At 46.6% G+C, this 71730-nt stretch overlaps 4 protein-coding genes across 4 annotated transcripts; 2 read left to right on the plus strand and 2 right to left on the minus strand.

The window, feature by feature from the left end:
* Positions 1–13513: 13513 nt before the first annotated feature.
* On the minus strand, positions 13514–17256 carry LOC136504131 (receptor protein-tyrosine kinase CEPR1-like). The gene is made up of 2 exons (XM_066498997.1): positions 14445–17256; positions 13514–14344 (listed from the first exon to the last, which is right to left on the minus strand). Exons 1-2 carry the CDS (start codon positions 17065–17067, stop codon positions 13968–13970), a joined length of 3000 nt encoding a protein of 999 aa, XP_066355094.1. The 5' UTR covers positions 17068–17256; the 3' UTR covers positions 13514–13967.
* A 5274-nt stretch (positions 17257–22530) lies between these two features.
* LOC136504836 (receptor-like protein kinase 7) lies at positions 22531–27113 on the minus strand. Its single transcript, XM_066499865.1, has one exon. The coding sequence runs from the start codon at positions 26602–26604 to the stop codon at positions 23575–23577; it is 3030 nt and encodes a 1009-aa protein (XP_066355962.1). The 5' UTR covers positions 26605–27113; the 3' UTR covers positions 22531–23574.
* A 40001-nt stretch (positions 27114–67114) lies between these two features.
* On the plus strand, positions 67115–69253 carry LOC136503954 (vegetative cell wall protein gp1-like). Its single transcript, XM_066498866.1, has 2 exons — positions 67115–67170; positions 68707–69253. The coding sequence occupies exons 1-2, from the start codon at positions 67115–67117 to the stop codon at positions 69251–69253; spliced, it is 603 nt and encodes a 200-aa protein (XP_066354963.1).
* Positions 69254–70609: 1356 nt separating this feature from the next.
* On the plus strand, positions 70610–71327 carry LOC136502784 (extensin-like). The gene is made up of 2 exons (XM_066498027.1): positions 70610–70841; positions 70923–71327. The coding sequence occupies exons 1-2, from the start codon at positions 70611–70613 to the stop codon at positions 71172–71174; spliced, it is 483 nt and encodes a 160-aa protein (XP_066354124.1). The 5' UTR covers position 70610; the 3' UTR covers positions 71175–71327.
* The last annotated feature ends 403 nt before the right edge of the window (positions 71328–71730 follow it).

The following is a 71730-nucleotide window of genomic DNA, read 5'->3' on the forward strand; positions in this document are numbered from 1 at the left end:
GCAACAAATCTTTATTCGCCCTGCAACTAATACACCTTATACTCATCAAACACCACAGCAGCAGAATAATGCCAATGCAAACCGCAATGCTACTCCTCAGAATCACAATTTCCCATGCTATAATTGTGGTAAGCCCGGGCATTTTTCCCGAGAATGTCCGTATCCTAGGAAGAACAATCCTGATGCAACCAAAGCCCCTGTTAATCAAACTCAAAATCAGTACAAGGGCAATGTTCAGAACCATCAAAAGGGTCCGGCTGAGAAGAAAACTGGAAGGGTATTCTATACGCAAGTGGAATCTATTCCAGAAGGAGAACCAGTTATGATGGGTATGTTTCCCATTGCTAAGCATCCTGCAATTACCTTATTTGATTCTGGTGCATCCCATACATTCATCAATCGTACATTTGTTGTGAAGCATGGGATAGCTATTGGGGAAACAAAAGAACCCTATCATATACAGTCGCCTGGGGGACGAATCTGTACAAGGGAGGTAGTTCAGCATGTACCAATTGATTTGGAAGGTTATGAGTTCCCTACCAATATGCTGATATTAAAGGATCAAGATATAGATGTGATCCTTGGTATGAACTGGTTAAATCAACACGGGGCTATCATAGATGTCCTGCGTAGAACAATTAGGGTAAATGCACCTGACAGCAAAACCCAACTTCTTATCCAACTTCCTTTTCCTAAGAGTACAGTGGAGACAGTTTGTGCAACTATTGTTGAAGGAGCCGAGGAAATTTCAGTGGTATATGAGTTTACGGATGTCTTTCCCGATGACCTACCTGGTTTGCCACCAGACCGAGACGTGGAGTTCAGAATTGATCTGAAACCAGGGACAGCACCAGTGTCCAGAAGAGCATATAGGATGCCACCGAAAGAATTAGCAGAATTAAAAATGCAACTACAAGAGTTGTTAGATAAGGGTTTCATTCAACCCAGTTCATCACCTTGGGGATGTCCTGCTATTTTCGTGAAGAAGAAGGACCAAACCTTAAGGTTATGTGTTGACTATAGGCCACTAAATGAAGTCACCATCAAGAACAAATACCCCTTACCCCGAATTAATTTACTTTTTGATCAACTTGCGGGAGCTAAGGTATTCTCAAAGATAGACTTAAGATCAGGCTACCACCAGATTAAGATCAGACATGAAGATGTGCCAAAGACAGCGTTTACTACCCGATATGGACTATATGAGTATTTAGTCATGTCTTTTGGGCTGACCAATGCCCCGGCTCATTTCATGTACCTGATGAACTCAGTTTTTATGCCTGAGTTGGATAAGTTTGTCGTGGTGTTTATTGATGACATTCTTATCTACTCTAAGAGCAAAGAGGAACATGCGGAACATCTCCGTATTGTTCTACAAAGATTAAGAGATCACCAACTATATGCCAAATTCAGCAAATGTGCATTTTGGTTGGAGGAAGTACAATTTCTGGGTCATGTGCTATCTGCTGAAGGTATAGCTGTTGATCCGAGCAAAGTAGAAGAAGTCCTTAATTGGAAAGCACCTACAACTGTTCATCAAGTTCGTAGCTTCCTGGGGTTGGCAGGGTATTACCGTCGGTTTATCCCTGACTTCTCCAGAATTGCGAAGCCAATTACTGGACTGTTGAAAAATCAAACAAAGTTTGTATGGTCAACCGAATGTGAAGAGGCCTTTCAGACATTGAAGAAGTTGTTGACAACTGCACCAGTATTAGCACAACCTGATATCGAGAGGCCATTTGATATCTATTGTGATGCATCTGGAATTGGTATTGGCTGTGTTCTTATGCAAGAAGGCAGAGTCATAGCATATGCTTCCAGACAACTCAAGAAGCACGAAGAACATTATCCCACCCATGATCTTGAATTAGCTGCTGTTGTCCATTCACTCAAGATTTGGCGACATTATTTATTGGGCAATATATGTCATATCTATACGGATCACAAAAGTTTGAAATACATCTTCACCCAGTCAGAGCTGAATATGAGGCAAAGAAGATGGTTGGAACTTATTAAAGATTATGATTTAGAAGTGCACTATCATCCGGGCAAGGCTAATGTGGTGGCCGATGCCCTGAGTCGCAAGAGTCATTGTCATTGCCTAATTGCAGAACTTATGCAGCGAACATTATGTCAAGAGATGGAGCATCTGAATTTACAAATCATAGAACAAGGTTCCCTGTCCAATATTGTAGTTGAGTCCACTATCAAAGATCAGATCATTGCTGCTCAACAGAAAAGTAAGGGCATAGCCCATATTAAAGATGAAGTCAGATCTGGAAAACCAACATGTTTCAAGATTGATGAATCGGATGTTGTATGGTTCAAGGATAGGTTGGTAGTACCCAAAAATCCGGAGCTGCGAAAGCAGATTCTTGATGAAGCTCATTCTACAAGGTACTCCATTCATCCGGGTAGCAACAAAATGTATCATGATCTGAGAAAGAGATATTGGTGGACCAAAATGAAAATAGAAATAGCTCAATATGTAGCCAAGTGCGATATTTGTCAGAGAGTCAAGGCGGTTCATATGAAGACTGCAGGTCCATTACATTCCTTGCCAGTCCCATCTTGGAAGTGGGAAGATATCTGTATGGACTTCATAGTAGGTTTGCCTAGGACATCTGTAGGATACAATTCAATATGGGTTATTGTTGATCGACTAACCAAAATAGCTCATTTCATACCAGTCAGAGATAAATATCGAGCGGAGCAGTATGCAAAGCTTTACCTTGATAGAATTTTCAGTCTGCATGGGGCACCCAAGACCATTGTCTCTGATAGAGGATCATTGTTCATATCCAAGTTTTGGAAAAGTTTACATGAGTCTTTAGGAACTAAACTTATCCGTAGTTCTGCTTATCATCCGCAAACAGACGGACAGACTGAAAGAGTAAATCAAATTCTTGAAGATATGTTAAGAGCATGTGTTCTTTCCTTTGGTGCTAAATGGGATGAATGCCTTCCCTTAGCTGAATTCTCATATAACAACAGCCATCAAGAGAGCATTAAAATGGCACCGTTCGAAGCACTGTATGGCCGTAGGTGCCAAACACCTTTAAATTGGTCAGAAGCTGGAGAACGTTGGTTCTTTGGACCGGATGTGGTCAAGGAAGCTGAAGAGAAAGTTAAACTCATACAAGCCAATATGAAGGTAGCTCAATCCAGACAGAAAAGCTATGCTGATAAGAGGAGACGACCGCTAGAATTCAAAGTGGGAGATTATGTCTACCTCAAGGTATCACCGATGAAAGGAGTTCATCGTTTTGGGATTCGGGGAAAGTTGGCGCCCCGTTATGTAGGTCCTTTTCAGATCCAACAACGATGTGGACCAGTCGCCTATCGCGTCAAGCTACCAGATCACATGTCAGCGGTGCATGATATCTTTCATGTATCTTAGTTAAAGAAGTGTCTTCAAGTACCTGACCAGGAGATTGACTTTGGTGATGTAGAACTAAAACCTGATTTGACTTATGCCGAGTACCCCATTAGAGTCTTAGATCAGAAAGATCGAGTCACTCATAGACGTACAATCAAGTTCTACAAAGTACAATGGAATCAACACACGGAAGATGAAGCTACTTGGGAGTCCGAGGATTACTTAGAAGAGAACTTTCCTGACTTCTTCGCTTCTATCTAGTTGCAATACCTTGTCTATATTGTAACTTGTCTTGTTATTAACAGAATGGAAAACCCCCTCGCTAGCCTTTTGAATAAAGTTGTAATGTGTTAGCTTGACACATTTCCTTTTCCATTACTTAGCCTTAAGTTTTAAATCTCGGGACGAGATTTCTTTAAGGGGGAAGGGTTGTAACACCTCTAGTGTTTGACCTAATACTAAAATTTGACATGTCATCATGTGCATTGCAAAGCATTCATATGGTATAAAGTTTTGAATGCATTCACTAAATAAGGTTTATTTCATAATGTTGTTATTTCATGTGATGTGTTTCAAAAACCCTAAATATAGATCATGACCATAGGGGTTAAATTTCATGTGATCATGTGAGGTCATATGTCCTTTGACTCAAATAACCCTAATGGGCCATGTTACTGGTCAAAAATCAAAATCTAAGTAAAAGGAAGACAAATCAAATTTGAATTCACATTCAAATTATAAAAGTCCTTTTTGCCCCTTTTAACTAATTCAAAATCCATGAGGAATTTGGGGCTGAGGTAAAAAGCAAAGTTGGAGATTATTTTATAAGGATCAACTTTGGTATTCAAAGTTTTTCAAGTTTACATACAAAATTTGGAGTAATTTTGGAATGATTCAAATCTTTAAATGTACCCCAAATATGAAATTCAAAATGGAGGCAGAATTTGAAAATGTTTCTTAAACCAAAGTTGTAGTACTTGAAAAGTTGAGCAACTTTCATTTTTGGAGATTTTCAACTTCTTTAGAAAATTTCTGAGTAATTTGAGATATGAATGCAGTGGCAGTTCTGTAATTATTTCAAAATTTCATCTCCACCTCACTGCTTGCCGCCGGCGCCACGCGGAGTTCACCGCCGATCGGTTTTCACCGCTTTCACGCGCTGTGACACGCCCAAACCTCCGTGGCAAGTTCGCCCGTGTGTTGTCAACACCGCAAGCCCTCCTTCTTGCTATAAATAGGAGCACGCCGTCGTCAATTCGGAGTTTCCCGTCGACTGCTCGCCGCCGGTGTTCTGCCCGCACTCGCGTAATTCGTCGCCGTCGTAGCGTCCTGAGTCAGTAGCGTCCGCCAGTAGCTCCGCCTCGTCTTCCTGCTCATCCCAAGCCTGATCGTGTCGCTCCTGGAAGTCCAGTGCCGTCGCACGACGTCGTCTTCCCCGAGTCCGGCCGGAGCTTCGCCATCGTCGGTCTCACGTGGTCCCGACGATTCGGTGCATCTCCGCCTTCAACAAGCCCACAGACGTGATCGTGGTGAGACACTGAACGCGATGCTTGCTCTTATTTAGACTCTACTGCACCATAGCTATAGCTACGTCGATCGCCGTCGTGTCCAAGCCGCCATGGCCGACGTGGATCTCCCTCCGGTGCGCCTGCTGCCGTTCTGTGGTTGGAAATGAGTTCGTAGGATAGAGTAGATCACTTTGGTGCTATCGGTTTCGCCAGAACATCACCAACGGCGCATTTTGCGGCCGGCCGGTGAGGGCAGCGCCGCCGTGATTTCGTTGTGTCGCTGACAGCGGGCCCAGGCTGTCAGTGAAGCTGAGGAAGAAGAACAGTGAGCTTTGGTTATTTTCTGATTTTGAATAGTGCAGTGATTTTGCAATTTTGTAGGAATTTATTTACACATCCAAAAATTCTGAAAATTTTTGTGTAGCTTCTGTACATGTTCTAGTATGATTTAAAAATTTGAAATTTGAAATTTGGATAAATTTTGAATGTTCAAATATTCAGTCCATTAATTGAAAAATGTAATTTCCATGATTTTTGTAGGTCACTGTATAATTCCAAAAATTATGAAATTTGTTTTGGTACACTAATTTGTCATAAGAAAGCTTACATAAAATTTTCAGGTCATTTGGAATAAGTTTATTTTTGGGCTTAATTCCAAATTAATTCAAAAATAGATAAAAGCAAACCCTAAGTGTTTGATTAGTGTTGGATCTTGTTTTGGTCATGTTTTGTGACCAGTAGGGTTTCAAGATCATAGTGGTCGGAGAGTTCACCATAGTGGTCGGAGAGTTCACCATAGTGGTCGGAGAGTTCACCGTAGTAGTCGGAGAGTTCACCGTAGTGGTCGGAGAGTTCACCGAAGTGGTCGGAGAGCTCGCCGAATTGGTCGGTGCTGGAGTGGTCACATCCGTTACGAATATGGATTGGTTAGTTTGGCTTGTAATTGTACCATGGAGGAAAGTTGTATTCAAGGTGTTGTTATGTTTCATGCACCATGAAAGCATCATGTTTACATTATCATCATGTTAAAGCATATGTTATCATTTCGTGTAGAACCCAAGAACGAAACGATTCTAGTTGAGCAAGTTCTGGAAGAATCCCCGATTGTCACGGGATTTGATAATTGTGGTACTAATCCGGAACCGGAAATCGTCAACGAAGGCAAGCCCCGGTTTATGCATTAAGCCTTTACCTTGTTTACTTTGAAAAGTTTATCACCTATGTTATTTATTGCATTAAGTTGTTTAATTCAGATGTTACCTACTTGATGCATTACCTACCTTGATAATTGTTTACTATCCTTGAAGATGTTTTCATTTATAAAAGCGTAGTATGCTTAGTATGCTTAATGGTAGGCTTTCAAAGTAAAAGTTTCGATTCAATCAAAGATGGCATACTGACCAAAGAAAGAAAGAATGTAGAATGAATTAAAGACTTGTCGGGTGACTTATCCTGAATGTTGGGTAATGTTGCCGACTATGTCGCTTAAAGGCCACTCATTGTGGATCTTCTGAATGAGACACTTTGTAGTACTGGTCACATACTCCGGTAAGCCTACTTCGGCTAATCCGATACTAAGACGAATGCCCGTGCACTGGGAGTGGAGAGATGGCGGGAGTAGCGTGTACCCTCGTGGCTGGAATGTGGCTGGATTTGAGGTGTGCTGTGCTCTCGGGTGGCGTGGAGATGGCTTAGTATAGGAGGATCCAGTAGCGAGGTTGATATATGCAAGATTTAGTTCTACATATGTCGTGTGATAAGGAATCCCCAGCTGGGACTTGAATCAATTCGAATTGCCGGTGCTCCGCGGATATGGAGACTCGATTCATTACAGAAGCAATGTAGTACTGGTGACTTACTAAAATATGAGAATAAGAATGGAATGAGAAGGAATGGAATATGAGAAATGTACATTTAGTTTGAAATAAAGATCAAAAGGTACTTAGTGGTAAAACTCGAAAATAGAATGAAGAATAGTAAGCTTTTGGCAAAGAACTTTTGAATCTTGCTACACCCTTACCTTGTCCCAAACCCCTGCATTTCTAAAGTCTTACACCCCGTTACATCGGGTTAGTCTTGTTGAGTACTTTTGTACTCAGGGTTTGTTAACCCTTGTTGCAGGTGAGTCGCATGCGCAGGCTTGTTTTGGTCCCTGCTGCATGTCTGTGTTCGAAGTCAATGACGATGAGGAGTGATGAATGGCCTTTGGACAAGGCACTAGTTTGTTTGATAAATAAAGTTAATGTAATATTATCCCGCTACTATGGTCGTATGACACTTATGGTATTGTAAGTTTGAAAACAACTGGTTTGTAATAATACTGTCTTAAGACTTCCGCTATCTTTTACTCTGGTATATATTTGAATAAACTATTGTAATCTGCAATGACTGTGATTGGGATCCTGTTTGAAAAGAGAAACGTGGATGATTCGGGTTTCCCGAGGACACCCGACAGACCTGTTGAGTTGTTGGGAACTCGTGTACGCTATCCTAGGTCTGTTAAGACAAAGGTAGGTGCATGTGGGCCCGATTCCTTAGGAGGTTCTGCCACACACATGGTGGTGTACACTTGGTGGTGTTGGCACATTTACAAAGGAGATGAAGTTGGAGTTGATGTGGATCAACTCGATGATGAAACGGAGGTGAGAAAGGTCCCACAGAGTGGACCGGACTCTGGTCACGCAAATGACCGGACGCTGGTGGTGCGTCCGATCAGGCTGATGTTCGGTGTTGCAGAAGCTGGAGAGTGACCAGACGCTGGAGCTGCGTCCGATCACGTTCGACCGGACGCGTCCGATCATCTCTGGGTGCTTACTATAAATGACCAGGCGCTGAGGGTCCAGCATCCAGTCAGTTCAAGCTGCAGCGTCCGGTCGTGTTTTGACCATTGAGATCGGGCGAACACGGTTGAACGCAGGGGACACGTGGCTGTCATCGGGCGACCGGACGCTGAGGTCCACCGTCCGGTCAACATGACCAGAGCGTCCGGTCGGCCCGACTTTTGCCCAGTGAAGGGGTAACGGCTAGTTTAGACCATGGGGCTATAAATAGAAGGGTGCCTCGGCCATGGCTGGTGTTGAGCACCTCAGGGGACTTTGTGTCCGTGCTTGTGAGTGCTTGGGAGCCCTCCATCTCACATATGCTTGATAGTGATGATCCGATTATGTGAGTGAGCGATTCTAGTGCGATTGCATCATGAGGTTGTATCGAGTGGCATTAGGCGATCGAGTTGCAAGCTGGTGGTGCTTGTTACTCTTGGAGGTTGCCACCTCCTAGATGGCTTGGTGGTGGTCTCCATCGAAGCCCGTAAGAAGCTTGTGCGGTGCTCCAGAGAAGAGCTTTGTGAGGGGCATTGTGCTCGCCCCGTGGGAGCTATGAAGAGCAACTTTAGTAAAGTGTGTCATTGAGCTACCCTCACTCTTGGGGTAGGTTCTTGCGGCGCCCGACGTGCGGGCTTGGCGGGTGATGCCAATTAGCCGCCGAACCACCAAGTGAGCAGTCGACACAACGGGGACTAGCGTGTTGGCAAGCACATGAACCTCGGGAGAAAAATCATCGTGTCAACCTTGTTCTTTCCGTTGATTTGCATCCTCGTTACACAAGCTTGCAATTACTTTTATATATATTGTGCTTGTGTAGTTGCCCTTGTAAGTAGTTAGCTTGTGTAGCTCACTAGTTACCTTCTTGCTTGTGTAGCACAGAAGTAGCTCCCTTGTGTGGCTAATTTGGTTTGTGTAACCTTATTAGTCACATTGCTTAGTTTGTGTAGCTAAGTATTTGCGCTCTCTAATTTAGCATTGGTTGCCTTGTTATTGAGCATTGCTAGTGAGCTTAGGTGGCTTTGTGCTTACTAGTATGTGTAGGAGCTCCCTCATTGCTTAAAGTACTAGTGGCATAGGTTTGTGTGACCTTGCTCCTAAAATTGGTTAGGTGAGCTCTAGCTAGCCCGGCACCTTTGTTGCTTAATTAGTATCTTTGGAAGGTGCTAGAGAACATAAATAGAGGGGTGTAGTCTTGGCTAGACCGATAGTTTTAATTCCGCATTTGTTTCGGTTAGCCGATGCGATTAATTTTAGAAAAAGACTATTCACCCCCCTCTAGTCTGCCATCTCGACCCTTCACTCACTCACCTAACAAGTTGGTGAATGACCTCCATTGCAATTGCCAAATGGACTTTAGGCATAGGGAGCACATATGATAGAGACGACATGCCATAGATGGGTAGGGAGATTCATAATGAAGTCCTAGACAACCACCCCATCACCCATAGCTATGGTGGCCAATGACAGCATAGGGGAAGACCGAACACGAAAGGATCTAACAGGTGACTATGGACGATGGGTCCTAGATCTATATTTGGGAGACCCGGTTGCCGATGGGGAACCATCTTCCCAAGCTTGTTGATGGCAACTACAAGCGGAGCATTAATAGATGGTAGCAGGGAGGCACACACTAAGTGTACAACTTCATGCTGCAATGAGAGGTGACAACCATGATGACCATCGAGGGGAGCCCCATATCTAGATCTAGGAAGGTCCTCACAACGATCAAGCTGGCTTGGCCAACATCATCGACGGTAGCATCCAATTCGACAACGGGAAGCATCAGGGAGGAGGGGCGACTCCAAGCCTCTAAGGATGAGAAATAAGGATTTCCATGGGTGATGGTGGGCACAACACAAGGGGCTGTGATGATAGCTACCGTCAAAGGGAAGCCCTCATGGAGACGTTCATGGACATAAGAAGGTTGAGGTTGTAGAGAAGCTATGAGGAGGGGAGAATAGGCTACGGCGTGGGAGACCCTAGGTGGGTCACTGCCCGCTTCACCACACACCATATCTTATCAGCCTACCTTCATTCATTCATGTGGTATTCTTGTCATAAGGTTTGCCCCCCACGTTCTATGTCTGTGCCATCGACAAGCTTTCTGCCTTAGTATTTTCTTGCCTATCAGAAATCCTCTACGGCCCATGCCCGCCAGTGTACTTATTGTGGCTCCACAACGTCGCTTCAATCGCCACCTTGCTTACTGAATGATAGCCCCAACCCATTTTTAAGTATGGTTGAATATTGTTGCTTGAAAATCTCCTAGATTTCAGCCATATTAAATATAGGCGTCAAAAGGTAAACAAAACATGATTGTATGAAATTAATAATAAGTAGTTAGAGATAGAGTTTGACTTATGACTTGTTTTGTATTCTTATTGTAACATAAGCCATCGAAGGTCACCGAACCTTAAGGGTGTGTGGTGTTTTTTGTTATCTCTTTCTACATGGTATCTAGTGTGTAAATAATAAGCAACTTAAAAACACCTAGATACACGCGGCTGTAAAAAAATCCTCATCCTCTTGCTGCTAGCAGCCCTATTTCTTGGCATCACTCTTACAAAAACAAAAGCATATATACACGAGAAAAAGTTGTCGAGAAAAAGAAAGGCTCCATGGATCCAAAGAGAAAGGAACATTTCAAAGTAGAATGCATGCACCAATATATATATATTTTTTTAGACCAAAGGTATTCACCCAGCTTTATTAGAAAGCATAACGAACACCCAAGGTTCGGTCACTGGGGATTCCAGTTTAACAAATGCAGGAACAAAAAACAGAGAGAAGATAACCAAAAGCTCAACTTTCTCTCAACCTGATCTCTACTAACCCTCTAAGTTCTGACAGCAAAGCGACACCCCAGTAGGGCATTCCCTAGAAAGAAACCAATGACTTTAGCGTATATTACATCAGGTAGCAACAAAGAACTAATGCGCATTAGCAGTTAACAGATTGAGCATCTCCTCCGTTGTTGGCTCTAGCTTCGCCTTCAAGAGTGGACGCCATGACTTGATCAGCATTAAAGTCTTGAAAATGGTCACTTTAGGAGCAGTGAGAACCTTCTTGTTGATTGCCATGTCGTTCCTTGTCTTCCAGATTGTCCATAGAGCGCCTGCACAAATGAAGAGTGTTACCTTGCGTTTGGCTCCTCGGCTGTCATCAACAAACTCCAACAAAAAGTTTGAACAGCTGATTGGTGAGCTTTGCCATCCTAATGCGACCCTTAAAAAGGTCCAGAGGTACACGACAATTAGGCACTGAAAGAGTATATGATCTGTTGTTTCCAGAACATCACAAGCAACACATTTTTCAGGACCCGATCATTGTTTCTTCTTAAGTTAGACACCTGATTGGATTATATCATGAGAAGCCATCCATATGAAGATTTTAACCTTTAAAGGAATATTACATTTCCACACATTCATCATCTACTGGTCTCTAACCCCACCAGAAGTAACGAACCTGTACAACAAACAAGTTGAGTTTTTTTAGACTGTTCTAGAGCCCAATATACTTTGTCTCTTCTATCTTCCAATGTAACCTCACTCAACATATCTTGTAACCGATCCCATTCCTCAATAAGCACCTCATGAAGTTGTCTTCTGAATTGGATGTTCCACTGTCCATCTGTATAAGCTTGTGAAATGTCTATGTCCGGTTGAACAGCAATCTAATAAAGGTTGTGCAAAAGGACTTTCAAGGAGCAGTCCCTAAGCCAATAGTCATGCCAAAATCTAGTTTGTCTACCACTGACCACCTGTATCATCCTACCTCTCTGGTACCATTTCCGTATGTCTAACAAAGACCTCCAAAACTGGGAACCCTGTCTACCTCTGATCTAAAAGATGCTTTTGTGACCCAAATATTTCTTCCTTAGCAAAGAGCAGCATAAATTGTTGTCACCCCTCTCTAATCTGTCAATCCATTTGGCAAGTAAGCTGATATTCATAGCTCTCACATCCATAAAACCCAGACCTCCAACTTCTTTTGGTCTATTCAATGCTTCCCACTTGATCATGTGATACTTTCTTTTCTTGCCAGTACCCTGCCAGTAAAATCTCGACCTAATAGTGTCAACCAGTTGATGGTTGCCTTCATACAATTGGTATACACCCATTGTGTACATGGGAATGCTAGACAAACATGAGTCAATTAACACTGATTTTCATCCAGATGATAGGTAATCACACTGCCAGGTCCCAAGCCTTTTCTCAGTCTTGTCATTCACATATTTCAACTGTGCCTTGGTTACCTTGCAGTCACTGACAGGCATACCTAAGTATTTCATTGGGAAAGATCCAAGTTTGCAGTTAAGAACTCTAACTGTTTCCTGTTGTTCCTCCTCATTGAGGCCCATGGTGAACACCTCACTTTTGTCAAAGTTGATTTTCATTCCAAACATTGCCTCATAGCATGAAAGAATTAGTCTTATATTCAACAGGTTCTCAGAAGAAAAACTCAGAAAAATAACAGTGTCATCAGCATACTGTAGATGTGTCAGGCCTCCATCAATCAAATTTGGCACAAGGCCTTGAATCACCCCTGCAGCACTAGCTCTAGAAAGCATAGTGGACTGAGCATCAGCCACTAGGTTAAACAACAGAGGAGATAATGGGTCTCCCTGCCTTAAACCTTTGAAGCTCCTAAAGAATTCCCCCCTTTCACCATTCAGATCTATACACACCCTACCTCCTTTTACAGCACAATTAATCCAATGGATCCATAACTCATCTAAGCCTTTTCTCCTCATTACCTCTTCAAGGAAGGGCCAGCTTACTTTATCGTACGCCTTCTCGAAGTCGAGTTTCATAATAACTCCAGGTTTTTTAGTTATTCGTAGTTCATGAAGGACTTCTTGAACAATCACTACACCCTCTAAAATATTACGCCCTGGAATGAAAGCAGTTTGATCCAGACCGGTAAGCTTGTCGACCACCTTTGTCAGTCATATAGTGAGAACCTTGGTGATGATTTTATAAATCACATTCAGTAAGCAGATTGGTCGAAATTGCTTGATATGTGTGGCTGGCTTAACCTTTGGTAATAATATGATAACTCCATAGTTTAACCACCACAACTCTAAGTGCCCACTATGTAGCTTATCCAACGTCTCTTTAATATCTTCCCTGATATATTGCCCTGTTCGTTTGGCTGATAAGCCATGGCTAAAAGTACTGTTGGTTGATTTGTTGTGGGAGAAAAATATTGTTCGTTGGCTGAAAAAGTACGGCTTATAAGCGAAGCGAATAGGCAGCTCCAGAAAGTTTTTAAGAACTTCACGCTAAACCCAACAGCAGCCTGTTCGTTTCTGCTGGCTGGTTTGGTGTGAGAGAAAAATATTGTTCTAGCTTATAATCCACGATCGTTTATGACCAAGCGAACAGACTGCAGGCGCTGGGGCCGTGTTGTTCTTCATTTCCTTGAGAGCAGCATCCAATTCCTCTAAACTAAAAGGTCTAACAAGCCATTCGTTTTCTATAGAAGATAGCCTCTGGTCATCAGCCCACATGTCAGGTTCTAGATGAATATCCGCCCGTTCAGCTTTACCATTCAGCAGCCTGTTCGCTTGCTCGTAAACGATCGTAAATTTCCAGTCGGGAATATTGTTTTTCTCTCACACCAAACCAGCCAGCAGTAAATAATCCACGATACGACAGATTTTTATAATAGTTCCTTCAACTGTTCTGGTGTATCTAGAATCTGTTCGTTCTGCTCCAGGGCAGCTTTGTGCATTTTCCTTTTTCTTCCATTGGCGCGTTTGTGAAAGTAGCTAGTATTCATGTCACCCGCACCAATATATATTTGTTTCCATCCAAATATCATATACGAATATATAAGATATATATTTGTCTTTCCCGTCCACTCAGTCATCAGAGCATCAGATTCTGCTTAAACACCAAGCAGTGTAACCTAGTGGGTGATAGTGACGACGATGCACTTGGCTACTTCAGGCCGGAGAAGCACAGGACCCAGTAAAGCTGCCTAGCTAGCTAGCTATCCTACATACATATATATGTATATATATATTTATATATCTCTTCTAGTGCAAGAGCGAACAATCTTTGCAACTTGCATGCTTGTATGATCGAATCCCCTTATGTAAATCATCGTCGCCTCATCAATTAGTAGATATAAAAAGATATATATAATCGGCTGCTTAGTAGTACGGCTAATGTGTTAACTCGACCGGTCACTTGCATGGGCATGGCACGTGTACTCCGTACGTTGTTGTTGCTTTTTCGATGCAATTCACTTCTAAGGAGGAGGAGTAGCATGATGATGATCTTTGTCGTCCTTTGTCGTCCGGCCGGCGGGTGGCCCGGCCTCGGCGAGCATCTGCACGACGTCGGCCATGGTGGGGCGGAGTGCCGGCATGCTGCAGGTGCATCGCACGGCGACGCGCAGCGCCTGCACCATCTCCTCCTTGTAGGGGCTCCACGCGAGGCGCTTGTCCAGCGCGTCCGCCTCGGCTCCGGCGCCGGCGGCCACCTTGCCGGAGACCCAGTGCACGATGTCCCTCGTGTCCCCGAACTCCGGCTCGATGGGCTTCCTCCCCGTGGCCAGCTCCATGAGCACCACGCCGAAGCTGTACACGTCGCACTTGGTCGTCGCCTTGGACGAGTAGGCGTACTCTGCCATGCATCCATATATCGATTAATAATGTTAATTAAAAAAAGAGGGAAAAGAAATCATCCATACATGCATGCATGTACTCCGATGGATCCTTCCTACCTGGCGCCAGGTAGCCGTAGGTGCCGGCGATGGTGGTGGTGGAGCCGTCGCGGTCAGCGCCGCCGCGCGCCTGGAGCACCTTGGCGATGCCGAAGTCGGCGACCTTGGGCTCGAAGTCGGCGTCGAGGAGGATGTTGGAGGACTTGATGTCGCGGTGGACGATGGGGAAGAGGAGGTCGTGGTGGAGGTAGGCGAGCCCCTGCGCGACGCCGAGCGCCACGCGGTGGCGCGTCGGCCAGTCCAGCAGCAGGTAGCAGCCGTGCAGCGCCTCCCACAGGTTGCCGTTGGGCATGTACTCGTACACCAGCAGGTTGCAGTCGGCGCCGGAGTAGCAGCAGTAGAGCTTCACGATGTTCTTGTGCCGGATGCTGCCCAGCGTCTCCACCTCCGTGCGGAGCTCGCGGTCGCCGAGCCACCCGCCGTCTCTGTTGCTGCTGTCTCTGCTGTTGGCGGTGGGGGTGTTGGTCATCGCCACGGCCGCCGTCCAGTCCACCTGCTTGCTGCTCGGCGGCCGCAGCCGCCGCTTCGACACCCACAGCTTCTTCACCGCCACCAGCTCGCCGCTGCTGAGCTCGATCTTGTACACGGTTCCGGATCCGCCGTGGCCCACGATGTTCTTGTCAATCAGCGCCTCCAGGATCTCGTGCTGGTCGAAGGTCAGCTTGTGGAAACTCGTCACGTCGTACGACGCGCTGGACCCCGGCGACGACGCCAGCGCCCCGTCCTGCTCCGCGAGCCGCCGCGCCCGCAGCACCCACCGCCGCGCCAGCGCCAGCATCGCCACCGCGCACACCAGAGCGCACACGCCCACCACCCACAAGTCCCCGGCAAGGCCGCGCCGCAGGCTCGGCCGCGGGCACAGCGGCAGCGCCGGGTCCGTCAGGTTCAGCCGGAACGCCACGCACAGCCCCGGGTTCCCCGCCACGCTCTCCAGCAGGCCCTCCTTGATGAGCTGCAGCGGCACCGGCCCCGACAGGTTGTTGTTGGAGAAGTCCAGCGAGTTGGGAAGCAGCTTGCACAGCGACTCCGGGATCTCGCCGGACAGCGCGTTGTCCGACAGGTTCAGCACGTTCAGGGTCTTGAGCCCGGCGAGCGTCTCCGGGATGGACCCGTTCAGCCGGTTCCCCTGCAGCGACAGCTGGTTCAGCTTCGACAGCAGGCCCACGGACGCCGGGATGGGGCCGGCGATGAGGTTGTTGCTCAGGTCGATCTTCACCAGCCCCGACGCGCCGGCGATCTCCGGCGGGAGCACGCCGGACATCTGGTTGTTGGACGCGAACAGAGACGTCAGGTTCGTGGCGCCCGCCACCGTGGCCGCCACGGAGCCCGTGAAGTGGTTGTAGTTGAGGTCGACGATGGAGGCGTGCGGGAGGCCGAAGATGCCTGGCGGCACGTCGCCGTCCAGGTGGTTGTTGCTCACCCGGAACCGGAGCAGCGGCGTGCACTCGGCGTACGCCGGCGGGATGGGCCCCGTCAGGAGGTTGCTCAGGACCAGGATGTACTGGAGTTTCCCGTTGACGCAGGCGTACGGCGGCAGCGGGCCCGTCAGCTGGTTCTCCGACACCTCGATCACGTTGAGGTCCGAGGACCGGCCGAGGTCGGCGGGGATCTCGCCGGTGAGCTGGTTGCGGTACACGGAGAGGATGCGCAGCTGCGTGGAGTTGCCGAGCACGGCCGGGATGGGGCCCGTGAGGCGGTTGGTGTAGATTTGGAGCACGCGCAGGTTGCGCAGCGCGCACAGCGACTCGGGGATGCCCCCCGTGAGGCGGTTCTCGGAGAGGTCGATGTCGGTGAGCTGCGTGAGGTTGCCGAGCTCAGCGGGGACGCCGCCCTCCAGCTCGTTGTAGTAGAGCTCCAGGAACTGCAGCCTCGGGAGGCGCGCCAGCGACACGGGGATGGTGCCGGTGAGGTAGTTGCCGCTGAGCTCCAGGTCGGTGAGCGACGTCATGTTGCCGAACCACGCGGGGATGCCGCCGCGCATGGAGGTGGTGGAGAGGATGAGCACGCGGATGCGCCGCAGCGGCACGAACAGCGACTCGGCCGGCCGCCACACGTAGAAGCCGGGGTTCTGGTTGAGGTTCACCACCTCCAGGCTGGTGACGTTGGCAATGGACGTCGGGAACGCGCCGGTGAAGAGGTTGCTGGACAGGTCCAGCACCCGCAGCGCGCGCAGTGGGGACAGGTCGGGGGGCACGGCGCCCGACACGCCGGAGAAGCTGAGGTTCAGCACCTCCAGGGAGGTGCAATTGAGCACGCCGAGAGGAAACCCGCCGCGGACGTCGTTGTACGCCATCCGGAGCTCCCGGAGCGCGGGGAGCGCCGCGCAGACGCCCGGGGGGAGCCTGCCGACGAGGCTCCACGACGTGACGTCGATGCCCGTGACGTTGCCGGACCGGTCGCAGGCGACGCCGTGGAAGCTGCAGTAGTCCGGCGCTGGCGACGTGAAGTCCCACCACCTCGACATGCCCGGCCCCGGGAACTGCTCCTTCATCTTGGCGAGGTAGGCAGCCTGCGTGTCCAGCTCCAATGCCGCTGCCGGACCGCCATCGCCGGATGCGAAGAAGAAGATGACGAAGAGAACGAACCAGAGCAAGGGTGAAGGTGAACAGAGAGTGGACACCATAGCACCAGCTGACCAGCAGGTTGGAGATAGAACCTAGAAGAATAAGAAGAAGCAAGCTTTTCTTGTGCTTTGCTCGATCGTACTTGTGCCTGCAAGCTTGTGCCGCTGTTGTTGAAAGGAGCTTTGTTGCAAATGGGATTGGAATGGTGAGGAGGAGCTATCAGCAAGGGAGGGAGTATATAAGTGGAGTGGGAATCTGTGGAGAGAATTGGAATTGCTGAATGGTGATGGTGATGATATAAAGGAGACGGAGGGAGGGAGAGATGCATGGCTTTTGCTGTTGGGGATATATGCCCTGCCCCAGCTGCTCTGCTCATTGCCAATCACAACAAAACTGATTGGTACCTCAGTGCAGTGCACTCCAGTGAGCGACATTCTCCAGCCTCTTCTTGAGTTCTTGTGCAGGAATTTTCCTTGTGCAGTGCTGCTGGTCAAAAATTGACATGCAGTCAGTCAGTTGGTCAGGTCTGGCCCAGTCAAGCCCAGCACGTCCACTAGCCGTTCAGAATCAAGAGCTGAGAGAGACAGGGGCCTCAAATGGGCCTGCCCACTCTTCAGCCCACAGTTGACTCTGGCCCGCCTACCCGGCTCGACCCGGTCCGGCCGGGCCGAGCACTAACTGAACCCAAATGCGTTTCACACTTCCAGGCAATTGATCAGTAAACCATGCTTTTTTAGATATGATCAGTAAACCATATTAGCTCACCAATTGCTGTCAATAGATTGACATGTACCGGCCGGCAAGCCATGTCAGTTTCGTCAGTTTTCTGTTCAGAGTTGACATAGTAAATCAGTGTTTCTGTTTAGAGTTGACATGAAGTTGTGGTCAATGATACATTACCGACACCATCATGCTAGCATATTATCCTGCTGCAACCTGAAATGGAGAGCACTGTGTTGGGGTGGAGAGGCATCACTCACAGTCAGTCACTTAGTCACAGCCCCTGCTGTGAACTGAAAACAAGGCATAAAGCACAGTGCAAAACTGCAGATCAACTCGCAGCAACCAGCAAGAAAACACAGTGCAGCTGCTAATCCTGCAATCTCCATGGGGAACAAGGACAAAACCTGCCTCTAGTGGGTGCCAATCCCAATCATTGCTCACACTTGAGGAGGATCAGCAGCATGCTGACAAATGTAAAGCCCCTTCATCTCCTAAAAATCAATTCTTATTATAGCCCTCACAAGCAGTGAGTTAGAGGAGTGTAGTGTATAGGCTGCACCAGAAAGTAGCAGCAATTTTTTTTAAAAAGAAAACAGCAAGTGAGCGCTACTGCACTCTCAGCTGCTGATGCTTCTTCAGTAGTGGCCTGAATGATGCCATGCTTTATTTGCCAGTAGTTTGTTTGCAATGTGTGCATACGCCAATCTGCATCTTTTTCCTGTTCAGCCAGTAGTGCTTAGCAGTTTAGTAACCGAATTAGAACTTTAGTTTACTGTATTATATTATATATTCGATTAATGGAGTAAAAAGCCTAGCGGCACGCCTGCTGATAATTGTTATGCAAGCTTTGAGCTTGGATTTGGCTGAAGACTCCATCAGTCAACATTATTCAGTCTCAACCTGGAATAATTAAGAACTTTCAAATGGAATTTAGGCACTTCACCATTAGTGCTACTAGCTAGAGCAGCTGTAGGCATTCGGCACAAATTCTTTACTGCTATTTAACACGTCAAGAGAACAAATCCTTCAAAAAAAATGAAATGCCACGGGAATGGAATGCACACGTGTGCTCCAATATTTTCCTCTTTCCACAAGCGCCGTTTGGATAGCACCGAATAAAACTTCTGAAAAAAAATTGTCCTACAAAGAACAGCATGAATATATATAGGAAAAGTCAAATTTATGCCCCAATCGTTTAGGCTGGTTTGGCTTATAAGCCATGGCTGAAATTATTGTTGGCTGATTTGGTGTGAGAGAAAAATACTGTTCGTTGGCTGATAAGCCATGGCTTATAAGCCAGATACGAGCAAGCGAATAGGCCAGTTTGGCTGAAAAATTTAGTTCCTTTTCTGAATTTCTCTCTCAAAAAAGGGAATGAATATATGAAAACAATAACATTTTTGTGGACATGGTGGTGGTGGGTCCACGTGTAGGAATCCATGGTGGATAAGGAGTTGTGGCGGGAAGGTGGTGATACATAGATGCTCACTCAAAAGGTGCCATCCACTTGCCATTAGATAAAAAAAAATGTAACTCACCGTGGTGGACATGAAAAAGGAGACAATGACGAGGCCAATTTTTTTTTTAAAAAAATCCCCTTGTTCGTCATCATGTGTTTCTCGCTTCTCCTGATTGAACAAAAGCATTATTAGGTTTAGAACCACATCAGGCCAATCGTTGTAAAAAATAGTGCATAATAACGTACGGTTCGCCACATATATATGGAAAAGAGCAGGGCTGATTATCCTCACTCAGTTAACCCCATATTCAGTGGCTTGACCTGATAAGAATCCTCAGTGACTTGATAAAAAAACATCATGGGTTAAACCATGCATCATTATCCATGGAGCCTAAATTAATAGCTGCATATATGCTCTGTTGCTATTGCTATAGTTTACTTTTCCTTCAGATCATGAATCTGAAGTATATGGTGTAAAGAGTTTAGTCTTGTTGTAATCTGAATTATGATAGCTTATACTCCTTCAGGATCAAAATAGCCTCTTGTACAATACTCAAAATGCTACTGCCGCCATCTAAAATAGGTATACTATATGAAAATATATTTCATGACAAATTTATATGACACTTACTTGATATCATAAATATTAATACTTATTTAATAAAAGTTTGGTCAAACTGAATATGATTTGATTTTGTACTATAGCTAGAATTGTATTCTTTTTGGGATAGAGTGAGCTCTTGTTTTTTAATGGCTTCTAGGCAATTTATACTACTTTTTCTAGTCCTAATCCTCCTTAATTGCACCACTAACTAGTTAACTAACTTCTTTGCCCATGCATGATCACTATAGTGAATAATAAACGAGGGTAAGACTAAGGTCATGTCTGATCACTGTTAGACCTAATCAGCTAAAATGATCCAATAGATAGGAGAGATTATGGTGCAGATTATTATAATATAATCCACGCACCAAATTATACGAATCCTATATAATCTGCTTGAAACCTATTAACCTACAAATTGAAGATTATGGACGCCAAAACGACCAACTTGCCCCTCCACCTTTGGTGCCACAAGGGAAAAAAAAACTATAGCATGCAAGGGCATTGTTGGTCATTTGTATGATTGTATCTAACTAACAATAATCTAGGGACATAAACAGTGTAGATTATCATAATCTATAATCTAGATTGTTATAATCTAGTTGTGATTTGCCAAACAGGTATTAGTGGTAAGTCTTGATGGTGTGCGCACCGCACGTGTGTGAAGATGGCAGGACATTATGGAATGGAAGAGTTAGGTATGGTACTGCATGCATGGTAGTAACTCACTTTTTACCTTCACCATGAGATAAAAACAGGAGGATCGGTTAAAAGATATGAATAATCTTTTAGTAAAAGAAGAAATGATTACGGCCATTAACAATCCTAAGGTGAAAACACTGTCATATGACATTAGCTTTATATAGTGGGCGGGGAATGAATACTCCTTTTGAACAACGGTGCATGCTCGCCACAAATGTTTTGTATAGTGGTACATCAATATTTCAATCACCAGTCAGTCAAATGTTTCGTTGCAGATATAACAAGCTTGCATTGAATCTCTTCTTTATTTATATTAGGATAAAAGATTATATATATATATATATATATATATATATATATATATATATATATGCTGGAGTAGCGCCTACCTTGCGGGTGCAGCACTACTACTAGCCGTGGCATCTACCGTGGGTTTAGGATAAAAAAGAACATGCAATGTGACGCTGAATCGCAGGATCAGTGAATTGAATGGACATCTATGTGAATTTCATTATCTTGAATACGCTAAAGAGTTGCGTGTCATTATATTAAAGAAACTAATAATGGATGATTTATGTTGAGTGGTTGCGCGACCAACTGTTATAACTTGAACGCTTAAGGTACTGGAAAACGAGTTATCCACTTGTGACTCCCCTAGTTCTCCTTACTTAAAGGCTCCTTCTTTGGCCCAAACAGGCCCTAATATGTACTATCAGCCTGTTCGGTTGACTAGTTCATATCGTTGCTAGTTCGCTTATGTGAGAGAGAAATACTATTGGCTGGTTCATATAAATAGTATCCATGTGAGGGGGCTGGCCAGCCAGCCTCAGCCGATCAGGCTGAATATTAAGGGCCTGTTTGGCCTACACCTCGGTTCAGCAAGCCGCAACGTGGGCGCCGCCAAAACTCTGGCGCTCAATTTCGTCACCAAGCATTTGGCTGGCTCTGGCACAAAGATTGAACTAGCAGCTGCAGCGACTGCCAAAGCTTTGGCGTACCGTGGCTTAGGCATTTGGCACTTGCGGCATGCCGCACCTGCGGCGCGAGTTGGGCGTGAAACAGGCCCTAAATCCTTTCTTCGTCCAAAAAAAAAACTTGATTATTATTAGATTAGTGCTTAATGAAAATTAATCACTTAGCTTTGTTTATTAAAGATGAACCATGCTAATTAAGGAATATAAGCTCCTCATTTAAAGGAATGCATGGAGGCATGCAGATATGATGGAGGCCAAATCTATGTCTGAGAGCTAACAGATCAAGTTTTCTATGATAGTTTTTAAATCCTAGAACATCAAGTTTTCTAGGACGGATGGGCAGTGTTAGAGGGAAATTAAGTTGAAAATATAGTCATCCGCTGGCTAGCTTAACATGGTCAGCTTGAATTTGAGACTTTTTCATAAAAATTCTAGCCCCTGTGTTGGTCTGGTGCGAATTTTTAGGATTGCAAAAGAAGCTGCAAAAGGCCCAAACAAGCAATGGATCCAAGACAAGCCCAAACGACGATCCATGCTGGGAGTAGAACGAAGCTGGCTCAGTTGGGCCGAGAAAATTCCGTATCGGAGTCTCTATTGGGATGGGTCACACTTCGATTAAATTGTCAAAAAAATAGAAATGACTGTTCTGACCCAGATCAAGCCCACACTTATATAGAATGCGTCACGTTACGCCCCTACCAATGAGGCAAGCCTAGCTAGCCCGTTGGGCCAACTTGCTGTTGCACCCAGGCAAGGCCGAAATGAGATAGAAGGCGGCCCAGAAAAGCCTTCATGGCGAACATGTTGGCCTGCTGGGCCATATGTGGATGCGGAGGTACACAGGCCCACGTAACTAAACGTTCTAGTATTAGGCCATGGGTTTCCGTTGCCCAAATTGATAACAGCTGTTGGGCTTACTCAAATCCAACTAGAATCTTTGGTGGGGATTTCTCATTTCTCGTTCCCCATGTTTGTTGATCCAAAAGAACCAATTTTGTGCTCTGGCAAACAGTTCTGGAAAATCTTTGTGAACTTGTCCCAAACACACGTACTGTGCTCACTTTTCTCTGAATACATTCAGCTTGGAAAGTTGGAAGTCGGCATGCAGCAGAAAAACTGAGGAGAAGAAACTAGAAAGTGAATTGCATGCCAACTGCATCGAATCCAAGAAGAAAGTGAAGTTCCTAGTCCACCTGATTTGTGTGTGTGTGTGTGACGAACAGATGATGGCCTTATCATTGGTGGTGGCTCATCATTCAGGATTCAGATGGAGTCCGGAAGGTCAGACAGACAAACAAAGCCAATCCCCCTGGTCTTCCGGCCGGCACACCTGCACACCGTTGGGTGGTGTGGTGGTATTCAATTCAGAGTTTTATTGGAGCACGCCTGCCCATCCCATCCTCTCTCCTCAAAGTCTCTGCATTGTATTAAACCACGGCCTCGTTCCGGCAGCGATTCCCGGGCCGGTGAAAGCTCCGCCGCCGCGACAGCGACGCCGACGACGACTGCGTTATTATTCTTTACGCAACACAACCGCACCACACGGCGGACGGAATGCCTGAAGCTACTAATTCCCAAACTGAACCTTCCTCCTGCTCACTGCTGTCAGAAACTTGATTTGGAGCATGCATGTGGCTTTGCCTTGTCTCATCCCATCTTCTCAAGAATCTTGAGCTGGAGACGTTTTTCTTTTGTTTCTGCAGTACTGTAGGAGTAAGAGAATGAATGGACTGCTGGAGGAGTCCAAGAGAATGTTTGGTTTGTCATGGAAACAGGCGCCAAACAATCTTACTCCATTGACTGAACCGAAACCGTACTTACAAAAATGACTTGCCTGCTTACTGTAGTATTATCTTACTGTTACAACTTACAACTGCAGAAGATGGACATTTCTTGGCCGGTTATTTCAGGCAAAATAATCTACTAATCTTACTGCTACACTACACATGCTCATGCTCTGCTGCTGACTCTGTTCACCTCAGCTGACAGTGACAGCATCTCATTCTCTCCTGCCTCCTCTGACGGACAGCAACTACTCCGGTTGGACGCCGGTCACCGCCGGCGACGAACACGGCGAAATCCTACGGCGTCATGCAATTCAATTTCAGACCACCTTGACCTCCAGGACCTTGGCGTCGTCGTCCTCCCTTGCGGCGGCGGCGTCCTCCAGCATCTGCACGACGGAGCGCATGGACGGGCGCATCGACGGCGTGCGGCTGGTGCACAGCACGGCGACGCGGAGCACGCGGACGGCCTCCTCCCTGGCCCACCCTTCCACGATCGCCGGGTCCACCAGGGACATCACCTTCTCCCGGCTCTCCAGCCGCCGCGACACCCAGTCCACCAGGTCCCGGCTCTCGGTCTCGCCTCCCTCCCCCTGCACCACCGCCGGCCGACCCGTCACCAGCTCCAGCAGCACCACGCCGAAGCTGTACACGTCGCTCTTCTCCGTCACCTTCCACGTGTACGCGTACTCCGGCGCCATGTACCCCAGCGTGCCGGCCACAACGCCGCCGGACGACTCGCCGCCGGACGAGCTGAGGATCTTGGCGAGCCCGAAGTCGGCGAGCCGCGGCTTGAAGGACTCGTCCAGCAGGATGTTGCTGGACTTGACGTCGCGGTGGAGGATGGGGCGGTCGCAGCCGTGGTGGAGGTACTCGAGCCCCCTCGCCACGCCCACCGCCACGTCGTGCCGCTCCGCCCACCCGAGCCCGCCGCCCAGCTTCCGCCCCGCCGACGCCGCCCCGGTCCCGTGCAGCCGCTCGTACAGGCTGCCGTTCGGGAGGTGCTCGTACACCAGCAGGCTCGCCGCGCCGTCCGAGCTCGTGATGCTGCACAGCAGCTTCACCACGTTCACGTGCCGGATCGCGCTCAGCGTCCCCACCTCTGAGTCGAACTCGCGGCACCGCACCGACGCCGTCCGCCGCGCAGCCCCGCCCAGCATGGCCGCCGACGGCGCCGTGCTCCCCGCCGCCATCGCCGCCCTTCGCGTGATGTGCTTCACCGCCACCACTGCGCCGTTGCCCAGCTTCACGCGGTACACGTTCCCGGACCCGCCGCTGCCGATCAGGTTCTCGTCGCGGACGCCGTCGATGATCTCCCGCTCGTCGAACGCCAGGATTCGGAATGACTTGAGGTCCCAGGACCCCTTTTTGGCGAACAGCTTCCCCGCGGGGCCGAGGCCTTCGGCGGCCTCCGCCGCGTGCCGCCGCTTCTGCAGGTATATGGCCACGCCGAGCACCGCCAGCAGCACCGCCGTGACGGCGAGGATGCACGTGACGGCCAGGCGCGTCGCGTTCGCTGACCGGCTCGCCGAGCTCGGACCGCAGCGGTGGAGGAAGACAGCGCCGTTGGTGGCGCACAGCCCCGGGTTCCCGACGAAGCTCTCGCCGTAGGCCGAGATGGCCAGCGCATCCGGAACGGGCCCGGTGAGATGGTTGTCGGACATGTTCAGGCTGCTCAGCTTCAGCGCGGCGAGGCTCGCCGGCACGGCGCCAGAGAGATCGTTCCTGGAAACGTCGAGGGAATTCAGCCGCTGCAGGTTGCCCAGCTCCGCGGGGATCGCGCCAGAGAGCCTGTTCCCGGCGAAATTGACCGTGCTAAGCGCCGAGCAGGAGCCCAGGCTCGCCGGAATCGGCCCGCCGATCGCGTTCCCCTCAATGTCGAGGCTGCCGAGACGGGACAGCCTCCCGATGCTGTCCGGTATCTCGCCGGAGAGCTGGTTCCACGACAGGTCCATGGTCTCGAGGCTCGCCGCGTCGCCGATCGACGGCGGTATCGCGCCGGTGAACCGATTCCCTGCCAGGTAGAGGATGGTCATCGCGGTGGCGTTCCCAATTCCGTCACCGATGCTGCCGGTGAACTGGTTCCCGGCAAGGTCGATCACGTTGACGTTGGGTAGCGCCCACAACCCCTCGGGCACCTCGCCAGAGAGGCTGTTCTTGCTGACCCGGAACCTCACCAGCGTCTTGCAGCTGGCGTACGTCTCCGGGATCCCGCCGGAGAAGTTGTTCTCGAGCATGAGCAGCTTCAGCATGGTGCCCTGCTTGCACATGTCCGGCGGGATGGGCCCCGAGAGCGCGTTGGTGGACACGTCGATGAAGTTGAACGGCGCCCAGCTGCCGAGGCTCCGCGGCAGCTCACCGGTGAGGTTGTTATTGTAGAGGGACAGGTTCACGAGCTCCTTGAAGTCGCCGAACTCCGGGGGTACCTCGCCGGTGAAGCCGTTGAAGAACAGCTGCAGCGACACGAGCCGCGTGAGGGACCGGAGCTCGGCGAGCGTGCCGGTGAGGTTGTTCTGCGACGCGTCGAAGTACTGCAGCTTGGTGAGGTTTCCGAAGCCGTCGGGCAGCGGGCCGCGGAGCGAGTTGTTGTAGAGCTCGAGATGGGTGAGTCTGGTGAGCCTGGCGATCTCCGACGGGATCTCGCCGGTGAGGTCGTTGTCGGAGAGCTCGAGGTCCTCGAGGTTGACCAGGTCGCCGATCTCCGGCGGGATGGCGCCGCCGAGCTTGACCGCGGACATGTAGAGCACGGTGAGGTTGGTGAGCCTCGTGACCTCGTCCGGGAACGGCGCGGTGGGGGCCAGGAACGGGTTGTCGCCGAGCGCGAGCAGGGTGAGGCCCGGCGTCGCGGCGAGCGAGCGCCACGGGAACGCGCCGTCGAAGCAGTTGGAGGAGACGTTGAGCCTGCGCAGCCCGGACAGCGGCGACAGGTCCGGCACCGAGCCCGTGAAGCTGTTGAACGCGAGGTTGAGGTCCCGCAGCGCGGTGCATGCGACGACGCCGTCGATGCCGCCCGCCAGGGAGTTCTCCGGCAGGAACAGCGTGGCGAGGGAAGGCAGGGACGCGCAGAGGTCGGCGAACGGGACCGTCGCGGCGGACAGCTTATGTGCCGGCAGGGAGAGCGCCGTGACGTTGCCGCTGGCGCACGTGACGCCGGTGAAGCCGCAGGGGGCTGACGCCGCGGTGGCGTCCCACGTGGCGAAGGTGGGCGCGGCCTCGGGCGGGACGGTGAGGGCGGCCATGAAGGCCAGGAGCGCGTCTGCCTGGGACGACGACGACGACGTCGTGGCGGCGGCGCAGGTGATGATGGCGGCAGCGAGGAAGAGGGCGAGGAGGGGGGAGGCGGGCGGCATGGCGCCGGGCGGGGGGGAGCGAAGGATGACGCGTGGTTCGTTGGTTCCTCGTTGTCAGTGTGTGGATGTTTGACTGGTTTTAAGGTGGCAGTACTCGTTGGTTCCTCACTAGGGGCCCCCTTCTCTGGTCTCTGCAGATGCAGCTACTAGGCAAAGTGGTAATGATAGATGTTCTGGACCGGATTAGGAGTAAGTAGGCAGCAAGGGTTGGATTATATGGAGTGAATTTTAATTAGTGGGGAGAGAAAGGCACTACTGAAAAGGAAGCATGATATCTACAAAATGTAATCAACATGTGCATTGCTTAATCTGGTGCCATATGTAGGAGTAATACAAAGTGCACATGTTTTTAAAGGAATATTCACTCCATCCATAGATTAGGAATTTTAGAACATAGTATTATAGGTAAAACAAATTGGAAACACTCCTTATAGGGCGGCCGTCCGGAAAGATGGACCCCGCACTCGCCCATGCCGCCCCCGCTCGCGTCGCCCGCACGATGTGCTCGCGGGATGGACCCCGCCCTCGTCCGCGCCGCCCCTGCTCACGTCTCCGCCGCCCGCCAGTGCCGTGCACGGCGAGCCCGACACCCTAAGGCGCTCGCTAGCTCGCTCCTGGACTCGCGCCTACCATCGTGGCCATGCTCCATTCGCCTGCCCCTGTCCCTGCCGAGGTCCGTGCCGCCACCGAGATCCACACCGGCGACATCCCGCGCCACTCCGCGGCTTCGAGCTCCGCGTCGACAAGCCTCCATTCGTCCAAGCAGCAAGCAGATGCTACTCTAAAAGCGCATGTTGCAATAATATGTTTCAAGTGTTTCAGATGTTTTAGAGGTATGTTGCAGTGTTGTATATCGTTGTTGCAAAAGTAGATCAGGACGTTGCACATGTTGTAATGGCTATACACATGTGTTTCAAATGTATGTTCCAAATGTTTTATCTGTTCCAAATGAATGTTGCAAGTGTTTTGTCTGGATGTTGCAAAAGTATATCTGGATGTTGCATATACATGCACGTTGCAAGCATATGTATCAAGTGTTTTTAGGTGTTTCATACGTATGTTTGCAAGTATTTCATCTGGATGTTGCATATGTTTGCAATGTTTTTCAAATGTTTTTGGAGCGTTTTTTGAGTGTTTTAGACACTTGTTTTCAAGTATTTCATCTGTCTTCTTCTCTATGTTGCATTTGTTGCATCTGGATGTTTTAAAAGGAGAGTAGGTGTTGCACATGGGATACGCGTGGGAAGCGGCCGGCGGCGCTGAAAGCTCTAGTTTGGTTTTGGTTAACTGATGAAACCCTAAGTGCTAACCTAGTTTATCAAGATGATTATAAGATAGGTAGCACTACTCCAAGTGATGAAGCAATGACGAAGATCATGACAATGGTGATAGCATGGTGATGATCAAATGCTTGAACTTGGAAAAGAAGAAAGAGAAAAACAAAAGGCTCAAGGCAAAGGTATAAAATGTAGGAGCCATTTTGTTTTAGTGATCAAGACACTTAGTGAGTGTGATCATATTTAGGATAGATAGCCGTACTATTAAGAGGAGTGAAACTCATATCGGAATGCGGTTATCAAAGTGCCACTAGATGCTCTAACTCATTGCATATGCATTTAGGATCTAGTGGAGTGCTAACACCCTTGAAAATATTTGTGAAAATATGCTAACACATGTGCACAAGGTGTTTGCAGGGTTGAGATGGGTTTGGGTCCCTCTCTTGGATCTAGTCGACGCTTTTGGAAAAATGAAATGTCTATTTTCTATTGCGCCGGATGCAAAATTTTTGGTGGTTGGCACATTTGAGCAAGGGTGAAGAAGTTAGAAGTGAGAACGAGTTAGTCGCGAAGATGCTGGCGTCGGTCAACTAACCGGACGCTGGATCTGAATGCACCGGACGCTGACTGCCTGCGTCCGGTCGTGCTGACGTGGAGTGTAGCAGTAGCTGGAGAGTGACCGGACGCTGGTGCTGCGTCCGATCGCGTTCGACTGGACGCGTCCGGTCATGCTCGGGAGCTTACTGGAAACGACCGGACACTGAGGGTCCAGCGTCCGGTCAGTTGAAGCTGCTGCGTCCGGTCAGTTTTGACCGGAGCGTCCGGTCAGCTTCGTAGCCGTTGAAATCTGACGAACAGCGTTTGAAGCTGGTGACGCGTGGCGTCCATCGGGCGACCGGACGCTGAGGGCCAGCATCCGGTCGGTATGACCGGAGCGTCCGGTCAGAGCGTGTTTTGCCCAGTGAAGGGGTACAACGGCTCTATTTGATGGGGGCTCTATTTATAGCCCCATGGCCGGCTCAAGGGATAACTCTTGCACATTTTCATTGACATAGCAACCTTGTGAGCTTAGCCAAAGCCCTCCCACTCATCTCCATCATTGATCCATCATCATTGTGAGATTGGGAGAGAATCCAAGTGCATTGCTTGAGTGATTGCATCTAGTGGCACTTGGTATTCGTGTTGCGCTGCGGATTTCGCTTGTTTCTCTTGGTGGTTACCACCACCTAGACGGTTGGAGCAGCGGTGAAGGATCGGCACGAGTTGGTGATTGTTCGTGGCCGCCTTCGGTGATTGTGAGGGGAGTTGTACCTTCCCCGGCGGAGCGCCGAAAGGTAACTCTAGTAAATTGCTCGTGTCATTGAGTTACCTCACTTGTGGGTCGGTTCTTGCGGTGTCCAATCGTGTGGACGAGGTTTGTGAAACACCTCTTAGCCGCCGAACCACCAAGTGTTGGTCGACACAACGGGGACGTAGCGTGTTGGCAAGCACGTGAACCTCGGGAGAAAATCGATTGTCTCTCTTCTTTGTCATTCTCCCGGTGATTGGCTATATATTCATCTTGTGATTGGTTCATCCCCTACACGTCGGTATAATCACTCTACTCACTCATTTACATTCTTGCAAACTAGTTGATACAAGCTCTTTAGTGTAATTAGAATTGAGAGCTTGCTTTATTATTTACATTCATCTAGTTGAGCTCTTTAGAGTAGCATGGTCGAGAGCTCTTAGTGAGTAATTACATAGCTAGTTTGTGTGCCTAAGTATTCATTGCAACTAGAATTGTTGGATAGGTGGCTTGCAACCCTTGTAGAGCTAGAGCAAGTTTGCATTACGCTATTTGTCATACTAATCAAATTGCTCTAGTTGGTTTGTAGATTTTTAAATAGGCTATTCACCCCCCCCCTCTAGCCATATTAGGACCTTTCAGGCGCGGATGATGTCCGGGGCGGCGTGGGCCCACAGCTGGTGCGCTCCCTTTGTGGGCAGCGTCCAGACACTAGCGCCCAGATCGGACGTCCGGGTGCTAGCAAGTCCGAAAACAAATGACAAAGTGAAATCCCTTAGTCGTCGGAAACTAATGTGATTACCATATTTATAAGATAACGTGAATGTTGGTTTTTGAAAAAAAAGAAATAGTTGAAGACCCTTATTACCTAGAATTTCTTTGACAATTTTTTAACGGCAGCACTAGCGCCCAGATGTCCGAACGGACCTCCCGCATCTGGACACCGCGCCAGCGCCTACTGCACGCATAGGCGGGGCCCGCCCGCGCCACTCCCTCACACTTCCTGGTTCTCGCGCCCTCCACGCCTGCTGCGTCGCCCCCCTCCATGCACGACGCCCCTGTAGCTGCAACAGGCAACTGCGACAGGTGGCTCACATTGCAACATGCACAACACCCTTGATCTACTTTTGAAACATCGAAATGAAACAAATTGCAACATACGTATGAGCAGCTGAAACATTCAAAACGTGCATCTAAAACAAATGCAAAACACACGTGAAAAACACTTGAAAACACAATTACAAACATATGCAACATCCAAATAAAAACTTGCAATATATGTGCGAAAACATATGCAACATCTAGATAAACACACTTGCAACATACGTCTGAAAAAAACAGATGAAACATTAGGAATAGAGACTTGCAACAAACATGTACAATCATTGCAACTTATGCAACATCCCGATCTACTTTTGCAACATCCGCATGAAACACTTGAAACATATCTACAAAACGTCTGAAACACTTTAAACATGCGCTTGCAACATAGGGGAGCCCGAGTCGAAGCTTCTAGCCGTCGAGGTCGGAGCCGGCGCTGCGCGAGCACCACCACCACTACCATTGCTAGCAGCACTGGGCTTGGCTCGACTGAGCAAGCGGCGTGCGCGACGGGCAGGAGCGAGCGACGCGGGATGGGCGAGCGCGACGAGCGGGAGCACGCGGCAGCAGCGAGGCAGAGTGGGCGCGCAGCGTCCGAACGAGAAGGCCGTGGCTGGAGAAGGCCGTCGCGTTGGAGAAGGCCAGCGGTGGGCGGGCGGCACAGGGGATGCGCCCACGACGGTCGCATGCGTGCGGCAATGGGGAAATGAAATATCGCTGTGTTTTTATTTTTTGTAGAGACCACGTCGTACTGAATATGGAGTGGAGGCGGCATATTGGTCCTGATCGTTGGGCAGGCCCGGGAACGAGCCGTCCAGATGGAACACTTCTGGACGGACGCTCGTGTGCCACCATTATCGATTTTTTAATGCTTAAACATATGGTATTTAAGGCGAGCGGGGTACCATCGATTGCTTTAGCCATCGCTAACTAACGGTTTTTTTTTTCTCCTCGGCCTCCCAACCCTATCGGCAGGAGAAACTTCGCCCTCGTATACGACAAAAAGAAGAAGCATGCTACTCTACAAAAAGCGTGATCATGGTGTGCTTTTGCCTAATAATCTGGTGTCATATGTACGAATATACAAAATGTGCATGTTTTTAAAGGGCATAAGTTAATATACTCTGGCATCCAAAGAATTTTAGGATATAATAGCAAAAATGCTCGTAGGCTGTAATGAACCAAATATTATATGTCATCGCTTGATGTAAGTTGTTTTAACTCGTATATACATGGCTCGTGAGTCTAGATCACATGCAGGACAAAGAGGACGCATGGGGCAAGTAAAAAAAAGTTTAGAAGAGATCATTCGCTCTTTAATTGGAAGATGAACAGTAAAAAAGCCTATACATATTAGAAAGGAACTGAGAGCAAGGCACTAGAAGTGCAAAGCAAGGTAGAGGATGAAACGAGCATGCAGCGTGGTACATTTACCTGCTTAATTGGAAAATGAACAGTGTGGTGTGGACTGGGGTGAGTGTAAGTAAAAGTCGTTTGGCACTAGCTGCTGAGCGGTCGTCGTTGTGTGATGATTGAGGATGGTGGTGCGGTCAAAGATGGGTGAGAATGAAGAAGCAACGCTCGACGACAAGCCTGCATATATATTTGAGTTGTTGGTCACTTCGACCTTGGACTGTTACTATGACTAGTAGCTCATCCATTGCAATTATTAAATAGAAATCATTCTTGTTTTCTAAGAAGTAAACTTTTTTTTACTTTAACTAATTATATATTATTAAAAAATATTAATATTTATAATACGTAATTAATATCATTAGATAGATCGTTAAATATATCTTCATAATAAATTTATTTGAAGATATAAATGTTACACATATTTTCTACTAATTTAGTCGAAATTGAGAAAGTTTGACATGACGTCTTTCTTTCTAGGAAGGAGGGAGTATATGCAAAGTGGGGTGGCTTGGACTGCACTGGAGGAGATCGTAGCTAGCAAACGAGGAGCCGATCGAACGCAGTGGGGCCTGGCGAATTAGTCCCTGTGCTGGCTGCTAGTATAAACCCGAGCTGAATAGCACAAGTATACTCCGTAGGTGATATAGGGTTGTTGCTTGCAGACGGAGAGAATGAAGAAGGAAATAAAACCATGCATACATGGATCGGACTTATGCTAAGGAGCTGAGAATCTGTTTGGTTTGTGGACTAGGTCCCGTTCCCGTTCGCTTCTCTTATAATCCATACTTTTTAGTTTATTTTTTCAGTCAGAATAATATTTTTCTCTCACAATAAATCAGCCGAAACAGTAGTTTGAATTTTTTTTTTTCCAGCGAAGCGGACATGCCCTAGCCTCAGAAGGCTCGTCTAGGCAGGTAGACCCAGCACTAGCTAGGCGCTGGACATCCATAGTCTCTCATCCAAATAGACCCTAATTATATACGCAATGCCACATCGTTGTAGCTACTAGTTTCTCTATCCCCACTCTGTGATTAGATTTAATTAGACTTTTTTTAAGTTTTGATCGACTTCAAATGGCTATATATTAATTTAATGACATTTATTTAGTATCATAAATATTAGTATATTTCTATGTAGACTCAGTCAAATTTAAAATTAAAATTGTTTGACCTATTAGAAAACGAGAATTATTATCTTAGGGGTGGATGGAGGAGTAATAATATGATATGATTCTGAGTATTTATCATGCACGTGTCTTAAATTTGGTACAATATTTTTGTCTTACAATAAAATAGAATCAGCCGACTTATCACTCGTAAAAACCATCGGTCGAACATTCCAGCGTACTAAGATATATCTGTATATGCCAGGGCGTCCTTGCTAGTCTTGTTCTAGTATATACTATACTATAATATAGTAGTATCATTTGTGATGGAAATTAATGTAATAAATGAAATAAATTACACTAGTAGAGAAATGACCTTTCATCCGCTTTGATTTTGGACTTTAGTCTCAGTATTTTTTGCGTCTGGGAGTAAAGGAAGAATTAGTCCCGGTTGGAGCTACCAACAGGGACTAAAGGCCCTTGTCCTGGCACGCTTTCGCAGCAGGCCACCTTTAGTCCTGGTTGGTATTACCAGCCGGGACTAAAGATTGAAGGACCTTTAGTCTGGGTTGGTATTACCAGCCGGGACTAAAGGTTGAAGGACCTTTAGTCCGGGTTGGTAACACTAATCGGGACTAAAGGGATCTCTCACCCGGGACTAAAGGTACCCCACAGGTCAATTCAAAAGAAGAGTGTCCAGGATCCTGTCACATGTGGTGTACAGCTGAATTAGTAAGGAGTTTATGCGCGAGAAAAGAGGTCCGGGTTCAATCTCACACATCGCAAATTGCACGGTCCATAGGGATGGAAGGAATTGAAAGAGCTACGCTATGTTCGCTTGGCTTATAAACTGTATTTTTTCAACCAACAAATAATATTTTTCTCTCACAATAAATTAACAGCAATAGTTTTAACCGTAGCTTATCAACGAGGCGAACATGCACTACTCTGGAGTGCGCGGTTTGGCGACCTTTTTTGTTCTCTCTTTCACACCGATTTGCCACGCACTAGTGGAGACAAAAAGTAATGATGACGGTAGCCATCGATGCGGCCGCGCGTGCACGATGGAGAAAAAAAACCAAAGGTGACTAGTTCTGCCCGTATGCATGTCTCGTACGCTAATAAGAGAGAGAGACAGGGCTATTAGCTTGCTTTGGTCACTCTCGAACTCGATCCACGGTCCACTGCACTCGCTCGATCGTCTTGGTGGATGGGTGCACTACTTCACAAACGATTTCAATAATAATAATACCTCTACTTTTACAAATTTTCGAAAGTTTCAAAAAGCGAGGAATGGTCTGTCTCTCAAAATCGACTTTTAGAGATGGACCGAACAGCAACCGTCTCTAGAAATACAAAATGGTTTTTAAAATACGGTGGATTTAGCCTGTTCGGGAGGCCGTAAACGATCGTGAATTATTTACTGCTGGCTGATTTGGTGTGAGAGAAAAACACTGTTTCTGACTAGAAATTTACGATCATTTACGAGCAAGCGAACAGACAAGCGGCAGAACAGCTGCCTCTCGGCTCGGCCTCGGCCGACGTACGGAGCGGATATGATCGGACGACGGAGCAACCGCACCGCAATAGGCCGCCCGGCATCGATGCTGTAGCTGTACACTGCGTGCTAGACTCGCGGCCGCCGCCCCCCCTGCTGCCTGCTGCCTGCTGCCTGCCGACCCCGGGATGGAGATGGAGATGGAGATGGAGATGGACGACGACAGCGGCGGCAGGGCACTTTGAATGAAAACAAACAAAGGCGGCCCGCGGTGGGGTCGGGGTACTGACGCAAACGCAACGCAACGCCACAAAAGGGACAGGACCCGCGGCCGCCGTATTTGACGTGCCGCGTCTCCGTTCGTCGCCCGCGTTTCCACGCACCACCGCCACTGCAGCCGCCGGTGAGGGTGCTCTGCTCGGCTCTGCTGTGATCTGATCTGATCCCTCCGACACCAGCCACCAGCAGCAGGTCGTAAACAAATGCCCAGCGCCACCAGCGGAAGCAGGTCGTGAACATATGCCGCTGCTTGGCTGCTTTTGTGTCTGTCGTGCCGCACATGGCACGGATTGAGTAAAGATATTCAGACCAGATCGTCACCGCAACGCACGGTCGGTTAGCTTCCATATGATATTACTACTACTACTTCTATGATGATTCTTCCTTTTTGCCCTTATTTGCTTCGCTTCCATCGAGGTGGGGTGTCAAGTGCAAGCTCAAAGTCATTCTGCCACTGTCATCATCATGCGTGCTTATAGTTTTACACCGTACTCCGTCTATCCTACGTTATAAGACCGTTTTGGCTTTTAAATATAATATTTTTATTATGTATGTATCTAGATATAAACTATATTTAAATACTACATATATAGCAAATGTTATGTACCAATAAAAACCAGAACATCTTATTATGGAGGAAATGGCAGCTAGGAACATACAACTGTTGCTCCCTCCGGAAAAAAAAATCTTGATTAATGCGACCAAAACATTTTAGATTTAAAGAAACCATATCAACATTTATATCTCCAGATGATACACTGTAACACCCTCGGTGTTACGCCCTAAATAAACTACTCAATCATGTCATGAGCATCATGTTTATGTAATAATACATGTGATAGAAAGTGTTGATAAATTTCTTGTAGCCTAAAATGACCAATAAAAATGTTAAATGGAAATTTATTCAAAAACTCATGTTATGTCAAGTAGGGTGGAAAACCAATTTTTATTGAGCAAAAGTATTATAGAACATGTGTGTGGCACCTAAATAAGGTTTGAAGTACAAACTTTGTAGATGACAATGTAACTCTTGCTGTACAAAAATAATACGACTAGTATTTCCAATGGCTTTGGAAATGGAACTTGAGGTCAAATTTAGCTCAAGACTTGGAAAAATTTTAAGTTTGAAAACAGTGTGACAATGCCATATTGGTGAATTAATTATGGAAAATCTAGCTGAAGGTCAATGTTGTGTTTTTGCTCCTTATGGTAGACAGATGTACCCTCTTTAGCATGGTCGAGGTAGTTTAGCTTCAACTGTGTTAGTGTGGGGGTATGGCCCCCAAGACATGGGCCGCACCATCGGAGGTGGCCTAGCCCACAAGATCAAAGCGTGCACGACGCTGCTCGGCGTGCACCGCAAGATATTGTATAGTACCAAATAGGCTACTTTACTTATAACCCTGTCCCTCTAGACTATATAAGGAGAGGCAGGGGTCCCCTAGCGGATACGATCTATAACGATCCATCAGATCGGATCTACATACATATCAATACAATATACCAAAGACACAAGACGTAGGGTATTACGTCGATCAGACGGCCTGAACCTGTCTAAATCGTTGTCTCTGCGCCTTGTGTCACCATCCGGTTCCTGATTACGCGCACCCCCACCGACAAATCTACCATCGTGGGATACCCCTCGGTGTACTGTCGAGCATCTTTTGTCGACAGTTGGCGCGCCAGGTAGGGGTGTGCGCTTGATCCATGGCGAGCCAGATGGACCTCAAATCAACAACGCGTTCTCATCATCAATCTCGTGGAGATCCATGCCGGTCCACGGCGACGACGATTCATTGCTGGCTACATCAGCCCCCTGTAAGGAAAATGGACCCTTGGCCCATTTACTTTGGATTTTGGTGTTTGATGACCAACACAACCAAATTGGACTAATGAATTTGCAAGTGTTTGTTTTGTAGTCCAACAGGGTGCAAGACGTGACTTGGACGAAGGCGACGTGATGATCCGATGATCAACACCTTAAGCAAGACCTTAGGAGCACAAGAAAAGACCCAAGATATCAAGCAAAGTCCAAGCATGAAGATAGGAACCAAGCCGTACGTAAGATCACGAAGAAACGAGCTCGCAGACGCGACCGGACGCTGGACCGGTGGCTCGGCAGACAGGCGACCGGACGCAAGGACCGGACGCTGGCGGCAACCGACCAGATGCAGGAACGCAGCGTCCGATCGAGTACAGAAAGGTTCCAGAGCGGCATATCTGTGACCGGACGCGTCCGGTGGCAGGCGACCGGACGCTAGCCAGCGTCCGATCAGTGTTTTGCTGGCTCAACGGTCGGGACGACCGGACGTGTCCGGTCAGGACGATTTAACGTCCGGTCAGTAGCAGTTTTGTAGGAATTCGACCCCAACGGCTACTTTCTCAGTGGGGCTTATAAATACAACCCTCAATCGGCCATTTGAGAAGTGTGGAGCTGAGGAAACATATCAAGGGTGTTGATACACCATTTTAGTGATCTCCACATGCATAGTGCTTAGTGTTTTATTAGGTGATTAGCATAAGTGCTTTGCGAAGTGCTTAGGTTGATTAGACCACCGCTTATGCGCTTGCTCTAGGTTTATGCCTAGTGTTTAGTGAGGTTTGCATACCTCTTGCAACCCCGTGCTTGCGAGCACAAGTGTTGTACATCGGAGGGGCTTGAAGTCTTGCGAGATCACACCAACCGCGTTTGTGGTGTGGCCGCCACCGTGTACCGGAGGGAACAAGGCCCACGGCGTTTCGGCCGGAAGCTTGATAGTGAAGATGGCGGGGAGCATCCGGGAGAGGCTTGTCGAGAGGCACATCAGAGACCCACTTGCGCGTGGGGAAGGCCCGAGGCTATCCACAGAGTTACCCGACCGGGAGCTTGGCCCTTGCGAGGGATTCCTTGCAAGGGGCTCCAACGAGGACTAGGGGGAAGCTTGCGCGCTTCTCGATACCTCGGTAAAAATACTAGAGTCGTTGACGGGAGTTTGCATATCTCTACCTTGCTTTTTAAGCTTCCGCATTTACATTGATCATATTATTATCATTTGCGGTAGAGATAGCAACACACTAGCAAAACCGTAGTTGCACATCTAGATAGATTATCTTTTGCATATGTTTTGCTAGAGATTGAAAAAGAGGCCATCGTTTAGAGTTAGAATTTTAAGTCACCTAATTCACCCCCCCTCTCGTAGGCATCACGGTCCCTTCAATTGGTATCAGAGCCGGTTGGCTCATATTTGGACCTTGGCTTAACCGCCGTTGAGCTGACGCTATTGTAGAGTGGTTGGGATGGATACCGCTAGGCCTCCACAATTTGATGCCACTAACTTCCTCTACTATAAGGCTAGAATGGCTTGCCACCTTGAGGTGGTTAATTTAGGTGTATGGAGAGTCACTCGTGATGGGATGAAACCCATTAAGAATCCTGAAAAGCCCACAAAGAGTGACGAAAAAGAAATGCATTTTAATGCTAGAGCTAAGAATTGCTCGTTTGAATCATTTAGCATGGATGTGTTTAACCAAGTGTTCACCTTAAATACGGCACATGAAATTTGGTTAAAACTCCAAGAGCTCCATGACGGCACAAGTAATGTCCGTGAGCAAAAACATTGTCTAGCTAAGCAAAATTATGATTCCTTTGCTATAAATGATGATGAGCTTGTTCGTGATATGTATTCTCGATTGAATCTAATTATCAATGAGCTACATTCAATAGGATTATTAAAGCTAGATGATGCGGACATCGTGAGGAAGATCATCTCTGTTCTACCACAAAAGAAATATGCAAGCATCATCACTATCCTTCACAACATGGAGAACTTGAGCACCATGACCCCGGGCATTGTCATTGGCAAGCTAATGGCATTTGATATGTCACGTAAGATGGGTCAAGGAGAAGCATCTTCATCAAGCAAAGGCAAAGCTCTCGCTTGTAGCGAGAAGAAAAAGATGAAGGGCAAGAAAGTTGAGTCAAGCTAAAGCTCAAGCTCCTCAAGTGAAGAAGAAGATGAGGATGATGATGATGATGATGAACAAGAATCAAGTGATGATGATCAATCTTCCTCCTCCACCTCCGACCTTGATGAAGAATCAATCAAACTTATCAAAAAGGTGGAGAAGATGATCGTAAGGCTCAATGTCAAGGGTGTGCCCATCCAAATTTAAGACCTCGTTTTCACCAATCAAAGAAACGAGCAAAGAAAGAGAGGATGCTATGGATGCGGCGAGTTGGGGCACTTTGTGGAAGTTTGTCCAAACAAGCTCACACCCAAGGCAAAGAAGAAGGCGTGCAAGAACAAAGCCCTCACATCAATAAGGTCATGGGATGATTCTTCAAGTGAAGAAGATCATCACAAGAGGCAAGGGCGCAAGCACTCATCATCATGCTCTTCTCATGTGTGCCTTATGGCATGAGGTAATGAAAGCTCATCCTCTAGTGAGAGCGATAGTGATGATGATTTGCCTTCTTATAATACAATTGTACAACAAAATCTTAAATATGCTAAAGTTTGCACTAGTCAACAAAAGAAGCTTAAAAATTTAAAAGAAGAGCTAGGTAGTTCACAAGAAGCATACAAAAATTTGCTTGAACAATATGAAAACTTTGCAAATCTCAATGTTGAACTATCCACTAAAATTGAGCAACTTGAGGCTAGTGCAACAACAAATGCATGCACAATCAATGATGAGCAACTTTTAAAGAAAATTGAAAAATTAAAAGAAAAGTTAGCTAGCTCACAAGAAGCTTATAATAGTTTGCTTGCTAAAATGGAAACCATGTGCAAATATTGTGATGAGCTAACTATTAAAGTTGCTAATCTTGAAGTCGTTAGCACAAACCCCACCAAGGCATCTAAAAAGAAAAGTTCTATCTTTAACATGTCAAAAAGGGATGCCTCTACTTCTTGTAATGATTTATGTTTAGACTCACCTTTGTGCAACCAAGTTTGTATTGAGAAAGTTATTGTAGATACATGCACACAAGAGGTTGCAAAGGAGATTGAGCAACTCAAGCAAGAAGTAGCTCGCCTCACCAAGGACTTGACTCAAGTAAAAGGCAAGGCGAAGCAAACCCAACTTCATCAAGATAACACCGTCAAGGGAGTGAAGAAGCTTGATGAAGGACAAACCGTGGTTTGTTACGTGTGCCACAAGGAAGGTCACAAGTCCTATGAGTGCAAGGTGAAGAATGGGGGAGGAGCAAAGAAGAAGGAGAAAAAGCAAACAAGCAAGCTCTCCAACACCTACACCAACAAGGTGGACAAGAAGGCCTCCACACCTTATATCTTGAAGAAGAAGAAAAGTAACAAGGTGGTGGCCATCAAGGTGAACAAGCAAGCCAACAATGGGGTCAAACGCTTTTGGGTGCCAAAGAAAATCATCTCCAACATGAAGAGCACCAAGAAGGTTTGGATCCCGAAAGGGAAGTGAGAAGTCCGTCAGAGTTCGGGGAATTTGGAGACTTGGCAAAGTGTGGGTGCATTTCATGGGGTGCATCATGATGGACAAAATCATTGCCAAGTGGGTTAGTGAATACTATGGACCCAAATTCCCCTTCTCATGTTAGGGTAACTAGATGTTATTACTTTTTAATTGGTACATCTTGCAATTAGATTTTCCTATAATTGGTATTTTTAAGCATCTAGTTACTCTTCATACCTAGGTTTGCATTTGTATGCTTATATCTTTTGTCATGCATACACTAGGTATTTCATATGGTAGGCTTGCTCGATTACATTCTTAACCCTTGGAGCAAACCTACATGGTGTTAAAATTGCTTAGAAGCACGGCACATAGCTTGTCTTACTTTTGTTTATCTAATATGTGCCAAAGTCCAAAATTGTAGATAATCTCTCCCGAATATCTATTTTGAAAATGATTCTCACATTCATGAGATGTCATCTTTCAAGTGGTATTTTTTATTCTAAAATCAATGTGCATGATTTCTACAAAGTATTCTACTTTTGTGTGCACATATTTTGGGGGAGTAATTCTACAACTTGGATGCTTTGAGACTAACACTTTTTCAAATTGTATCAATTTTTCAAACATATGTGTAGTAGTCTCATTGTAAGGAATTTGGAGTCCCCGGAGTTAAGCATCATTCTTTAATTGGCATCATCATGTTGATTTCATTTCATAGTTATATGCTTTCTCCATGCACTATATAGATTAAACTCTCTTGTGCAATAAATTGCTATTTATGCATATGCTTTGCGTTCTACCATATGTATGCATACATTTAGGGGGAGCTTAGTCTATATAATGTGAGAGTCAAATTTTGTGATCCATTTCATTCTATACACAAAGGATCACGAAATTTGACCCTCCCTTGTGCTACTAATGTCTTCCTTTTCGATGTTTGATGCCAAAGGGGGAGAATTTGAAGGACCAAAGGCAAGCATCAAGTTGATGTCTACAAGTGGTAATGGTCCAAGAAAGGGAGGAAAGTGAATTATGGGAGTCTAAGTAATGGGAGAATTTTTTTAAAAAAGCTAGGCTTTAACCCATAATATCACATGGGGACATTTGCAAGGGCAAGACAAGCTTTTAAGTAAAGTTTTAATTAATATCTGTCAATTAGTATCATTTAACCTTGCCCTTTGCATTGCATCCTAGCAAGTAGGTAGTTTTTAACTTCCAAAATTCTTATTATTTGCTTGCTTTGGTCGTGTTGGCATCAATCACCAAAAAGGGGGAGATTGTAAGGAAAATGGACCCTTGGCCCATTTACTTTGGATTTTGGTGTTTGATGACCAACACAACCAAATTGGACTAATGAATTTGCAAGTGTTTGTTTTGTAGTCCAATAGGGTGCAAGACGTGACTTGGACGAAGGCGACATGATGATCCGATGATCAACACCTTAAGCAAGACCTTAGGAGCACAAGAAAAGACCCAAGATATCAAGCAAAGTCCAAGCATGAAGATAGGAACCAAGCCGTATGCAAGATCACGAAGAAACAAGCTCGTAGACGCGACCGGATGCTGGAAGCGCGACCGGACGCTGGACCGGTGGCTCGGCAGACAGGCGACCGGATGCAAGGACCGAACGCTGGCGGCAACCGACCGGACGTAGGAACACAGCGTCCGATCGAGTATAGAAAGGTTCCAGAGCGGCATATCTGTGACCGGACGTGTCCGGTGGTAGGCGACCGGACGCTAGCCAGCGTCCGATTAGTGTTTTGCCGGCTCAACAGTCGGGACGACCGGACGCGTCCGGTCAGGACGATTCAGCGTCCGGTCAGTAGCAGTTTTCTAGGAATTCGACCCCAACGGCTACTTTCTCAGTGGGGCTTATAAATACAACCCCCAACCGGCCATTTGAGAAGTGTGGAGCTAAGGAAACATATCAAGGGTGTTGATACACCATTTTAGTGATCTCCACATGCATAGTGCTTAGTGTTTTATTAGGTGATTAGCATAAGTGCTTTGCGAAGTGCTTAGGTTGATTAGACCACCGCTTATGCGCTTGCTCTAGGTTTATGCCTAGTGTTTAGTGAGGTTTGCATACCTCTTGCCACCCCGTGCTTGCGAGCACAAGTGTTGTACATCGGAGGGGCTTGAAGTCTTGCGAGATCACACCAACCGCGTTTGTGGTGTGGCCACCACCATGTACCGGAGGGAACAAGGCCTGCGGTGTTTCGGCCGGAAGCTTGATAGTGAAGACGGCGGGGAGCATCCAGGAGAGGCTTGCCGAGAGGCACATCGGAGACCCACTTGCGCGTGGGGAAGGCCCGAGGCTATCCACAGAGTTATCCGACCGGGAGCTTGGCCCTCGCGAGGGATTCCTTGCAAGGGGCTCCAACGAGGACTAGGGGGAAGCTTGCGCGCTTCTCGATACCTCGGTAAAAATACTAGAGTCATTGACGGGAGTTTGCATATCTCTACCTTGCTCTTTAAGCTTCTGCATTTACATTGATCATATTATTATCATTTACGGTAGAGATAGCAACACACTAGCAAAACCGTAGTTGCACATCTAGATAGATTATCTTTTGCATAGGTTTTGCTAGAGATTGAAAAAGAGGCCATCGTTTAGAGTTAGAATTTTAAGTCGCCTAATTAACCCCCCCCTCTTAGGCGTCACGGTCCCTTCACCCTCGCGATAGCAGATCCGATCTCGGAACCACCTCCGAGGTCGTCTTCACCGACAACTCACCGCCCGCTAGGTGCTCGCTGTCAACGCCAACCAGATAACACCATACGTCGCCGACCAGACGTTCCGTCTAAAGCTAAGTCGCACTTTAATATTCTTCTAAATATTCTCCAGTCTCCGTATATCGCCATAATGTTTCTGCGACCTGTTTTCTCCATGTTTGCTTTCCAAACGATTTTTTGAACCCCCGAATAGTCCTGTTGATGCTCGGACACCTCCAGAGACGGTCCTGTCTCCGGCTTCTCCCTACACGTGCACGAGCGTCTTCCCTCTACATTATGGGTGGTCGGTAGTGGCTCCTTTGCGACGCCTGTTTCTCCTACATGTGCACGGGCTCCGCGCTCGACGTTATGGTTAATGGGCTAGTTAGGGCTGGAGACTCAGCTACACACTAACTGTTCGGGCGGTTTATATTAAATATAAATATATTTTCACGCCAACTAATCACCGAACTGCATACGCCGTTTCATCACCATTGCTGATTTTTCTCCGGAGTTTACTTATTTGTGCGTCATGTACTACCCGTTCTACATGTTTGTATTGTAGGATCATCGTCCAGGTGATCGGATCACCTGGTGCTCGGGCTTCTCCACCGATCAACTGGTCGGACTGCTCGGTTCATGGACTCCATCGCCGACTAGTTGATCGGACTGTTCGTCGGTCGCTTCTACTCAATGCTCACTTCACCATCGACTAGTTGACCAGACTGTTCGTCGCTCGTGCTTCATCGCCAGCTACGTCGGTTACTCCTCGGCCCTCGGATTCTTCGTGCTCGAGGACTAAGTGGGCACACTTCACCGCACGGACGTCGCCAGCTATGTCATGCTCGGACATCGCTAGCTACGCCGAGGACTCTTCGGTGCTTGGTCATCGCCAGCGACGTCGGGGACTCCTCCTTCCTCGGTGCTCGGTCATCGCCAGCGACGCCGGGGACTCCTTGCTCCTTAGTGCTCGGTCATCGCCAGCGACGCCAGGGACTCCTCGCTCCTCGGTGCTCGATCATCGCCAGCGACGCCGGGGACTCCTCGCTCCTCGGTGCTCGGACATCGCCAGCGACGTCGAGACTCCTCGCTCCTTGGTGCTCGGTCATCGCTAGCGATGTAGGGGACTCCTCTCTCCTCGGTGCTCGGTCATCGCCAGCGACACCGGGGACTCCTCGCTCATCGGTGTTCGGTCATCGCCAGCGACGCCGAGGACTCCTCGCTCCTCGATGGTCGACATCGCCAGCGACACCGGGGACTCCTCGCTCCTCGGTGCTCGGACATCGCCAGCAACGCCAGGGACTCCTTGCTCCTTGGTGCTCGGACATCGCCGCCTACGCCGGGGACTCCTCGCTCCTCGGTGCTCGGTCATCGCCAGTGATGCTGGGGACTCCCCACTCCTCAGTGTTCGGTCATCGCCAACGACGCCGGGGACTCCTTGCTCCTCGGTGCTCGGACATCGCCGCCTACACCGGGGACTCTTCGGTGCTCGGACATCGCCAGCGACGCTGGGGACTCCTCGCTCCTCGGTGCTCGTTCATCGCTAGCGACGCCGGGGACTCCTTGCTCCTCAGTGCTCGGACATCACCGCCTACGTCGGGGACTCTTCGGTGCTCGAACATCGCCAGCGACGCCGGGGACTCCTCGCTCCTTGGTGCTCGGACATCGCCAGCGACGCCAGGAACACCTCGGTGCTTGGACATCGCTGCCTACGCCGGGGACTCCTCGGTGCTCGGACATCGCCAGCGACGCCGAGGACTCCTCGCTCCTCGGTGCTTGGTCATCGCCAGCGAAGCCAGGGACTCCTCGCTCCTCGGTGCTCGGTCATCGCCGCCTACGTCAGGGACTCCTCGCTCCTCGCTCCTCGCTCCTCGGTGCTCGGTCATCGCTGCCTATGTCGGGGACACCTCGCTCCTCAGTTCTTGGTCATCGCCAGCTATGCTGGGAACTCCTTGGGTGGTCAGACATCACTGGCTACGCCGGGGACTCCTCGATGCTCAGATCTTGCTATGTCTCATCGGTGTGCTATCAAGCTGCTCCATGCTGTTCGGATTAGGGTGCTGATCTTGGGCAGCACGTTTAGGGTCTTGATATGCGCATGCCAGACGACGTCGGCAAGCTTTCAGACTTCTTTTCCTTTGACCCTGCTACAAGATTCATTCTTCATCTTCCAGCAGGCTCGGGGACTAAGTGGGCACACTTCACCTTGCGGTGAATGTGCTTGTTCTCATCTCGAGGCTACGCCCGGGGACTGGCTGCCTGCTCGACTGGTCTTCTACTTTATGACCCTGGCACCACGTGACTGCGTCACCTACTGTCAGGCTCGGGGACTAGTTGTGGGGGTATGGCCCCCAAGACATGGGCCGCACCATCGGAGGTGGCCTAGCCCACAAGATCAAGGCGTGCACGGCGCTGCTCGGCGTGCACCGCAAGATATTGTATAGTACCAAATAGGCTACTTTACTTGTAACCCTATCCCTCCAAACTATATAAGGAGAGGCAGGGGCCCCCTAGCGGATATGATCTATAACGATCCATCAGATCAGATCTACATATAGATCAATACAATACACCAAAGACACAGGACATAGGGTATTACGTCGTTCAGACAGCCCAAACCTATCTAAATCGTTGTCTCTGCGCCTTGTGTCATCATCCGGTTCCTGATTACGTGCACCCCCACCGACAAATCTACCATCGCGGGATACCCCTCGGTGGACTACCGAGCATATTCTGTCGACAGTTAGGTTACATTTTAGACGTGCTTCAAAATTCATGTACGTCATGTGCCTAGCCTATGCGCACGGTCACCTCGTGTGGCCGCTCGGCGTCGCGTGGCAGTCCATGTCCTGCGCGCCGCGGTGCAAAGCCGACCGGCCTATCTGGCCATGGGTTGGCCATGACTAGCCCTAGCGGGCCACTATCATCGCCCTGCAACTACTGGCCATCATGCTGCTGCGCGCACCGCTGTGCCATGCCAGAGGGCTGCCACTGCGCTATGCCGATGCAGCCACTGTGCGGTCGCTTGGCGAGGCGTCGTCATGATGCTGTTGTTGGGTGCCCCTACTATCGCTGCGTGCGCACACCATTTTGACCGCTTATCCATGCGTGGGGTCGGGCCGAGGCTGGGGCCGTTGTTGCCATGGCTACGTGGCAGTCGCCCTGCCCTATGATTCACCTACCGCGAGTCCGTGTCGCCACTAGCCGTGTTTGGGTCAACCGACCCTAGCTTCAGGGTGACGGTGACGCCTCCCTGCTTTGCCCTATCCCGCTAGTCGATGCCGGTGAGCCGCTCGGGCCCAGCTATCGCATTCAAGTGCTCCACGCGCTGTCACCCCTCTTGGCTCCATCTAAGCACTACCCGACGCGCCTCCTGCCCTTGCTCGTGCGACCATGTCCTCGCATTGTCGTAGCCTGTCGGGTCATCACCGGGTCACCTCTGATGGGGCCGCATCGCGTGATGTAGCAGTGGCGATGCGCCACCCTCTCCCCTTCATAATCACCAACTCAAAGCTTCCCAGCCCAATTCCTCACGTTAGTGAGATGCAGAGGAATTTAGCTAGACGCTCCACTCTCGTCGGGTCCAGCGATGGTCTGGCCATGGCCAATTTCAGGTCTTGCTCGCCGCCGGCCATGGGCACTGCCGTAGTATGTGGATTGGGGGTAAATCATGTTGTGCGGTAACAGTTCAATTGCTCGTAACCCTAAGTTCACCTTGACTCCCTCCATCCGGTGCTCACGCTATTTTGCCCATGGTGCTCATCGTCGGTGGGGAGACACGCCGGTGTCCATCGTAGAGCGCTGCCACCCCGCTCGGGCGCACGTGGCCAACCCTGTTCGGACCGCCTCTGACCAAACCATCACCATGGGCAAACTCGCTGTAAGCTCCCCATGCTCACTCGCTCACGTGTTCGTCCTCTGGCGGCTCTAGCTCATCGAAACTAGCATGCCACCAACGTAGATAGCCACTCACCGCTATAGCCCACGATAGTGCGCCTCCGAGTCCCTAACCGCCACCCATCCTTGCGTGTTTAGCTGTAGATGGTGGTTGGCCCCTTAATTCCGTCGTAGCGAGCCTAGTTTGCCCGGTGTAACCGCCTTATGCCGTCAGCCACCGCGCCGGCACGCACGGGGTTTCCAGGGATCTCCCCATGGTAAAGGTGAAAATATCCGAGGGTTTGGTTGCAAGATTACTAACGGTAGGAATATTGCTCATTATAGTCGTATTAATCTCTAAAAGCTCGGGGGCTTTTCTACAAAATAGCCAATGCGCGTGGGCGCCCCTGTCCTTAGGCCATACTAGGCCACCGTGATGCGTGCGCAACCGCGCCGTGCTAGGTTGCCGGGCCAGAAGGGGTTGTCGCCGGTCCTTTCCTTTTTCTAATGCATTTTCTAATTTAGTTTCTAAGGCAAACTTGTAAATGCAATGTAAATTTGTGTAGTTGGCCAAAAATTATGAAATTAATTTTGTTAGGTTCCTAAAATCATGATCTATCTGCTAGTATATTTTTTTTCATATGGTTTAATAATATTTTTAGGAGTTATCTAATTAATTTGAGATTCTTAATATTGTAAGATATAAACTTATAGAAATTTTTGTGATAAATTGGTAATAGTGTTGGCTCTGAAACTTTCACAGTAAATTTCTAACATTATTAGGTGTTCACTGTAATTTTTGTAGCTCCATAATAATTAGTTTGCTAGGGTAGCTAAATGAGCCCTAGTTCAAAAATATATGTTTAATCAATAAAATGCCGAATCACCTTGGGATTTCAGAACTAAAACATTTTTCGAAGGCGAAGCCTTACTTGACGACGTGGATACGTAGACTAGTACGTTAGTCATTAAAGCTAGCTCGTTAGTTTGCGGAGCGTAATCGTATTTTAGGGTTGTAGTTGACGTTGATTATTTACGTCTCTGCATTGTCTCCACGTATATCATAATAAGAATAACGATGGATCATGGAGTCGACCGAAGTAGCGGAAAAGATGGTGCCTTGATGATCGTGTCACCCGATGGAATGCTAATCCTTAGTTATATCTTGCCTAGGCAAGCCCCGGTACATAACCCATATTATTCTGCACTTTATTTTATGCTTGTGCCTTAAGTTTTAAGGAGTTGAATGAAACTACTTGCATATATATCCTTATCCTATGAGTCCTACTAATATGTCAGGATCGTGTAGATTGCTCTGCTATAGGACCCGGTAGAAGTCGAGTGATTACCTGTCACTCGCGAGAGATAGGAAATATGTTATTGTTGTTATTATATTACTGCCACATGGAATATATATGAATGATAATTGGAGACCGAGTGAAATGGTACTTTGGATCTAGACTTGGTTAGGCATTCGAGCGAGGCTCGGATTGCACTTGTTCCGTCTACGTCGATTGAGGACCGTCCGCTGCTGTGGATGGTAGTCAGGTCACAGACTTATTATCCTGAGCACATACTTGCTTATGGGAGCGAGAAGGCTCGTTACGCTCTTGTCATGGGTTCTGGCTCTTTCCGGACCGACTGTTTGGAGGCGGGAAAAGGTGGAGGTCAAAGCACCATGTTGAGACCGGGTCTCAAGTGTGAGGGCTTAAAGTCCAAGTTTGGACGGGGACCTGGACCCCGTGACAGAAGTAAAATGGGTTAGTCTTGCTTGTGCCTGGGGCGCAAGCGGAGCGTGTGTTTCGGGGTACCCAGCTGGTTTACATTGATTCGCGAATCGTCGTTTCCGTGAGACGGCACGACTTGGCTATGGTCTAGCACCATAGTAAGAACTGGAACTTAAAAGGTGATAAAATGGTTCTGATTGCTTACCACCTGCTTGAAAGTAGCATAGGTGCTTATATAGAATGGTTAGTTAATGAACTATTGATGACTGCTTATAAAATTGAATATAAGGACCCACGTTTAGTAATGCTTCCGCATATGCAATAACCCACAAGCCAAATAAACCTTGCATATCCTTGGAGTCTTTTATTTTTCTCCTGTCGGGTAAGTCTTGTTGAATACAATCGAGTACTCAGGGTTTTATTCTCCCTGTTGCAGGTGATCGGAGGATACTTAGAGCTGACTCTTATGTGTGGAAACCTCCTGGTGGGCTCAGAGAGAATTTCTTCACGCTACGGGCATAGTGTTTATTTATAACCCTCACTAAAGGTTTTTATAAAAAAAGATATAAAATCTGCTAGCATCTCTTGTATATAAATGTTAACTACGTTAATGCTCCACCATGTCATTAAATTAATATTTGCTTCCTCTGTAACTCTGATAACATTGTTATATTCCGCTGTTATAATCAATTGAGGTAATATTCTGTTACTGTAATATAGTGATGTAAAAAATGACTTAAGAGTGTTGTAAGCTGTATTCTCTCATTTATGATCCTGATGAAAAAATGTGGATTTTTGAGTTCTCCCTTGGGGTGTGCTCGACGGAACTACGTAGTTTAGTATCCTCTCTTGAGTACTTAGTGTCTAATGGAAGACAAGTACTCCTGGGAGACATTAGATTAGGCGGTTCTGCCACGTTCACACTTTGTAGTTGTAATTAATATAAATTTTTATCAAAGATCACATGAAGGTTCAAAAACTCGTTTGAGGTATCAGATATTGAGAATTTTTTTTCAGACAAAAAGAATTAACCTCGAAAGTTCACATGATCTATATATATATATATATATATATATATATAGCAAACTATAACTCTCAATGTCATCTACAGCTTTCTAGTTGATTTTTTTTTTCTGTCTGTCTGATGATCATTTAGGAGCCTAAATATCCAATAAGACATCACATGACTAAAAAAACCGAAGACATGTTGGCCCACATGCTACATGAGCCAAAACGACCATTGGAACTATTTCGTCGACGGAAATTTATCCGTTTCTGTAAGGGAAGGGAGGCTGGTAGTTAGAGGGTGTGTTTTTTTTTCCGAATTCAACAACCAGTCTGAAGTCCATAGATTAAATCGAACTTTATTTTTACTCTTATTACTAGTACTCCTCGAGACGGTGGAGATCCGTCTACCTATGGCTTCGACTACTCCGTGTACTATAATTACACCATAGTGATGAACCGTTTTCATCTCTCATCTTATAATGAGCCAGACCTCGATGAAACTACTATTTTAGGCACTCTTCGACATGGATCCTTTGCAAATGAGTTCACCTAAGATGAAGACAACGAAGTCATGTTTTCGTGGCTTCACCCCTTTTAGTATGGAAAAGGGCTTCTATCCTCTACACCTTCTTTTACGGAGCTGTTTTTATGAGATAGTGAATAGGAGGTCTTCACCTAAACAATGCCAGAGAAAGTCTTTAGAGAAGTCTTGGACCTTAGGGGGTGTTTAGTTACCCTAAATTTCAAATTTTGGCACTATGCAAAAAGAAGATTCCCCGTCACATCAAACTTGCAGTATATGCATGGAGTACTAAATGTTGACGAAATCAAAAACTAATTGCACAGTTTGGTTGTACTTTGCGAGACGAACGTTTTGAGCCTAATTAGTCAACGTTTGGACAATTATTACCAAATACAAACGAAATGCTACAGTAGTTACTGTCGCCGAGATGTACACTACTCCTACTCCTAAGGGTTGGCGTAAAGCCAAAAAAGTAATTGGTATTGATTGGATCCTCTTTTACAATAGCCGGGGTCCAATATTTATACCCAGAATTTAAACATGAATCCTATTCAAACACGACTCATTACGATCTTTGGAATAAAAGAAAACATTCCTAACTTAAGATAACTTAGACCATAATCTTTTCCTTTTTGTAGAGTCTGATATATTTTTCTCGACGCCAACTGTAGCTTGTTGACGTTATCTGCTGATGTCATCCGAAGAGAGCCGATTCTAGTTCCGCATCTAAATCGGCTGGTACCGATCCTTATGCAATCGATTCCTTGATGACACAATCTTGGAAGCTTCGAGTTTCCGCGTTCTTCTTCCCAAATTTTGGTGTAAACACATGTCCCCCAATTTTGAGATAAAAATGATTTTATTCCAAAATTTCTATTTACCTGTTCACCACGTCGTAACCGTTTATTTCGAGATATACGCGTAACTCTTGATATTCTCGGTCCGAATTTTATATAATACCCCAACAGTATCATTTCTGATTCATTCGGCCCATCTACTTTCCCCTTCTTCTTCGAGCGAGCCTCAACAACCAAAGCCGCCACTACTAGAACTCCAACCCTAGCAGTTTTCCCACTGCTCGAGCTGCTCATCAAGTCATTCCTCTGTAACCTTTTCTGGATTCAGATCTATTCCAACTAAAATGGCGACCAGTGACTACATTTCTGAGGTACGTCTCCAAATTTTCGCCCTTCAACTATCAGCCGCTGCTCTATATTTCTTCCTTAAGTTTTATCTCATCTAGCTTTCCAGAGGATGGAAAATGAAATTATGATCCCTTCGTCTGTCGTCCCAAATGCTTATTACATTAGACCCATGGGAGATGCTAATCCTTCGGATTTTATCAGCCAAGAAACCAATCGAATTCCTTTTAGGCAGTCCTTGGTAGATCTATCTTCTTGGAATACCAAAAACCCCTTTAGGAATTGGCCCAAAATACCTAAGGGATGGAGAGATTGGTTCCGTAGAGTGTCAGGCAAAAGGGGCGAAGACTGAGAAGTTAACGATTTAAACCAATGCTTGACCCTTTCACTGTCTGGAATGGAGAGAAATGATTCACTCCTAATTGCCGTTTCTTACTTTTGGTCCAACACTTTGAATGCTTTCGTCTTTGGTCATGGTCCAATGACTATTACCTTGGCCGATGTTTATATGTTGACTGGCCTTAGAATAACAGGACCAATGTAGCCATATGAACTCTTATAAGGGATAAGGTCGGACCTAGAGGGGGGAGGATCCGGATTCCATCACTAGACACTCTATTCCATTCCATCTGCCTCTGCTCTGCACCGAGAGCAAGGCAACCCAGAGAGGGGCACCGAGAGCCCCTCCTCCATTGCATCCCATCGTCTTCTTCCTCTCCGAAGAGGGAGAGACTCCACCGGAGGCAACGCAACCTTAGATTAGCACCGAGCTAACTCCCCTACCAAACTTTCTTCCTTTATACTCTGTTGTAACCCCCAGATTTTAGGTGCTCTTGAGTATAAGGATCATCAGCTGCTGGATGTAGGGACCGAATTGGCCCGAACCAAGATAAATCGTTGCATCTTCTCTGCATGATTCTTGTGTTCTTGAGTCCACCCGAGCCACCGGAGACCTCATGCTCTGACACCTACTCGAACAACATGGTTGCCACGGTTTCGACCCGCGACACCTGGTCTTTCGATTACCTTCATTTATCATAAGTCCAAGAAGGAATTAGTTATTCTCAAGTTGGATTTTGAGAAAGCTTTCGATAAGATTGAGCATGAGGCTATCATTCAAATCATGGAGGCAAAGGGATTTGGGGATAAATGGATTGAATGGATGAGATTGATTTTCACTTTTGGTACCTCTGTTGTGCTTTTAAATGGGGTGCCTGGTAAAGTGTTTCATTGCAGGAGGGGTGTGTGGCAAGGAGACCCTCTCTCCCTACTGCTTTTTGTGCTAGCTGCAGATCTACTTCAGTCTATAGTCAACATAGCCAAAGAGTAGGGTCTTCTCAAGTTGCCAGTTCCTCTGCAATATTCATCAGATTTTCCCATATTGCAATATGCTGATGATACATTAATAAATCTTGAAGGTTGTGGCAGACAACTCTTTATTTTGAAGGCTCTTCTCAACTCCTTTGCTCTCTCAACTGGGTTAAAAGTTAACTTTCAGAAGTCAATGATGGTCCCTATAAATATAAGCCCTGAGAAGTTAAAGCATCTTGCTCTCACCTTTGGATGTTCTACTGGAAGTCTGCCTTTTACCTATCTTGGCTTGCCTTTGGGCTCCACCAAGCCAAGGATTGATGATTATCTGCCCCTAATCTCAAGATGTGAAAAAAGATTAGTTAGCACCTCCCTTTTCCTTTCTCAAGCTGGGAGGCTTCAGATCACAAATTCTGTCTTCACTGCTCTCCCAACCTTTTTATGTGCACCTTTGCACTGCAAGGTTATGTGATAGAGCAGATTGACAAATATAGGAAAAGCTGCCTTTGGAGAGGTAATGACAGTAACAACAGAGTGAATTCCAAAGCTGCTTGGCCCTTAGTCACCAAACCAAAGGAGCTTGGAGGTCTGGGAGTCCTTGATTTGAGGACACAGAATGATGCCTTATTGATCAAGAATCTTCATAAATTCTTTAACAAGATGGATCTACCCAGGGTGCACTTGGTTTGGGAGAAATACTACTCCAATGGCAGATTACCCAATCATATTAGAAAGGGCTCCTTTTGGTGGAGAGATGTCTTGAAGTTGCTTGACAAATTTAAAGGAATGGCTTCAGTCAATGTTGCAAGTGGGAATAGCTGTCTTTTTTGGGATGATTTGTGGGCATGAAATGTTCCAAAGCTGGAATTCCCAGAGCTACACTCCTTTGCCAAGAAGCTGAATATCTCTCTTGTTCAGGCCAGAGCCCAGATGGATTTGGCTTCCCTCTTCAACTTACCTCTGTCTGTTCAAGCATTTGATCAGTGGGCACTGCTGGAGTCTGTCATTTAGAATTTGCCAGAAACTGAAGACTGTGATGTCTGGAGCTACATTTGGGGCTCTAATTGTTATTCTTCTTCAAAAGCCTATAAACACTTAATGGGAACCTGCAATGTTCATCCAGTTTTTAAGTGGATTTGGAAATCTTGCTGTCAGCACAAACACAAAGTCTTTTTTTTGGCTTTTGGTTCAAGATAGACTGAGTACAAGGAATATTCTAAAGAGGAAGAATATGCATCTCCAATCCTTCAATTGTGTTCTTTGTAATGAATCTGGTGAGGAGACTGTGGAGCATCTGTTTTTGAAATGCATGTTTGCTAGATCCTGCTAGAACTACATTGGGGTGATTGTTCCAAGTTCACTGGATCCTTTTAAGACGTTGGACAGTTTCAAATCTCAGTTGAGTCTCCTTCATGGAGATAATTAGTCTGATGTGTTGGAGCATCTGGATTGTCATGAACAATTTCATCTTTAGAGGGGAAGCAGTCTCCCTGGAGCGCTGCAAGTTTTTGTTCAAAGAGAACTTCGGCTTAGTTATTCTTCGAGCGAAGAAAAAATATCTTCCTTTCATCTCCTTATGGCTAGAGCAACTTGTGTAATCTGTCTTATTTTCTTTGTTTCCTTCTTTGTTTCTTAATTTTCTTTCGCTGCTCCTCCTTCCCCCCTTTTTAATTTATTTCAGTAGGGATGGGCCTTCAATCCCTTCTGTTCTCTAGAAAAAAATGGCTAAGATATCACTACTACTTTTTTTTTGGTGTCTTTATCATGAAAAACGTGTCTAAAATAGTACACGCACGGTGAGATATATATACTCTAGCTAATTGAATTGAGAGCACCGCCCATTAATTAAATATCACTACTAGAGAACAGACTTTAGAACGATGTCCCAATTTAGCATTAGCCTCGGCATTTTTTGCCCCCGGGACTAAAGGACCCTTTAGTCCCGGTTGGTAATACCAACCGGGACTAAACGTCCCTGCCCAACGGTCGTCCGCGGGGCAGGGATCTTTAGTCCCTACCAACCGGGACTAAAGGTTTACCTTTGGTAATACCAACCGGGACTAAAGCTTTTAGTCCCGGTTTGGGTGATGCCCCGGGAATAAAGATTAATCTTTAGTCCCGGTTTGAACCCCTAACCGGAACTAATTATCCCGGCCTATAATTCAGCTCATTTCTTCCTCCCCGAGCCCGAACCATTGCATTCAAACTCACTGCCTCTGTTCTTCAGCTTGCTGTTGTTCTTGCTCTCTCCCCCTCCATTAGTGTTGCTCTTCGATTTTGGAGGTAAGAAACTTAATCCTCTTATGTTTTGTCAGTAGCTTATCTCATTTTGCGATGTAGATGCATGTGTAACTTTATATGTTGGACTTTATTATGATTTTATATGTCATTTTTAGCTCAAAATCACATGATGATTTGCATATATGTTTGGATAAACAAAAGTTAAATTAGTTCATCAAAATCACGCCTCGCTCGTCCTCGCTGGAGCACGCGCCATCCTCGTCCCCGGTGGCTTACGTGATCTTAGAATTAATTTTTCCATGAAATGAAAAACTTAGAAAATTGTTAGAAAATTGTAGAAAATCCGTACTAGTTGAACTTGCGAACCGTGTTCATCTCGGCGAGCATGTTCTCTGCCGAGCGGTAACGGACGTCAAGGAGGAGCTTTGATTCTATGAGGGAGAGCGGCAACGGTCGTGGAAGACCGTGTTCCCTTTCTCGTAGAATCAGAGCTCTTCCTTGGCCAAGTACGGTGCCGTCCGGTGGAGAAATGCTCGCCGAGATGATCACGTAAGCTAGGTCAACTAGTACGGATGGTTATTTATTGAAACATGTGAAATCCGTACTAGTTTTGTTTAAATATATCATTTTAGAAAATATGAAATTTACACTAGTTTGCAAAAATAAGTATAGAAAGTAGATGACAACTGTTACCGGATCCTCGGCCTCTCGTTCGGTTGCGAAACGACTGAGGCCAGAACTCCCTCTCATTATCTGCGGCAAGTGTAAGCAGAAGATTGTGATGGAGTACCGAGTCAAGAGACAGGGACCCAACAAGGGTCGTGTTTTCTACAAGTGCCCGGATCGCGATGTGAGTTTCTTACGCATTTTATAATTATGGCTAATTGACCTGCTTTTCTTGAATATTTTTGACTAAATATTTTTTGGCTTTAATTTCAGTGGGAGGGCAATGGATGCGATGGTTGGTACTGGGAGGAAGATTATGCTACATACGTACAGAATTTGGGTGCGCTTGAGGTAGCGGCTGCTGCTGATGAGGCAGTGAGCCAGCAGGAGAAGCTTATTAATATTCAACAGAAGAATGATTTGTCTGTTTTAGTTGCGTACGATCACAAAATAATTATGTTACTGAAGTGCATTGTAGTTTTAGTTTGTTTAGTGATAGTTGGGATTGCTTACGTTGTAGCCAGGCTTAGTTAATTAATCAACCGTGTGTGTGTCATTTATGTTGTGTAATAAAATACTTAATTATGTTCAAGGTTTTTATAATTTATCGTGTAATACAGATTATGTCACGCCATTGGATGTACAATGCCGATCGCCGCTCCCAAGACTTTATAGAGGGCTTGCACTATTTCTTAGGTGTGGCTGAGGCAAATAAGCGGGATGGTTTCATATGCTGTCCATGTGCCCTATGTAAGAATTTAAAGGAATATTCAAGCTCAATGAGTCTTCATTCACATTTGCTTAAGTCAGGTTTCATGTCAAACTATATATGTTGGACTAAGCATGGAGAAAGCGGGGTCATGATGGAAGAAGGTGAAGGAGAAGATTTAGACATTGATGACATTATTGCTCAGTATGGTGCCTTTGATGATACTACAATGGGGGGAGATGAAGAAGAGGTAGCGGTAGAAGATGATCTCGGTGATGCTCTTGGCGATGCCATTCGTGATGCACAACAAGAATGGGAAAGTGAAAAAGAGAAAGTTAAGTTGGAGCGCATGCTTGAGGATCATAGGAAGTTGCTATACCCGACGGTCGAAGAGGGGCAAAAAAAGCTGGGTACAACACTGGAATTGCTACAGTGGAAGGCAAAGAATGGTGTATCCGATAAGGCATTTGGGAATTTATTAAACCTCATAAAGAAGATGCTTCCGAAGCCAAATGAATTGCCCACCACTACGTACGAAGCAAAAAAGGTTGTCTGCCCTTTGGGATTAAAAATCCAGAAGATACATGCATGTCCTAATGACTGTATCCTCTACCATGGCAATAAATACGAGAATTTGGATGAATGCCCGGTATGTAAAGCATCGCGGTATAAGATCAGGCGCGATGATCCTGGTGACGTCGAGGGTGAACAACGTCCTAGAAAGAAAATCCCTGCCAAGGTTATGTGGTATGCTCCTATAATACCACGCTTAAAACGTTTGTTCAGAAATAAAGACCACGCAAAGTTGTTGCGGTGGTATAAAGAAGACCGTAAGGTAGACAATATGCTGAGACACCCAGCTGATGGGTCCCAGTGGAGAGCGATAGACAGAGAATTTTCAGAGTTTGCAAATGAGGTTAGAAACTTAAGGTTCGCCTTAAGTACAGATGGTATGAATCCTTTTGGACAGCAGAGCACTAGTCATAGCACTTGGCCAGTTACTCTATGTATCTACAACCTTCCTCCATGGTTATGCATGAAGCGGAAGTTCATTATGATGCCGATCCTCATCCAAGGTCCGAGGCAACCTAGCAACGATATTGATGTATATCTGAAGCCATTAGTTGAAGAACTTCTAGTTTTATGGAACAAACCAGGTGTACGTGTCTGGGATGAGTACAAACAAGAACACTTTGACCTACGAGCAATGTTGTTCGTAACCATCAATGATTGGCCTGCTTTAAGTAATCTTTCAGGTCAGACAAACAAAGGATATAATGCATGCACACATTGTTTTGATGACCTTGACAGTATATATTTGAAAAGATGTCAAAAGGTCGTGTACCTTGGCCATCGTCGATTCCTTCCTTTGAACCACCAAGTAAGAAAGAAAGGGAAGCATTTAAAAGGTAAGCCAGACCACCGGAAGAAGCCTCATAACCGAACCGGGGAAGATGTACTCGCAATGGTCAAGGATGTGAAAGTAGTATTTGAAAAGGGACAAGGCAGTGAATCTGTTCCCAAAGATGCTAATGGACATGCACCCATGTGGAAGAAGAAGTCCATCTTTTGGGAGCTACCCTATTGGCAAGTCCTAGAGGTCCGCAACGCAATCGACGTGATGCACCTGACAAAGAATCTTTGTGTGAACCTGTTAGGATTCATGGGTGTGTACGGGAAGCCAAAGGATTCACTTGAAGCACGCCAGGACTTGCAGTGCATGAAAGAACGAGACAACCTTCATCCAGAGAAGACAGGTGATGGACGTCATTACTTAAGTCCTGCTAGCTACACGCTTAGCAAAGAAGAGAGGGACAGCATGTTCGAATGTCTAAGCAGCATCAAGGTCCCATCGGGATTCTCCTCCAATATAAAGGGTATAATAAATGTGCCAGATAAAAAATTCCTAAACTTAAAGTCCCACGACTGCCACGTGCTTATGACGCAATTGCTTCCAGTTGCTTTAAGAGGAATTCTACCTCCACATGTACGTCTAGCCACCGTGAAGCTATGTGCATTTCTCAATGCAATTTCTCAGAAGGCAATCAATCCAGTGGAACTAGCTACTCTACAGAACGATGTGGTTCAATGTCTTGTCAGCTTTGAGTTGGTGTTCCCTCCATCCTTCTTTAATATCATGACACACATCCTAGTTCATTTGGTGAAGGAGATTAGTATTCTTGGACCTGTGTTCTTACATAACATGTTCCCCTTCGAGAGGTTTATGGGAGTCTTGAAGAAATATGTGAAAGTCCGTTCTAAGCCTGAAGGAAGCATCGCCCAGGGCTATGGAACAGAGGAGGTCATTGAGTTCTGTGTTGACTTTATTCCTGACATTGCCCCGATTGGCGTTCCCGAATCACGACATGAGGGGAGACTCAGTGGTAAAGGAACTTTAGGGAAGAAAACATATATTGGCATGGAAGACGATTATTTCAATAAAGCACACTACACAGTTCTTCAGAACTCATCATTGGTGCATCCGTACATCGAGATACATAAGGAGTTCTTACGATCCAAGTTTCCAGGGAAGACTGAAGCTTGGATTAGGCGTCAGCACATGAAAAGTTTCAGTGGTTGGTTGCGAAAAGAATGTCAAGGCGATGACAATATTGATGAGCAACTGTATTTGTTGGCTAGGCAGCCATCGTGGCATATCCTCACGTACCAAGGGTACGAGATAAATGGGAATACATTTTACACAGTTGCCCAAGATAAAAGGAGCACCAATCAAAATAGTAGTGTTCGCATAGATGGCACAGATCCAAATGGGAATATACAAACATATTATGGCCGCATAGAAGAGATATGGGAACTAGACTACGCACCTAATTTTAAAGTCCCTTTGTTCCGGTGCCAATGGGTGAAGCTGACCGGAGGAGGGGTAACAGTCGACAAAGAGTATGGAATGACAACAGTGGACCTCAACAATATTGGATACAAAGAGGAACCATTCGTCCTTGCTGCCGATGTGAGTCAGGTGTTCTATGTGAAAGACATGTCTACAAAATCAAAGAGAGGAAAAAACGAAGACATCAACTCAATGATCAATGAGCCAAAGCGCCACATAATTCTTTCTGGGAAAATAAATATAGTAGGAATTGAAGACAAGTCAGACATGTCAGAAGATTACGAAAGAAATGTCCGAATTCCACCCTTCATAGTGAAGAAAGATCCAAGCATCATGTTAAATGATGAAGACACTCCATGGTTACGACAAGATCATAACCAAGGGTCATACGTCAAGAAGAAATTCACTGTTGTGCCCGCATGATACAACGATGCATGTTTAATATATTATGTTTTAGAGACGGATATTATGTAATATGTTTTCGGAACCCTAGATTGTCTAAAATTGAAAAGTTTTGAATACCAAGTTTGTTCATATCATCAATATCTACAATCCTTATATAGACCATTTTTTCATTTGAGAAAGCTTGAACAAAATGTAGTTCAATTTTCACAAGTGTGTGACATAGTTTTAGAAAGTCTATAAGAGATAAGGAAAATTGTGACTAGTGTTTGATAAAAATTTCTCAAATGGGAAAATGAGCTATGTAACAATTGTAGATCTTGCTGAGATGATCAAACTTGGAATTCAGAGTTTTTTCATCTGAGGTCATTTAGTGTCTCATTTGAGCAAGTTTGACCAAGTCAAATTTGGTCAAATGAAAAAACAACACTTTGACCCTAGTATTATGGACTCTAAATGACTTCGAATTGAAAAGTTTTGAATACCAAGTTTGTTAATTTTGGTCGAATTGAAAAAACAACAATCCTTATATAGGCCATTTTTTCATTTGAAAAAGTTGTACAACAAAAAATACTATATTTTCTTTATTTTTATAGGTTTAACAAAAATTTCCTGTCAATTTTGGTCAAAAACCGAGAAAAAATTGAAACATTGACGTTACAATAATGTGATAATAAATTTCCTATCGAATAATATTAGTTTTATTAATTTTAAGTTACAAATATATTTTTGCATTAACAAAATACTTAGTATTAGTAACATTTATATTCTATATTCATAAAAGAAATTAAAAACTATAGGTTACAAAATTTTCCTATTTACAATAAATAATTAGTTAATCAATAGAATTTTTTAAAATAAATATTGCAAAGTATTGAAGTTGCTATGGAATTAATTGATTAACCTAGTATTAAACAAAATCAAAATCCCAGGTCTTTCCAATTACGCTGGCGGGTTGCCAAAATTTTCAGGCCTTCAGTCCCGGCCCAGACCAAGAACCGGGACTAAAGGGTGAGCGGCAATTTCGGTGCCCGCCCAAAATACTTTTAGTCCCGGCTAGTAACACCAACCGGGACTAAAAACCCTTTAGTCCCGGCTTGTAAGGCGAGCCGGGACTAAAGGGTTGGGCCTTTAGTCCCGGCTGGTAATACCAGCCGGGACTAAAGGGTTTTTAGTCCCGGTTGGTGTTACCAGCCGGGACTAAAGGGTCCCGGCCTATATATATCGAACGGTTTCATCTTCTACCTTTCGATCTACACGTCGATCATCGCCGCCGCCACCGCCATCTTCGATCTCGCCTCCGTCGCCCCAGCCCCGCCCGGCCGTACGTCGAGCTCGTCTCTGCCGCGCCGCCGTCGTCTTCTACCCCCGCCCGGCCGCGCCATCCGCCCGGCCGCATCCCGTCTCTGCCCGCACCCGAGCCCCCTCCGTCGACCGCTTCCCGCGCGCCCGGCGGCCTCGTCGTCGAGCCCCGCCGTCTCCGCCGTACGTCGTCCTCGAGCGAGGTGCTCAGCTCGGCCCCGCGCGTGGCCGGCCAGCACGCCCTGCCGGCCCACGCCATCCGCCTCGATCCCCAGCCTGCTAGAGCTAGCTTGCTCTCGGCCGACCAATATTAGATTAAAATGTTAGATTTAATTAGTAGTTTTTGATATATGTTAGATTTAAATGTATTAAAATTTAATTAGTACTTTATTTAGATAGTTTTTTTAGATAGTTTTTTATTATAGTATTTGATATATGTTAGATTAAAATGTATTAAATTTTAATTAGTACTTTATTTAGATAGTTTTTTTTAGATAGTTTTTTATTATAGTTTTTGATATATGTTAGATTAAAATGTATTATCTATTACTAGTTTATCTAATTTCATGTTAGATTTATTTAATTGGATTTAGTAATTATATATTCTATCTCTCTATATATATATATCTAGAGAGAGATTCTATATGTATACATATGGTACTTAATTAATTATTTCTATATGTATATATACATGTACTTATTTTCATGTGTTGAGAGAGAGAGAAAATTGTATCTAGAGAGACATTCTATGTGTTATCACATGCATATCTAGAGATATAGACATATGCGCACTTATTTCTATGTGTTGAGAGAGAGAGAAAATATATTGTATCATTCTATGTGTATATATATACATGTACTTATTTCCATATTTTTGGATCGAAAGTGTTTTTGATTCGATTCCAAAGCCTATACCTTATTATTGTTTATCCTTATGAAATATTATGTGTTATTATATTTAATTGGATTTAGTAATTCTATATATGTTATCACATGTACTTATGTTATGTACCATAATAATTCTATCTATGTGTTATCTTGAAGATACAAATGGCTGCTCCGGATGATAACTTGAGTGATGACATAATGGCGGATATTATCAACGCCGGCACCAATGTGGATGTAGATGACACGAGTCAGTACTTTGCTGATTATGAGGATATCCTGAATATGCCGGTGGTTGAAGATCAACAAATTGTCGCGCAAGAAAATACTGGCGAGGTATATTCGATTATCTATCATCTCTTATAGATGCATGCGTACGTATATTTGTTGTTAATCATTGTGTTTCTACTCATGTAGCCGGTCTCTGGATCTACATCAACCACCGACAAAAGTAGGAAAGTCCGAGGGCCAAAAAAGCCATTAGAGGGCCGTTTCATAATATCAGAATTCGACACCGACACCGGCAAACCATTGGGACCACATGCTCAGACATATGTCAATCAATGTGGGTTCGTTGTAAGGGATAGGATCCCAGTTAGTGCTCATGAATGGAAGCAGAAGATATCCGCTCCTAATGTTAGTTTTGTATCTGATCGTGATAAGAACCTAGCTTGGAGAGATATCACTCAGCATTTCACATTACAAGCAGATGATGCTTTGAAGGAGCTAGTGAGGGATTGGACAATGAAGAAGATGGCAACATTGTTCCAGAGTTGGCAGAAGACATTGTATAAAAAGTTTATCTTGAAGAATGCTACGCCGAATTTCAATGCTAAGGCGTTTGTCAAGTTGGAGTCCCATTGGGATGCCTTCGTAGAATACAAGACATCTCAAGACAGTGAGGAACGTGTGATGAGGAATCGGCAGAATGCCCGACAGAAGCAATACCATCATCGCATGGGATCAGGTGGTTATAGGAGTGCTATTCCCAAGTGGCAGAACCTAGAAGCAGAGATTACTGCCAAGGGAATCATACCTGAAACAATAGAAAAGAACTAGCCTCAACGCGCGAAGAATTGGTTCTACGCTCATGGGGGAAGCCTAGACCCAGACACTGGCAAGCTAATTTTCAGCCAAAAAATTGAGAGAGCAACACAGAGACTAGCTCATGCTAGGGAAGAAGCTGATAGTGGTGTTTTCAAGCCCAACAGAGAGAAGGATGAATTGACATATGCCCTAGAGAATCCCGAACATGGTGGTCGAACAAGAGGCTATGGGGCGGTTCCGTGGCTACACGCATTCCCAGCAGACAAGGATACCTACAGAAGCCGCCAGAGAAAGAAGGATGAGGAGGCAGAACGAATTCGTGCATTGGAGCAATTTGTTGATGAGTCACGACAAGCATTGCTTGAATCACGTGAACGAGAAAAATCTCTTGAGGCAAGAATGCAGGAGGAGATCAAGAGGCAAGTGCAGCTAGCAATGAGTCAAATGCAATCGCAATCAACGCCGGGAGTCACCATTAGCCCCGTTGGTCAGATGAAAAGCAGTTGTGCTTCTACGGAGCTGCCAGTTATTCAAGACAACGCTGGGTTGCGCTTCCCTGTTGATGACATTACCGAGCCTCTAACAAAATGTGAGCTGCACATTCCAGATGGTAATGCATCAATCATGGTGGCTGTCGGGGTTGTATCTCCAATAGACCGAACGAAGACACCAAGAATCCATGGGTCAGTTATTCAACCTGGATATGCTAGCGTCTCGGTCGATAGAGTGCTCAAAGGTTACAGCAATGTTCCTCTTGACATTGAAGGCGGTGATGGGGAGAAGACACTAGGAGAAACAGAGAAGACATTTATTCAATGGCGCAAACGCTTCATCATCATTCCTGGGGCGCCACCGCTTCCCCTACCTCACCCTAGGTACGAATGAAAGTGAATGAAATATTATTTTCCATTAATTTTCTATTGGCTTCAAAAATAATTGACACACAAATTGTTTTTATAGCAGGGTCTCTCCCCAGCCTAGCCTAATCATTCATTCCCCATCTCATCACAGCGTCGCGGGGGGCGAGACGACTTCATCCCCACGGCGATCGCCAACTCCTACACCGGCCCCATTGCCTCCACAACGATCTCCAACTCCTACACCAGCCCCACCGCCTCCACAACGATCTCCAACGTCTCCACGCCGGTCTCCACCAACACCGGCCTCATCGCCTCCACGCCGATCTCCAACACCGCCCCCACCCCCTCCACAGCGACGCACTACAAAGACGTCTAAGGTCCCAGCGGCAAAGAAGACCCCAAGAAAAAGAGTTATTTCTCAAGAAATACTTCCTGAAAAGACTGATGAGCAAATAGCAGCTGAAGAAGACAAAAAAGTAAAAGATTTTTTTATAGATATCAAAAACAAGAGTCAAGCAAAGCTTAAGGAGAAGCTGTACTTTTACATACCACGAGATGTGCTGAGGCAGAAGGTCGATGCTCACAAGAAAAAGATGATTGAACTTCGTAAGCCTTCGCCACTATCAGACTATGACCGCTCCCTCGTGAAGTCACATGATGCAGATAAGAAAAGGAAAAGAGCATCAGGGAAGGATGTCCCACAGCTCGGACAACAGAAGCAACCAATGCAAAATCTTGTTGTTGCTAATGAATATGGTTCCAACATAGAAGTCTATCGACCAGACAACTCTGGAGAAGTGTCGGTTCAAGCCCTTAATGCTTTTTTTAAAGATACTGGTTTAACCTTGGATCAATTGACGGGCAAAGCTCCAATCCAGAACCTGGAAGTTGATACCTGGAAGACTTATAAATATGGCAAAAGTCTGTACAACCCTGCGGCTCTGAATGAATTGGGTACGCAAATGTACTTGCTCAACAAGTGGTACATGCAGGCGTGTGGCAGGGGTGAGCAGTGGATCTTTGTCAGATTTAGAGACCATCATTACTTCCGTGGCGATGACATCTTACATATTAGTTTCGAAGAATTGCATCAACTATTCCACTTGGACGCTCTGGACAAATCAATCATGAGCTCCTTTTGTTTGTAAGTGATTCTTACTTTTATTTAATAAACTCACTTCCATGCGTACGTGTATATAATTATCCTCACATGTAACTTATATTTATATATAGATTCCAGATGTCAGAGCTCCAAAGAATACAAGACACCAGTGTTGGCTTCATTGATCCTTATATCGTATTTAAAACCGATATTATTGTCAAGGACCACTGGGTATCTGAAGCACAGACGAATATCATGAAGTTCTTCGTGAAGCAGCACGACAAGACAACAATACTTTTCCCGTACAACTTTGAGTAAGTGTTAATAATAATGTAGTCTACACATTTTATGTAATATCAATACAACTTATATGCATGTACGTGTGCGTATAAACCAATGCAGTTTTCACTGGATACTCATTGTCATTGAGTTAAACTCAAATCGGTTACTAATCTTTGACTCGTTGAGAAAAGAACGGGCACTATACCAAGATATGATAGACATTATCCAGGGGTAATTTCGATCTCTCGCGCACAACTATTATTGAATAGACTTTGCCATAATTTATTAACGATCGTACATTATTGGTCGCACAGGGTTTGGAAAGAGTTTATTCGGCAACATCGCAAGGATTGCAAGGCACCACTTAATGTAGTTGAAATACCAGTAAGTTGTACTATATACACTTCCCCATGTGTTTAATTACTATATCGTACTTCAATTTACGTGTGAGATGATGAGAATAATCTTCTTCTCGTACAGTGGTGTTTGCGGCAGGAACCAGGTAATAACTTGTGTGGATACTACGTTTGTGAATTTATCACTGCGCACATAAGAAGAACTCCTGAAGATGTCCTCAGAGTACGTATATATCAATTTTTATTTATTTTTAAATGAATATATATACATATATGTGTATTAATACTTTTCCTTTTATTTCAAATGCAAGACTGAATGGTTGAAACGAAGGGTCATGCAAAAAGACCATCTGAAAGCAGTTCAAGAGTCAATAGCAGGATATCTTCTAGAAAAAGTGCTAAATCCCAACGGCGAGTTCTACTTTGATCTTAAGGAATAAATGATGTAAATTAAATGTTTATTGATATCGTTATTTTTGAGAACAAGATTATGAAAGTGTTGTATATATACATATATATATATATATATCTATAATATATATAGTTTCATACTTTATTCGAATATAATAATGCTCAAGATGAGAATTAGATGTAATTATATGCATGCGTGTATTTATATTAGCAACGTAGAATACGTACATAAAAACATATTATATATTAAACAAATACGTGTAACTGAACTGAAAACAAATTAAACAAAAAAAAAGAAAAAGAAAAGGAACCTTTAGTCCCGGTTGGGGTTACCGACCGGGACTAAAGGGTGAACCATTAGTCCCGGTTGGTAACCCCAACCGGGACTAAAGGGTGCGCCAGGTTCGCTCGGCTGGAGGGCCTTTAGTCCCGGTTGGTGTTACCAACCGGGACTAAAGGTCCCTCTTTAATCCCGGCTCGATGACCCGGGACTGAAGGTTCCACCTTTAGTCCCGGGATCGTTGTCCCGGCGCGGTAACCGGGACTAAAGACTGTTACCGCCCGGGACAACAGGTCCATTCTGTAGTAGTGTATGCTTGGTTCCTTGTATAAGGGGAATGTATGTGCGAGTGTTTGCATGCAGCTGGCTGGCACCGGCATTGCTGGACAGATAAGACTGTCTCACTTAAAATATAAGACCCATTCGGTAACGCTACAGGTAAAAGATTTAATATCTATTTTTGGTCTTCTCCAATAACAAGACCCAAAAGAGAACTCTTTCTATAAATAGGAGAAGATACTTAAATTTAGGTTATACCTCTCTTGACACTGAAAATGGATCGTACATATAGATATTCTATTAGAGACTATACATATTCTGTTAGAGACTTATTTTAGGTACACAACAGCCTAAGTGATGAGGCCAGGTGAGACAGCATTCTCTTAAACTATGGGAGACGCATGCGTGCATTGCCTGCTACCTAGCTGCGGCTTGTACGTCCACTTACCGTGTTATTAATTAGTTATAGTTACAAATAAATATAAATTCAGTGATGATCCACCATATATATATATATATATATATATATATAGAACTACTATTCTATAGCTGGCTACAAAATAACTTATTCTATAGCCACTTTGAGTTACGATAATTACTATGTTAATTTACGAGATTATAGTAACTCCTTACTAAGTGGTTTACTGTAACGTTATGATAAATATCCCCATGTGTTATATTAACCCAACTATCGTAAATATGTATTGACATTATCGTAAATTAGTATATAAAATTATCGTAAATAGAGGTGGCTACAGAATAACTTATTTTATAGCCGGCTACTGAATAGCATCTCCATATAAATATCCCCATGTGTTATATTAACCCAACTATCGTAAATATGTATTGACATTATCGTAAATTAGTATATAAAATTATCGTAAATAGAGGTGGCTACAGAATAACTTATTTTATAGCCGGCTACTGAATAGCATCTCCATATATATATATATATATATATATATATATATATCACTACAGGAAACTGGCTCTTTGCCGACTGCAATTTTATTTGCCAACTGTTTTTTTTCGACACTCGGCAAAGAGGTCCCTTTGCCAACTGGAATTTTCTGCAGTCGGCAAAGCAGGATTTGCCGACTGCCTGGATTTGCCGACTGCCAGGCAGTTGGCAAAGAATTGCAGTCGGCAAAGGCAGGCCATGATTGATGCCATCCACGCCGTCACCTTTGCCGACTGCCACTCCGTCAGCAGTCGGCAAAGGCGCAGGCTTTGCCAACTGCCATCCTCCCTGGCAGTCGGCAAAGGCTCTTTGCCAACTGCCACTGATGGCAGTCGGCAAAGAATTAATTTTTTTTTTCGATTTTCGATCCCAGTTTTTTTGTGTTGCCTTGCTACAGTAAGTACATGATATATTCCAAGTTTGGGGTCATTTTGATTTATTTTGCTATATTCCGTAGATTTTTTCTGTTTCTTTGATTTTTTCCGACAGCTCCAGATTTGAACTGCAGGTACATGAAATAATGGAATCCGGCCATTCAGAAAATGATATTCATGATGTTTGGAGCATGTTGAGGCCGTGTGCGGGGCCTCGCGTGAAATTTCGACCGTGTTGGTGTCGGAACACGCCGAGCCACGCGCGTGAAAAGTGTTTTTAAATTTTATAAAATCGAAACAGAGTCCGAAAATGACGAAACTTGACGACGTGTCTTGTCATCGCATGCGGAGGCTGTGGTAAAAATTTGAGAAAGTTTCGAGCAAGTGGCGACGTCGGGTGGCTAAAACCTGGACATCTCCACATGTGTTCAGGTTTTAGCCACCCGACGTCGCCACTTGCTCGAAACTTTCTCAAATTTTTACCACAGCCTCCGCATGCGATGACAAGACACGTCGTCAAGTTTCGTCATTTTCGGACTCTGTTTCGATTTTATAAAATTTAAAAACACTTTTCACGCGCGTGGCTCGGCGTGTTCCGACACCAACACGGTCGAAATTTCACGCGAGGCCCCGCACACGGCCTCAACATGCTCCAAACATCATGAATATCATTTTCTGAATGGCCGGATTCCATTATTTCATGTACCTGCAGTTCAAATCTGGAGCTGTCGGAAAAAATCAAAGAAACAGAAAAAATCTACGGAATATAGCAAAATAAATCAAAATGACCCCAAACTTGGAATATATCATGTACTTACTGTAGCAAGGCAACACAAAAAAACTGGGATCGAAAATCGAAAAAAAAAATTAATTCTTTGCCGACTGCCATCAGTGGCAGTTGGCAAAGAGCCTTTGCCGACTGCCAGGGAGGATGGCAGTCGGCAAAGAATTTCTGAGAAAAAAATCAAAAATAACCTTTGCCGACTGCCAGGGAGCAGAGCAGTCGGCAAAGTATTTTTAAAAAAAATTAAAAAAAATAATTTTTTGAAAAAAAAAATAATAGACCTTTGCCGACTGCGTCACATGCTGGCAGTCGGCAAAGGGAAAAAATAATAAAAAAAGGAAAACGTCGCCTTATCCGCTTCGGCCCGCCCTCCCCTCCCAAAAATCCCGCTCGCCCAGCCCAGCCCACCCAGGCCGCCCCCCGTCGAAGCCGTCGCCCGGTAAGGGAAGGGCATCCCCCCCGCCCTCCCCTCCCCCCCCCCCGTCCCCCGAGAAGACAAAGAAATCGCTCTCTCCTCATCACACGGGAGTCCCGCGGACGGGCGCCTCCCCAGGCCGTGCGCCCTCCCCGGCGAGGGATGCCGAGGAGGCGCCCCCTACCCGGAGGCAGCGCGCCCCCTAACAAATTGGCAGGCGCGGCGCCACCTCCCCCGCGCGGACCGCGGCCCTCCCCCGGCGGGCCCCCACCCCGCGCTGGTCCCTCCCCGGCGGCGGCGGCCATCACCGGCGGTGCCCCCCCCTCCCCCCGCGCTTCCCCCCCCCGCGCTGGGCCACCCCCGCGTGCGCGTCCCCCCCCCTGCGCTGGGCCCCCCCGCGCTGGGCCCCTCCCGGCGTCGGACGCCCCGCCAAGGCCCCTCAGCCGACGCTGCCCCGCCCCGATCCGGCCCCGGCCAGGCGCGCCGCCGCGTGCAGCTACGGCGTCGGCCCCGCCAGCGGCCGCGGCCTCGCCCCGACCCCGCCCCGGCGCCGTCGCTGCCCACGCCCCGATCCGGCGTGCCCCGCTCCGTCCGCCGTCCGCGTCCCGCGCGCCGTTCGCCGTCCGCCGCCCTGCGTCGCCGTCCTCGCGCGCCGTCCTCGCCTCGCCGCGCCGTCCTCGCCTCGCCTCGCCGTCCCCGCCTCGCCGTCCTCGCGCGCGCCTCTGCTCCACGCGCCGGTGACGCCGTCCGTGACGACGAGGTAGTAGTACTACTAGTAGTAGTAGTTTATTTTATTAATACCTGCTTATATTCTTCTGCATGGATTGGAAATACATTTGTGGTTGTCGGCCATCGTGCCTGACATGTATATGTGTTTGTCGGCCATCGTGCCGTCTTTTCTTGCAGGTTTGGTAACCTTCCCGTACAGGGGAGGTGCTGCCGAAATTTTTCGTTCTCACTAATTGTTTTTCTTTTTCAGGAGGGCTCCCATTGGAGGCTAGCCGGAGGAGCACGACTCGGCACTGCCCCGCTAGCCTTTCTTCACCGGCACCTGCGGTATGACCCCTCTTTCCGCCACATGTAGTCGTAGGTCGCGTTACCCAGTTAGGCGTCTCCCGTCCGAAACGGATACGGTTGGAAGTATGCGTTCTTCGCATATGTATAACCGTATCCGTTTCGGATTGTCCACGTTATTTGGACAGCCTGAGGATGCACAGACGAGGTTAGCTCCCATGTTCCGCTCCCGTCCGAGTCGGAGTTTCGGCAGGACCTCCCCGTTGTTCTCTGGATACACACTCTCCCCGCCGGGACGTGTATCGGGAGAACAGCGGGGAGGTGCTGCCGAAATTCTGTCTCGGACGGGAGCGGAGCATGGAAGCTAACCTCGTCTGTGCATGCTCGGGTGGGATTAGGACCTATCCTTCACCTATTAGATGGTAGGAGCGCGTTGTAGATGCACTTGCTGGTTTTATCACATGTTAACATTGCCGCATGACAGAGCATGGGTGACCGTGAGTGGATGTACTCGGGCTTCGCAAGTAAGAGCCACGAATGGATCAGGGGGACGACTGAGTTCCTGGAGCATGCATTTGGCCCAGCTGCTAAAGGGTCGATTCGGATGCCGTGTCCCAGCAGCGAGTGCAGGAACAAGAAGAAGAAAGTAAAGGCTCAGGTGTTGAGAGATCTGTTCAAGCACGGGTTCGTTCCAAACTATACCCGTTGGCGCCACCATGGTGAATACCATCCTATTAGGGACGAGGTGGTGCGACCCGTCCTCGAGGAGTATGATGGCGATGCCGGGATGGCAGACATGATGGCAGACATGATGGCAGACGTTCGACCCCACCGCCGAGCCCTTGGACACAGACCTCCTGCAGAGGTTGGGACCAGGGAAGCAGCACGGCCGCTACTACATGGCCCACAGCGCCCTCGACCCGTCCCAGGTTCCTACGCTGACCCAGGTTCGATCCACGCCCACGAGCTCCAGCGACATCCCCGTAGCGCCCCGGCGGCAGTCAGCGTCACAGCTAAGTGCCGTTTCGTTCGTCGTTCACTCGTTTCGCACCTGTACATACAATCAACACTGCGGATGTAATATTGCAGGCCCAGATGGAGGCCAAGATGGAGGAGAGGATCGCCACGTTGCACGCGCAGATGATGGCGCAACAGATGGCTTACCAGCAAAGCCTGCAGCAGCACTACAACACTCAGATGCAGAACATGGCCAGCTTCTTCCAGTCCATGCAGACGCCCGGGGCGTCTACACCGCCTCCTCTTCCAATGTTCGCTCCACCGCCTCCTCCTTCAGAGTTTTTTCCTGTGCCTGCTCTTGTCGCTCCTGGAGGGACCCCGGTGAGTATATTGACTCTTGCTTTAACTTGTGCGTCCATGCTGCAGATACTAATGACATCACTTGGCGTTTAACTTGTGCAGGTACAGTCGACGGGTTCGAACCCGTCTCCTGGAGGTCCCGGCCATCAGATGATGTCGTATCCACCACCTGCACCCTATCCACCGTATCCACCTCCGCGTGGCCCTCCTCCGACGTACTCGTGGCCGCCGGTGCGCGGAGGGTGGCAGTACGCGCAGGCGCCTCAATTTGGTCCAAGGGGGTTTCCGTGGGCAAACCCTGGGGGCTCTGGGGGTGGAGCGGACGACGAGACCGGGGACGGCGCGACGAGCTAGGTACTTGTCGATTCTGTTATCATGTATCCACCGTATCGTCGAAGTTGTTGTCATGTATTTCTTTTCTTCGTTATGGACCTAGACTTGTTATGTTGAACTTCGTGTGATGGACGTCGACTTGTGGTGTTCGACGTGTTGGACTTCATGTGATGGTTGTAATGCACTTGTGTGGTTGTTATTGTGACATATATGTGAGATATATGTGATGTTGTGCGTTATTGTGATATATGTGGTGATGTTGGCGACAAATGTGATGAAATTGTGATATAAATGGTGCTACCGGTGCTTCTGGTGAAATTGGATTATAATTTGTGATTTTGCAGGGTTTTGATGCGAGAAAACAGAAAACAAAAGCAAAAAAAAAAAATTCCAGCTACAGTCGGCAAAGCTGGGCAAAAAAACCCCAGGACAGAGTCTTTGCCGACTGCAATGGGAGGCAGTCGGCAAAGAGGTCAAACCTTTGCCGACTGCAACTCCGAAAGCAGTCGGCAAAGAACATTTCAAAAAAAAAAATTTTTCTTTCTTTGCCGACTGCCGAGCTGGCGGCCAGTCGGCA

The sequence above is a fragment of the Miscanthus floridulus genome, chromosome 14 (genome assembly GCF_019320115.1).
Source record: "Miscanthus floridulus cultivar M001 chromosome 14, ASM1932011v1, whole genome shotgun sequence".
In the NCBI taxonomy this organism is placed as follows: domain Eukaryota; kingdom Viridiplantae; phylum Streptophyta; class Magnoliopsida; order Poales; family Poaceae; genus Miscanthus; species Miscanthus floridulus.

What these genes read in the sequence shown, in the direction of transcription:
- LOC136504131 (XM_066498997.1), bottom strand. Translation starts at nt 17,067, where the DNA reads ATGGTGTCCACTCTCTGTTCACCTTCACCCTTGCTCTGGTTCGTTCTC. An exon ending in CTACGGCTACCTGGCGCCAG is followed by an intron (nt 14,345 to 14,444) that starts GTAGGAAGGATC and finishes GATGCATGGCAG; the next exon opens with AGTACGCCTACTCGTCCAAG.
- LOC136504836 (XM_066499865.1), bottom strand. Translation starts at nt 26,604, where the DNA reads ATGCCGCCCGCCTCCCCCCTCCTCGCCCTCTTCCTCGCTGCCGCCATC.
- LOC136503954 (XM_066498866.1), top strand. Translation starts at nt 67,115, where the DNA reads ATGATTGATGCCATCCACGCCGTCACCTTTGCCGACTGCCACTCCGTC. An exon ending in TGCCACTCCGTCAGCAGTCG is followed by an intron (nt 67,171 to 68,706) that starts GCAAAGGCGCAG and finishes ACAAATTGGCAG; the next exon opens with GCGCGGCGCCACCTCCCCCG.
- LOC136502784 (XM_066498027.1), top strand. Translation starts at nt 70,611, where the DNA reads ATGGAGGAGAGGATCGCCACGTTGCACGCGCAGATGATGGCGCAACAG. An exon ending in TCGCTCCTGGAGGGACCCCG is followed by an intron (nt 70,842 to 70,922) that starts GTGAGTATATTG and finishes TAACTTGTGCAG; the next exon opens with GTACAGTCGACGGGTTCGAA.